Consider the following 72,089-nt stretch of genomic DNA (forward strand, 5'->3'; position numbering starts at 1 on the left):
ACCCTAGTTTTGATGGTTAATTATTTATAAACTTGTTTTGGGTTGTAAATATTTTATAAACTGAGTTATGGGATACCGAATATTAAACTCTTGAACTTTTAATGAAATAGGGTACTTTTTAAAGATTACAGCCAAGACTTCTATTTAATCACACTTATGTTCTAAAAACCTCGTTTAACAAGTTGATTGCAAATTTAAACCTCACTTAGTAACGGCTCAAAGGTAGTAGGGCGTTACAGCCGTGGTGGTCAAGTGGTCGCATATGTACACATCTCCACCTAAGCTCTCCACTCAAGGTTGGGTGAGCTTTTCTTTCCCTTTACTTGCACCACATAGCACCTTTGAGCCAAGGCTCAGCAAGAAAACTCATTACTGCATGTATATAACTTCAGATGATGATTATGATAACCATCCAGAGCTTATATCCCTAAACAAATGAGTGACGGATGTGTAAGTCACTAATGTGGGTTCTGCACCCTTAGCAAATGAGTGACCATGGAGTCACTAGCTTAAACCAGATGAGTGACTAATGAGTGAGTCACTAATGTAAACCAAATGAGTGTCCATGGAGTCACTAATGTGGGTTCCGCACCTTTAGCCATGTGATGATGCAGTCACATGGCCTTTCTGGTAATGGCTCTGAGTGACTAGACAAGCGCTTTTAGTTTTCTTCGAACTTGAGGTTTGTCAAGCATTAATGCTCATGATTAGTCATTCAATGCTTATCTCGATTAGAGATAATCTTTTTGTCTTGCGATAAACACATTAATACCGTTCTTGACTCTTAAGCCAATAACATACGACCAGTGCTCAGTACTACTGCCGAACTTGACTAGTACGTCACGGCTTCATAGTTAATACTGACCCCATTGCCGATTCAGACTAATAAGTCAGTGCCATTCACATGTAAGCAAGATTTTCTAAGCATTTGATATGCGATCAATTTCCACATTTAAACTTGCTAAGCAAGATTTGTTTACAGTGAGATTTTGGGGAAGCTTGCAGCAAGCTATGGGTACCAAGTCAATTCTTAGTACGGCATTTCATCCTTAGGTCGATGGTCAGTCCTAGCGTACCATACAGATTTTAGAAGATATGTTGTGCGCATGTGTACTTGATTTCGGAGGATCATGGAGTAAGTATTTTCCGCTGATAGAATTCTCCTACAACAATAGCTATCAGTCAATGATCAGGATGGCACCATATGAGTTACTATATGCAAGCAGGTGTCAATCGCCATTACATTGGGATGAGGTAGGAGAAAGGCAACTTCTTGGACCCAAAGCTATTAGAGAAGCTCAGGATGTAGTTGTATTGAATAGAAAGCGTATGCTCGCTGCTCAGAGCCATCAGAAAAGTTATGTGGATGCCAAGCAGCGTGATGTGGAATTCAAAGTCGGAGATCAAGTCTTCCTAAAGATATCTCAAATGAAAGCTGTGAAGCAGTTTGGGAAGAAATGCAAGCTTAGTCCCCAGTTTATAGGTCCTTTTGAGGTATTGAACAAGGTGGGAACAGTTGCATATAGATTAGCCCTACCGCCAGCTCTAGCAGATAGCCACAATGTACTTCACATACCGATGTTGCGTAGATATGTGTCAGACCCATCTCACGTCCTCAAGTATGATACGATAGCACTCTAGAAAGACTTGAGTTACGAGGAACGACCGGTTAGCATCCTAGATAGGGGGATGAAGGAATTACGGTCTAAGAGTATTCCGATAGTCAAGGTCCTATGGAGTAATAGTTCTGAACTGGAGGCAACATGGGAGTTGGAGGAAGATATGTTAGCACGGTATCCGGAATTGTTTGGTAAGTAAATTTCGGGGTCGAAATTCTTTTAAGTAGGGGAGAATTGTAGAATCCCAGAATATTTACTTAGCTAGCTAGATAGTAGTAGTAGTTAGTATTAGTTTGTAGTACGTTAGTTACCATGGATTTTAGTTCAAGTCGAGACTTAGTTGGAAATTCATAGCAACAATTATGGATTTTATAAGTTTAATCTATAGTATAGAAATATTAATTATAACATAAGGTTTGATTAATATTCCTAGTCCTAGAAATATATTTATTATAACCTAAGATTTAGATAGAACCACTAAGAGCATGACACTTGTCATTGTTAGAGAATATATGTTATTACCTCAATGGAAAAGGTAAGATAATATTACAATTCTATGCAAAAAATACAATGGACAAGATGATTGATTAAAAAGAGTGTTACAACTCTATAACTGAAAATACAAACAAAGAAAGAAAAGGAAGAAGAAGAAGGAGAAGAAGAGAATGGTGAAAGATACAAGTCTAAACAAAAGATTACAAGTAAAGGAAAGGTGTTTGAAACAAAAGAAAAGAATATTACAACTCTAAACAAAAGTTACAAGTAAATAGAAAATGAAAATAAGAAGAAAAGCAATAGAGAAATAATGCAAGAACAAAACAATAGTAAACTCTCACTTACACAACCTAACAGAAGAGGGTTGGGAATCACCAACTTGAACAAGGTTTAAAACCTTTGTCCAAAAGCTTATTTCCCCCTAACTCAAGCACTAAGGGATCTCTCACAGATTTTGGAAATGCTTTCTGTAATAATCAAGCGTCAAGGTGTATTTTCCAGCCAAGTGCTTTGTGGATGGAAAATGGTGTATCTTACAAGTGAGCATTAGGCTCCTATTTATAGAGTTTGAGATACCCCTTTGAATTTCAAATTCCACCAACCCCCATAGCTGTTAATAATGTTTAATTGGATGTTTATGGAATTAAAATGGAGATTTGGGAGTTATTTGGCATGTTAGAATCGTTCAATTTGGAAAAAATTGAAAATTCACATAGGTTGTCAGCCTCACTGGCCGCGGCCACTGGCCTCTGTCCCCTAGGCCGCGGCCAGGGAAAGACAGTGGCCGCGGCCATAGCCTAGTTTCAACACAAAAATTGTCATTTTCCAAATCATTCCAAAACGTCCCAAATCCTTTCCCACATGATTTTGTAACCTCCAAACACCTATTGGGAGTTAAAAACATGTCTCCAACAGCCATATTTCATTATGGCTTTATGAAATCCAATCTCAAATGTGTAACATATAATATACACATTATTGAGTAATATTTAGGAGTTACTAATTTGTAACTGATTTTGTAACTCCAAAATATGTCACATTTGGGCACACACATGTGTCCAATATTGTGACTCTCAATAATATGTTACAAGGTGTGACAAATCACATTTTGTCACATTATTTAATCTAATATTATATTATATGAAATAATATAACAGTCATAATCATGTTTAACAACGATTTAAGTATTTTGATGAATAGTTTAATTAAAAAGAAAGATCTAGAACCTCTAGAACCTTCCAGAAACTATTAGGATCGTATTATGACTCAGTCAAAGCTATTTACTCAATTCAAAATATGCTGAAAAAGTGCAATTACGTGTTTGATATATCAACATATGCTAATTACGTGTTTGATATATCAAAGTGCAATTATGGAAGATACGAAAAACACGAAAATTCAAATCTTTTCATTTTATATTCATTTATTTATTCAAATTAAAAGGGGTTAGTTTCACTCCTTGAATTCTATAAATAGGACCTAGTACTCAGCCATTTTCTTCATTCTTCAAGCATTTGATCAGAGCCTCCAAGGTGCTAATGTTACTATAGAGAGATACACTTGGGTTTGGGATAAAAGTTTTATTATTCTAAGCATTTCTAAACACTTGAAAAGTAAGATAAAGTTTGATTTCGGTATTAAGGTTTAGATCAATCCATAAGATCATTCAAGGTATTCTTATTCCTAAGTTCAATTCTTTATGGTTCTACAGTTTTCTTTAGTTTTCTGTTATTTTGATCCTAACTCTTGTTTATGATTCTTGATTAGGTATTTAATTTCTTGAAACTTAAGGTTCTTCTTGGTAAGTTTCTTCTTGGATGGTTTAGTGTTCTTTTTATCTCTTTTTCTTTAGATTCTCATCATTTTTTACTGTTGGTTTCTAAGAGTGTTCTAATCCCGTTCTTGTTCCCAAATATCCCGGGTTTTGGTAAGGAAAATAGGCTAGATATATGTTTTTATATGTTATGATATGATATATGTTATGTTATATGTTTTATAGTCCTTGGGCATATGACTTGCTTAGCTAGCTAGCCCCAAGAATTTATGGGCATATGACTTGCTTAGCTATCAAGCCCCACAAATTTATGGGCATATGACTTGCTTAGCTAACAAGCCCCAAGAGGTATGATGGCCATTGTAGTCCTATATGATATATTTTTTTTTAATCATATGTTTTCTAGCATATGTTTATAATATAGTTTTATGCTTATGATTTATGTGTTATTTTTTAGTGTGCTGCAAGAAAATGATTATGGAAGGCAGAAGGATTCTTGGCAGCTTGGCTTGTGTGTTGAGGATGAATCGAATGAATGGACTGCGTGTCAATCGAGGATTATGTCATTTAGTCTTTTGAATTATATTTCTTTTGTAATTCCACAAATAGTATTTAAACAATTGAATTAAAGTTTATGTTTTATAAACAATGGGATCCCATACCATATCACATTTTATTTTATACTTTTATGTTATTGATACAATATTTATTTTTGGTTTTTCAATAAAGTTATGTTATTTCCTATATTTGTATCAAAATAATAGTAGCTATGTCTAGTAGTTTTAATAGTCCAAGGTCTTAGAAATAGTTGGGTCATTACAAGCAACCAGAGTGACGTGGGATGTTACAGATCGATCCTTTGATTCCTTAGCAATCACCTAGTCATACCCAAATATAACCTCCATCAATGAAAATCAATAATAAAAGGTTCTTGACCTAAACCTCACTCCCGGGACCCCGAATTGTACCCAGACGGGGAGTGGATTCGATCCCGAGCCTTAGGAATTGAAACCTCGAACCAAAAACCCTCAAAAGTGCCCAAAACAAGAATCTGGAAAAGCAGGGTAGCGCTACCCACCTAGCGCCCCAGCGCTACAAGCAAGGCAGAATGCCCCTGGCTAGCGCTGTAGCGCCCATGGCTGGGCGTTGTAGCGCTACAACCAAGGTTTTCAACCCTGGTTTTTCCCTCCTTCGACTCCTACATTTCCAACCTTCAAAACATGCTTCCAAACCCCCTTTACACTCTTAAATGAACCCCAAAAAAATATACACAAGTCCTAGGCATCATAACCCAAGCAATCATTGCCAAAAACTCCCATCAATCCTCAACTATCACACTCAAAATCCAAACTGAAATCCAAATGAAAATAGAGTATAAAACCAAAGTTTTAATGGCTAGAATCTTACCTCAAGCTCAATATAGAACCCTCTTCAATGGAGGAACACAACCCAAATCCCTCAAGACTCGTTTCCTTAGCTTGGATCCTCAAAAGAAGCTCAAAAATCCCAAGAGAAAAGGAAAAGAAATGGTGTACGGGAGAGAAGAAATATACTCTATTTTGGAAGGTTTCTGCATCCTTCAATGGTTATATTTATCCTTAGGGTGAAAAGACCATATTTCCCCTAAGCTTAATTAAAACCCTAAACAGCTTCCAAGGGCAAAATCGTCTTTTCCAACCTATTTAGTTAATCATAATTAACACTCTCCAATTCCTATTATTCCCAATATTCTCAAATACCAATAAATCATATCCCGTTACCCTTTAATTCCCAGTAATTTTCTAATCATAAAATTACCCCGAGACTCACCCTAAGCCCCGAATTCAACCCCGTTATGGCCAAACCGCTAACTTGCACTCAAAGATCGTCTCATGCCGAATGGCTCGAAAAAATCCACATTATAATGTGGTCTCATCAATAGTTCACCAACATACATGAAAATATACATTTACGCCCTCAACCGGCCAAATTACCAAAATGTCCCTATAATGAAATGTGGACCCACATGCATGCATTTAACATCATATTATAATATAATTCAAATAAACATGCACATAGTTATTTAATGGCATAATAAATCAATTATGGCCCTCCCGACCTACCAATCCAACCATTAAACCACATTAGTGATTTTGGGGCATTACACAGGCCACCCTCTCATTACCTACCACCCTCATAAAGTCAAGGATGGAGGTGGTCATACTCATCCACTGCTCGTTACGTAGTGGGTCTATCCCTCCCTCAAAAGTAGGAGGGTGTTGCTTTCTAAACCGCTCATATAATTATTCCCATCTGTTTGATTCTCCTGGTTGTTGTTGAACAACTTGTACTAGAGCGGCAGGTTGTACTACTAGCGCAGCGTTCCCTGCTAGAACTTATTACTGTCTCAACTGATGAATTTCTTCTTCTTGTCTTTGCAGTCTGACTTGTATTTCAGCAAGCATCTGTTGCCAATTCTCAGGAGCTGGAGGAGGGTCCTGAACCTGGTTATCATCTCTAGCCCGGATTTCAGTGCCAACTAGTCTGTTTGATTACCTTGGAGGCATAACTCTCCATGTATAACTGCAACCAACGACTCGACTCATCAGACAATGATAACAAATTCCACAACGGCCCCACGGTTCACAACCTAGCAAACAAGCAACACTCACAAGCATCATGTTATTTGACATCTCTCATGCATCAACAACACTAACATACATACATTCTCATATCCACCTAGCAGTCAAAGGCCAGGCCCAATCAGTATAGCTCATGCTCCTTAATCAGGCATGGAGATAACACATATATATTTCATTTAAATAATTAAGTACATAATCATATCATTAGTTACCAAACCCTAAGTCAAACTTATCTTTAGCAGCGAGTATACATGCCCAGCCAATCTTCAGGAACTAATAAACCTTGGAAGCTCTGATACCAAGTTGTAATGACCTAATAACCAGGATTGTTACACTCTGTGTTTAAAATTGTGATTAACTCATTAAGCAAGTCATTTGGACTTAAAAGTACAATTAGGTTAAACGACAGTTTGGTATTAAAAGTTTTTTTATCAAAAAGTTGAACTTTTCATTAAAAGGTTTGAATAATTACAAGGGATCCCAAAAGTTTCTAAATAAAATACAAGTTTATCACAAATTACAGACTTAGCCGACCTAAGCGGAAAACTTTCAACTAAAGACTCTTGTTACCCAAAATATCTTGATCGTGGCGGCCGAGCAGGCTGAGTATGTACACATCGCCTCTACAGCTCTCCAACTCATGGCTGGTCCAACTTTCTTTTGCCTTTACCTACACAACAAAGCACCCATGAGCCAAGGCTCAGCATGAAATCCCAAACAATCATACAAATAATCAGATAACATAGATATTCCAAACAATATACACTCATGCTGAGTAGATGGATGCCACATTTTTACAATGGCCTCACCACTATGGCGGATATCGCATCTACATTATGGCCCCGCCACTATGACATACATTACACATGTAATGTCGTTAACGGCCTCCCAACCGAGCAATCAGTACAAACAAATATATCTACGTAGATACAAACACAGTAGACATTCAACTACAAACGGATTCATGACACTGTCATTCACGTGATCTATAACTGGGGCACGCCTTACACTCGGTGCAAGAGACGGTTTCCATACCTCATGCCCTCTATGACTGGGTAAGGCGACAATGAGCATGATCCTTTTCTTCCCGAATCTTGCAGTACCCCTAGTAGCAACATAATAATGGATATCCTTCAAGAAATAAACCACTCAAAAGCTTCAAGATTGAGTCCTAGCCTCTGGGTCCACGAATTCTACTAAACTGGGTAGTAGAATCCTTCCTGAGCCTTTAGGTTTGAGTTCCCATACTCAAAACCCCTATTTGGAAAATTTTCACCATTTGAGTAGCGGCTCCCCTCACTAAGGGCCGCGACACTCTACAAGTCAGAGTGCCCCTAAGCCATTTCCCTGGACACGTGCCGTGGTGTAGCCCACCAAGGGTTGGGGCACCAAGGCAATTCAGAGAATCACCCCAGCCTCTTAGTTCATGCAGGCCACGATGCACCAAGAACAGCATCACAGTGCAATGCCGCGAACCCAGAATTTACAACATTTTCTTCAAGCCTAATCTCCCAGTATTCACCCCAATTCAAAACTAAACCCATAATTGAACCCCGAAACAACACTAATACACTCTCAACATCAAAATAAACCAATAAACTTCATCAAAATTCCAACAAACAGTTCCATCCCACTCTTGAGTTTAAACTCAACCAAAACATAAACCATAACATAATTTCACCCAAAACAGAGTACGATTCCTTACCTCAACTGTGAATTCACGACCCTGAGTTACTCCTAATCTCGTTCCTAGCTCCAACCTTCAATTTATCAAGCCAATTATTTTCAAAATAATCAAAACCCCAACCAAGCTTCAAGAGAGAGGGAAACGAGGGAGAGAGAGAGAAAGAGAGAGAGAGAGAGAGAGAGAGAAAGAGAGAAATAGTAGCTGAGTGAATGTTGTGTGTTTCCCTTAGTTTCTGAGGGGTTCCAAGGCTAAGTCTACCCCCCTTGACACAAAAAGACTAAAATGCCCCTTGATCAAACCTTACTCTTTAATGCCTCCAAGGGAAATATCGTCTTTTGCCACCATTTTCCTGCTAAACCTCAAAGTTCACTTAAGATTCCTAATTAATCATGCTTGTCTTGCAAACACTAGTATTTTCTCCCAATTATAAAGCATACTTTAGTATCCCCAGTGATTCGCCAAATTACTAAAATACCCCTAGGCTCACCCCGAGCCGAGTATAACTCCCCGTTTTGAATTTTACATCAAATTGCTCACAAGGATCGCCTTGTGTCACACATCTCAAATATATCCACGTAATAATATGGTCTCACTCAAAAAGCACATATAGTTTACAATTGAGTAATGACATGTGCACCCAAACATTACACACGATGATTTGGCAGTTTAGCCTAGCCAATCACATTTATTAAAACTAGGACCCACTGTTTTAAAAAGCAGTGACACATCACTGTGTGTAATGTTTGGGTGCATATTTTGGGTGCACATATCATTACTCTTTACAATTATACCCTCAGTTGATCAAGATTATGAAAATGCCTTTTTTCACCAAATTAGGCCCATAATCACAATTCATGTACATAAGCATGCATAAATAGTCATATAATCATACAATGCATATTTTTCACATAATCACACATATATTCAATTAAATTCACATATTAATCCGTTTACGCCCTCCCGACACACTAATCGAGGCACTTAGCCTTATTAGCGAATTTGGGACGTTACAGAATATGAGTAAGATCTTCGTTTGGTATTGCAGAGGTTGAGGAAACACATATTATATGCTAAGTCAAAGAGTGTGACATTTCTGGTTACCTCAGGTGACATTTCTTGGCAACATCGTTAGTAAGAACGGAATTATGGTGGATACGGCAAAGATAGAAGTGGTGAGATATTGGCCAAAGACAAAGAGTGTCTCAAAGATCATGAGTTTTCTAGGTTTGGCTGGATATTTTTAGCGTTTTGTAGAATGGTTCTCAAGGATTGCAACACCATTGACTGAACTAACATGTAAGAATTTAAAGTTTGTTTGGTCTCATATATGTGAGAACGGTTTTCAGGAGTTAAAGCGACGATTGATTATTGCTCTAGTGCTTTGTCTTCCATTAGATCATGAAAAGGTTATGGTTTATTGAGATGCTTCGAGGCATGGAATAGGTTTTGTTCTCATGCAAGCCAATAAAGTTATTGCTTATGCGTCAAGACATTTAAGTAGTGGTACCATACTCATGACTTAGAGTTGGTGGCAGTACTATTCGCCTTGAAGGTATGGCGACATTATTTATATGGGGAGAAGTGTGACATCTACACCGACCATAAAAGTTTGAAGTACTTTTTTCACACAGCAAGATCTGAATATGAGACAGAGGCGTTAGCTACAATTTGTGAAGGATTATGAATTCTTAATCATCCAGGGAAAGCCAACATAGTAGCAGATGCTTTGAGTCGGAGAGGCCCATGAAAGTTGTATAGCCTAAAGTAGATATCAAGAGAGTTAGCTGAAGATATGACCAGAGCAGGAATAGAGTTGGTGGTGGGTCAGTTAGCCAACATTACCTTACAGTCTACACTCCTGGAGAGGATAAAGGAGGGTCAACTGGATGATTCACAGTTAGTGAGGAACAAAGAGGATGCCATAGCTGGGGTTGCTAAGGACTGTACAGTTTCATTAACAGTTATACTGAGGTATAAGCATCGGATTTGTGTTCCAATGGAGGTGGGCATTGGATGAGTCTTATACTTCTCTGTACTCTCTGCATCAAGATACCTCAAAGATGTATCAGGATCTGAAATCTTTGTATTTGTGTCCTGGAATGAAGAAGGATATTATTGAATACATGGCTAAGTGTCTGACTTATTAGCAAGTAAATGTTTAACAACAGAGGTCGGCAGGGCTATTACAAGCTTTGGGTGAGTGGAAATGGTAGGACATCACCATGGATTTCGTTGTTGGGTTTCTGAGGATGGTGGCTCATCATGACTCGGTTTGGGTGATAGTGGATCGCTATACAAAGTCAGCGCACTTCTTACATGTCAGAACGAATTTCACTGAGGATTAGTATGCTGAGTTGTATGTCAGGGAAATTGTAAATTTCCATGGGACTTTGAAATCTATATTGACAGATCGAGACTCCATTTTGACTTCCAAGTTATGGAGAGCCTGCAGAAGGCGATGGGTACTCAGTTCAAATATAACACAACTTATCATCCTCAGACAGATGAACAGTCTGAGAGGATAATTCAGATACTAGAGGATATGCTTCGGGCATGTGTATTGGACTTTGAAGGGTCCTGGAATAAATATATGCCTTTGATTAAATTTTCATACAAAAACAGCTATCAGTCAACGATTGGAGTGGCTCTATATGAAATATTGCGTGGTAGGAAGTGTTGTTTACCCATTCATTGGGAAAAAATAGGTGAGAGGAAGTATCTAGGTCCTAAAGCGGTTTAGAGGACCAATGACGCAATTAAAAAGATTAGAGATTGAATGCTTGCCTCCCAGAGTAGAAAGAAGAGCTACCCTGACCCTAAGCGTAGAAATATAGAGTTCCCAGTCAGGGACTACGTTTTTCTCTGAGTTTCACCATTGAAAGGAGTAAAACGGTTTGGGAAAAAGGGCAAGTTGAGCCCTAGATTTGTGGGGCGTTTTGAGAGCTTGGAGAGGATTGGACTTGTTGCCTATAGGTTGGCCTTGCCCCCGTCACTGCCAAGATTTCACAACGTATTTCACATCTCGATGCTCTGAAAGTGTGTATCCGATACAACCCATGTGTTGAGTTATGAGGATCTGGAGTTACTGACAAACTTATCCTATGAAGAGCAGCCAGTTCATAAATTTGATAGGAAGCACAAGGTCTTAAGGAACAAGACTATAACTTTTGTTAAAGTATTATGGAGGAGCAACAAGGTCAAGGATGCGACCTGGGAGTTAGAGTCAGATATGTGGGATCATTATCCTGAGTTGTTTAGGAAAATTTCAAGGACGAAATTTCTATTAGGAGGATAGTTGTAACGCCCCGAAATATCTAATAGACTTAGGTCTATGTATTAGCATGCAGGGGGAACACGTGAAATGATTATGTGCTAATTAAATGAATTATGTGATTTATATGCTTACATGATTGAGTGTGCATGATTATGTGTATTAAATGTGTTTAAAGGCTCGCTCTTGATAAATCTGGCCATTTACGTAATTTTGGCCCGTTGAGGGTATATTTGCAATTTTATATGCTATGTGATTGAGACCACTTTATTATGTGGATATATGTATAATATTCGGCTTGAGTCGACCTCGTTGAGCAATTTGGCATAAAAGTAAAAACAAGGTTTTATACCTGGCTCTAGGTGAGCCAAGGGGTATTTTTGTAGTTTTGCATATGTTGGGAAATATTGGAGCATTATTGAGGGAAATATTAGTGTTTGGAAGATTAGAGGATTTAATTGGGAATTTTAAGTGTAATTTGAGGTTTAGTGGGAATTTGTGCCAAAATACTAAAATGCCCTTGAGGTTCGTAGTGTATTGATGGGAGGGGGAAATCAGTCTTTTGACCTCAAAAGTAGTGAAAAATTTGCTAAGCGTTAGTAGCCTTCCCTCACGTTCTAGCTTGTTCTCCTCCTTTCCTTCTAATTTCTTCTTCAACACAACTAAGCTTAGAAGCTTCGAAGCTAAGGTCAAGTCTCTTACATTTTGAGGATTCTAGGAAGGATTTCGAGCTCATGGAGAAGAGGTAGCAACAGCTATGGTCATCTTTAATCAAGAGGAATTCGAATTCCATCTCAGAGGTAAACCTCTCTTATTTGTTCTTGAGTTATTTTGGGGTTTACTTTTCTAATCTTTGTAACTGATGGTCCTAGTTGTTTTGAGTAAGCATTTAGGGATTAAGGCATGCTAAATGATAGTTTTCAACACTTGAATTTGGTTTGAAACCGGAGATTCGGGCTTTAAATTTCAGATTGTCGGAGCTTAACTTGAGTTTAAACCTCAATAATGGTAAATCAAGCTCAGTTTGGTTTTAAATGTGTTTGTGTGGTTAAATGATGTTGGGTTTAGATGATCTAAGTGGTATGAGGTGTTTTGAGATCACAAATATGTTGAAAAGGCTGCCTTGGGTCGATTTCTGGTTCTCGTTATGCAGGAAAATTGTTGGTTTGATGTTTTGAGAAGAACACTTTTATTTTGGGCTCGTCTTGGGTTTCTAGAGACCTAGCGCGACTGCGCTAGGTCATTGCGTGACTATTCTAGGGTCCCTAATCCTTAGGAATTTGGTTCCAATTTGGGGTTTCGAGACTAGGGGAGCGACCATGCTAGTCAGGGCCCGACCACACCAGTGCCCCAGAAACCCCAAAATCTCTATGGGGGCGACCGTACCAAGTGCCTTGGAATGCTACTTTTCTGAATTTTTTGAATAAGCCTCGGGGTCTCAAGAATCCACTTTGGGGTCCCCCTTGGGGGCTCAGGGGATGTTTTTAGTGCTCCGTCAACTATAATAGTTGTTCCAAGAGTTTGGGTTTAAATTAGAACTAGGAATCTAGTTTTGGTTCATGATAAATGTATACTTGCGTTGTGACTAGGGTTTCCGCGAGGCTCAAAACTAGGATCGCACTCAGGATCATTTCATCTTTTGCACAAGACCTGAGGTACGAAATTCGGCACTTGCACAAAGATTAGGGCATTGGCCCGAGTTAATGAACATGGTTATGACCATGCTTTGTATATTTGTTTAAATGTGAACGTGTTTGGAATATGTCTGATTGTGTTGTATTTGTGGTTCATATCTGTTTGTATTTGTATGGATTGTTCGGCTAAAGATTCATAATCATCAATAACCATGTGTAATGTAGGTCATATGGCGGGGCCATTCTAGGATTACGATATGCGCTCGCTCGACATAGAGGCCGCACAAATGCATTATATGCTTGCTTGAGTTTGATTATAACTGTGAAGCATGCTATTTCTTATTTATATTTCGTTGATTATTTGGTTTTGTTGATTGGGTGTTCCTGCTAGGCTTTGGCCCACGGATGCTACATGGTGAAGGTAAATGCAAGGAGAAGTTGGACTAGCCATGAGGTGGAGAGATCTAGGGGCGGTGTGTACATATGCAGCCTACTCGACCACCACGGTCGGGATTACTTTTGAAGGACTAGGGTTATACCCTGTTTTTCCGCTTAGGTCAGCCACTTTTGTATTCTATTTTTACCTATAATTAACTTATACACTCTTTTTGGGATCCCATGTATAAACTCAATCTTTAAATGAAAAGAATTACTTCTTTGACCAAATTTTTTTATACCTTAACCATTAGTTAACTTTAATCACACGTTTATGTCCATATTACTCGCTAAGCACTATTTTAAACACAGTGTAACAGTCCTGGATTAGTAGGATGTTACATGTGTAGTTTATTAAGATTTTGGTACCTTGGAGCATGGGATTGGGTTTGCTCATGCATATGAAGTGTTTTCTGGTTAAAAATCCGTTTTGGGTTGATTTCCAGGTCTAGAATTTGATTTAAAGTGGAGGGAAAAACATAGTTTCTAGGTACGAGTTTCTTTGATGGTGGGCTTGCCCTCGGGCTGTCGTGGCTCCACGACCTTTTAAAGGGGGCATTGCAGCCCTAAATGGAGAAAAATTATAGGGAAAGCTCTCCATTTGTTGGAGTCTCATGGCTCAAAATGCATGAATTTTAGAAATGGGCTTCTCAATTCGTTTTAGAGTTGTGGCTCTGCAGGGGGTGCAACACGCGCTATTGTAGTTTTTGGGTGCAGTTGTTCAAGGTTTTGGGGAGCTAGCTTAGGAAGCTCGGGGGACGATTCTGCTATCCTATTTAGTTGAATCTGAGTTCTCAAGAGCTAGGGCTTAGTCTTGAAGCCCATTTTCGGAATTAGTTCCTGAAAAATATATTGTTATGTTGTGACTAGGGTTTCCACAAGGCTCAGGAAAAAAAAGATCGTACTCGGGTTCATTTCGCTATTCACTAAGGACATGACGTAAGAAAACTTGCACATGCACCAAGTGTAGGGCTTGAGCCCTGATTATAAGACATGAATATGATCATGTCATGAACCCGTTTAAATTTAAATGTTGCTCTATATAAGCCTACGTTGCTATAACTGCCTGTATTGATTGGTCATTCTGTTAGGAAAATATGTATTTGTCTCAATGGAAATGGTTAGAAATTTACAACTCTATGCAAAAATATTACAATATACAAGGATTGATTAAATAAAGTGTTAGAACTCTATAACTGAAAATACAAATGAACAAAAGAAGAAAAAGAATAAGAGAATAGTGAAATACAACTCTTAGCAAAAGATTACAAATAAAGTAAAGTGTTTGAAACAAAAGAGAAGAAAAGATTACAACTATTAAACAAGAAACACAAGTAAATAGAGAAGAAGACTATAAAGATGTAAAACAATAGAATGAAAGAAAGGAATAAGAAACAAAAGATAAACTACTCTCACTCACACTACCAAAGTGAAGAGTGTTGGGGATCACCAACTTGAACAAGGTTTGAAACCTTTGTCCAAAAGCTTATTTCCCCCTAACTCAAGCACTAAGGGATCTCTCACAGATTATAGGAAATGTTATCTGGAATAATCAAGCCCCAAGGTGTTTCTAGACAAGTGCTCTAGTGGATAGAAAAGTTGTATCTTTCAAGTGAGCAATATGCTCCTATTTATAGAGTTTAGAGATACCCTTTGAATTTCAAAATCCACCAACCCCCATGGCTATTACCAATGATTAATTGGATTATTATGGAATTAAAAATGAGCTTTGGGAGTTATTTGAGTTTTTTGAGCCGTTCAACAAAGATTGAAAAAACTGAAGAAGAAAAAAAAGGTCAGTTTTTGGCCTATGGTCATGGCCAGGAATATTAGTGGCCGCGGCCACTGCTCTCTTTCCCACAGGCCGCAGCCACCAACATTCAATGGTCGTGGCCACTAACCATTTCAGTACAAAATTTTGTGCTGTTTTTCCAAACGGTTCCAAACCCTCCCAAATGATTTTGTAACCCCCAAAACAAATTATTGGGGTTAAAATCATATCTCTAACAGTCATTTCACATATGGCTTTATGAAATTCATCTCAATATGGTGTAACACCAAATTTACACAATAAAAGGTAATATTTGGAAGTTACATATTTGGATATATCTCATATATCTAAATATTGTAACTCTCTATTATATGTTACAATATGTGACACTCTTTGTCACATTTATTTAATCTAAAACATTATATTATAATATAATATAATATTACATTATATTATAAAATAATATAATATAACACATTATGTGATTGATCAGCTAAGAGGCTGTTATCCGTACTACATGCGTAATGTAGGCTGTAGGCGTGGGGCCATTACAAAGGTGCGGTATGCATATACTCAGTGTGAGTCATTATACTGTTGAGCAACAAATGTGAATTTGTTTGTGATTATAAACTATGCATTAGATTATAATGTTTATTTGGATATTTGTTTTCCTTCTTTGTATTTTCTTGTTGAGCGTTGGCTCACAGGTGCTTTGTGGTGCACGTAAGGGTAAAGGAAAGATGGACCAGCCATGAGTTGGAGAGCTGTATGACCAACATGTACATTCTCAGCCTGCTCGGCTGCCACAGTTGAGACACTTTTGAGGGCCATGGTTTATTAACTCGATTTTGTCGCTTAGGTCGACTAGTTCTGTAATTTTGTTGTACATGTATTTTGATTCAAAAACCTTTGGGATCCCTTATAGATATTTAAACCTTTTTGATGAAAATTTTAACTTTATTCACCAAAATTTTAATACCTAAACGGTTGCTTAACTTTATTTACACTTTTAAGTCCAAATGACTCGTTTAACGAGTTAAGCACTATTTTTAACACATAGTGTAATGATCCTCGATTACTAGGACGTTACAAGTTTCCAAGTCTTTCGATGTGGTTTACTACTATTGTTTTAAGTTCATTACTCTTTACAGTTTTGGACTAATTTATTTTTTTCATTTTCAAATATTTATGATCCCAAGACAATGCATAATTTTTAAATCATATTTTTAAACTATTCAATTGTAACTACCTGAAATTGCTAATAGGGCTTAGTGCCTTGATTAGCGTGTCGGGAGGGCATAATTGAATATATGTATGTTTAATTGGTTAAATGGGTGACTATGTGGCGTGCACGATTAATATGATCATGTGAGTATGTTATATGCATGTGTTATGAGTGTTAAATATGCATGTGGGCCCTTTATTGTTCATAAGGGCATATTTGTAATTTTGGCCCGTTGAGGGCATAGATGTGATTTTATGTGATAAATGTTTGAAACCACATTATTATGTGGATATATTTGCAGTATATGAGTCGAGACAGTTCTAGTTAGCAGATTAGCAAATTAGTCACAGCGGGGTTTAAATACCCGGCTTGGGGGAGCCTGGCAGTATTTTGGGAATTTAGAGAATATTTTGGGATTTATTAAATAATGAATAAGTATTTTGTAATTAATTGGACACGATGAGATTAATTGGTAAACGTTAGGAACACTTAAGGAATTTGCAGGAATCGGGAAAAGACTATTTTACCCTTAGAACAAATTCTTGGACTAAGTAATTCAAAGGGTTGTTTGGTCTTTTTGAGTTAAGAGATTAACTCAGGGGTAAATCCAGACTCAGCCAGAAACCACCCAAGAATTCCGAACTCCGAGCCCTCTCTCTCCCTCTTACACGTACTCTCTCTTCATCTTTCTCTCATTGTACCTTGAAGCTAGAAGAAGGGAAAACCTCAAGAAATGGGTTGGGAATTTAGTTGTGGAAACTCAAGGGATCAAGTTAGGATCATCCAAAGATATTGGTGTGGAATTAGGTAGCAATTTCAGGTAAGAATTCAAGTTAGTTTCTCTAATTCTATTGAAAATATGTTAAAGGTTTGAGTTTGCATGAGTTTTAGTCTGTTAGCTGGTTTTGGGTATGAAATGGTTAAAGAAAAAGGTTATAGGTTAGTTGAGATGGCTGGGATATAAGGATGGTAATTCTAGGCTTGAATTTTAGTTTGGCTACTATTTTGGGCGAGAAATTTGAGGTAAGGCTCATGGAGAAACGCTGAGAAAAGTTGGTTTTTCTGGGTTTAGGGGTTCAGGTCGCGGCCCTATTCTTTAGGCGTCGTGGTCTGCGTGAGTTTTGGAGGCGTGAAGTCTCTATTCGCCAGGCGTGCCACGACTCGGAAGGGTGCAAGTCGCGGCCCGTCTGCCCCATCAGGGAGGATTAAGACTCTGTCTAAGGGGCGGGTAGTGGCCCTCAAGGGCAAGTCACGGTCCTAAATGGAGAATTAAGGGAAAATAAGGCTTAAGACTCGGGGAGGCTCGGGGATTAAAACCTAGGCGCTTGAGATGAATTCTACTACCCAATTTAGTAGAATTTGAGGTACCGGTGTAGAGTCCCACAATGTTTACATAGTTAGCTAGTTAGTAGTGGTTGTAGTATTTTAGATTTCATGGATTTTGGTTCAAACCGGGGCTTAATTGGAAACTCCTAACAATAGTTATGGATTTTATAAGTTTAGCCTATAGTTTAAGAATATTAATTATAACATAAGGTTTGATTAATATTGTTGGTCATAAATATGATATTTATTATAACCTAAGGTTTAGATAGAGCCAATAGGATTATGACACTTGTCATAAGCATGATTATTAAGGAATTAAGTATTTTAATGATAAAATAAGGAAACATATGCTTTAGTATTCACCAGAAACTTTTAGGGCCGTAGTTTGACTCAGTCAAAGTAGTTATCCCATTCAAATTATGCTAAAAAAAATGAAATTACGTGTTTAAAATATTCACGTATGCCGATATATCATTGCTGGGAGTCGATATATCGCCAGACGAAGGATACGAAAAACACATTGACGTTGCATGAACGGACGAACGAAGACTCGGGACTAGGGCAGAGCCGATATATCGCCCTTAGCAACATTTTTTTTTTTAATTTTAAACAACAAGCCTTAACTACTTAGACCTACCTCTGAATGTTTTGACTGAGTCTTCATCCTCTGATTGACGAAAATTCAATTCTTTTTCATTTTAAAATCAATATTTTATTCAAATCAAAATGGGGTTAGTTTCACTCCTTACCTCTATAAATAGGACTTAGTACCTAGCCTTTCCACTCACTCTTCAAGCTATGATCAGAGACTCCAAGGTGCTAGTAATTCCATAGAGTGATAAACACTTGGGTTGGGATAAAGCTTTGCCATTCTTAAGCTTTATAAAATACTTGGGAAATGAGGATTAGTGTATTTCGGTATTGAAGTTAGACCAATCCATAAGGTTAACTAAGGTATTTCTATTCTCTAAGTCCAGTTCTTTAAACTACTTTAGTTTTTCTTTAGCTCCTTTTATTCAGATCCTAACTTTTGATATTGGTTTTTGACTAGGTTTTTGAAACTTAAGGATCTTTCTTGGTAAGTTTCTTTTTGAAGGTTTAGTTCCCACATTTATTGTTTACTCTTTAGAAATTCTCATCATGCTTACTGTTGGTTTTAGGAGTGTTCCAAGTCCTACATTTGTTCTCAAACATCCCGATTTGGTAAGGAAAACAGGATAGATCTTGTATATTTGTATGATATGTTATGTTATCTTATGTTGTATGTTAACATTATGTATAGTCTGTTTATAGACCTTGGGCATATAACTTGTCTAGCTAGCAAGCCCCAATAATTTATGGGCATATGACTTGCTTGGTTAGCAAGCCCCACAAATCTGTTGGGCATATGACTTGCCTAGTTAACAAGCCCCAAGTAGTATAATGGCCATTGTAGTATTATATGACATATGTTTATGGTATATGTGGTTATGATATAATTTATGTATATGTTTTATGTAGTTAGTAGTTTTCCTTGTTGGGCATTAGGCTCTCTCCTTTACTTTTATTTTGATGTATGAAAATAGATGCAAAGGCGGAAGGATTGTTTGAAGCTTGGTGTGTGTGTGTTGAGGTGAATGGAGTGGATGGGCTGTGTGTCGATTCGAGGACGACGTTATTTTCTTTAGTCTCTTTAAATTACGTTTTTATATATTTTCCGCATTTAGCTTTGTAAACAATTTAACAATTTTATTTAAAGTTATGTTTTATTTTAAAACAATGAGATCATTTATGTATTACAAATATTATTTTAAAGTTTTCAATAAAGTTATGAATTTTTCTCATGTATGTTCTCTTCAAAGAAGTAGTTATGTCTAGTAGGTTTCATGATGTAAGTCTTAGAAATAGTTGGGTCATTACAACTAGAGACTAATATTTGTTCCCTAAGTAGTTATTTGGATTAGAAACTGATGGTTACCCATTGACACTGTGACTAGGTTTATCGCCAACGCTCAAAACTGAGGATCATGCTCAGGATTGTTCTGTATTCTTCTCTCGGGATTCGATGTAAGAAATCTGCACACTTGTGGTTATGAATGGGATTGAGTTTCCCAATATTTGAATACGTGTACTATGTGATTGTACGATTGTTATGATATTTGAGAATGAATGGCCTAAGGATGTCGGGGCTGATGATATGCGTACTGAATGCAACTCGGCCTAAGCAAGTCGGGGTTAGCTAGATAAACAGAGGGCTCAGTCGAAGCATACCAACCCTGAACATTTGCGTAACTGACTAAGTTATGAACTTGAAATTATATGTTTACCCTTGGTTAGTTTAATGCTCATACTCTATTATATAATTGAAGTGGTTGAGTTAAGGCTGATTGAATTCCATTGTCACTATATGTGTTTGTTGTTTATGGTTTTCTTGCTGGGCCTTGGCTCACAGGTGCTACGTGGTGTAGGTAAAGGCAAAGGGAAGTTGGACCAACCATGAGTTGGAGAGCTCTAGGGGCGAAGTGTACATAGTTACCTGCTCGTCCGCCGCGGCTGAGGGAAAGTACAGAGACAGAGCCCTAAAACTTGTGTTTCACCATTAGAGTGGCTTTTCATTGTATTATCTTTTGGAGATTGTAAATTATCACTTATACCCTATTTTTGGGATCTCATGTACTAAACATCCATTTTAATGAAAATTAATCGTTTATGATCAAAATCTTTTAACCCTAACTTGATGATTGACCTTAGGATCATATTTTTGTTCAAATGACTTTATTAGAAGGTCTTGCACTATTTCAAATACACAGTGTAATGGTCTTGGTTAAATAGGGCGTTACAACTTAGTATCAGAGCAGTCTATGTTTAAGGGTTCCTGAAGACTAGCTGGGCATGTACACTCTCCACTAAAGACAAGCTCGACTCAGGACTCCTTTTAGTTCTACCAGGTCTCCTTCTAGTTCTATGTCCTCAATTTTGATCGGTACGCCTCGTACTATTCGTGATGATATAACTACTTCTCCCGAAGGCAACTATGTCACAAACCTAGTTCTACAAGGTTTGTTTAATTTCTCTATCATTCCTAACGAGATATATGAGTATGTTGTTCCTGAATCAAACAACACTTGAACATATACTATCGAGGATAGGAATCTGACATGTGACTACTTTATTACTAGCAGGGGCTTCTCCCTGGGTCAAGGCAAAGACTCTAGTCTGGAACCATCTTAGTATCCCTCTTCTTTTCTTGCTTGACTTGTGGACATTCCTTCTTCTGATGACCTTCCTGGCCACAACTATAACATCCTTTGGTGTTTGCACGACATTCCCCAAGATGTTTTTTTTGGCATTTGGAGCACTGCGAGTATTTTACATAACGCGGCCTATCACTTGCTCGTACTATTTTGTCATTATTGGCCTGCTTATTATCAGAATGCCTTCTCTTCTACCTATTATTATTGCTATGCTGAGGATGTGGTTGTGGTTGAGGCTGTTGTCATTGTTGCTGCAACTGCTCTTTCACTTGTTGTCGTAGCTTGACAATTTCTGCGGTAATGTCAACTGGCGGCAACAGTGCAATTTGGTTAGCAGCAGCAGTGGTAGCGCGCGCTTCTCTTCTGTGAAGTGGAGGGGCTTCATTAGTCTCAGGAGCGACACTGGAGGCATTGGCATTTATGCGTGCAGACCTTCTGAGTGACATCTTCAGTAGAGTTCTAACAGTTGAGAGAACATGTTAGAACTTACCCTAATAGGCTCTAAGACAAAACTTAACCTAAGCAAACATAACTCAGACTTATTAATTATGACTGCTTATGAACTATATAAGCCTTCTTTATCTTTAGGGTGGGTTTCTATATTTAGAAAAATAAGCCATCTTTATTATTTTCTAAGTTTGTTTCTAATCATCCTATATGACTTAATTCTCAAGTCGAAACTCGTTGTTGTTCCAAAGTTAACCATATTGAGAGAGGGTTCGGATCAGTAAAATTGTTCCCACTACTATGGCCCCCTAACTCTCAATATAGAACTCGGTCTATTGATTTGTATCCACCATCACCGAACTTGGTCATTATTTATTTATTTAAATTTATTATGATTGTAAAAAAAATCAAACTCATGCATGTCATTCAAAAATAACAATAGTATTCATTTGGAAAAAGGTTTTCACTAAGTACAATCATAAATGCAAAATAAATAAACTAATCTAAAAATCAGGATCTTCTACATCTGACCCTTCATCTAACATATCATCATCTATCTCCTCATAATCATCATTATCTTGAGCCTCAAAATTCCCTCGAGGAAGATTCGTAAAGATTCTATGTTTTTGCTCATTAGTGAATTGGAATTCCATCTTAAAGGTGAACCTAAGTATGAGAAACTAATATCTCATAGGTACTGGTAATTCATCTTCATCATCTATAGTATCCCATATTTCTTTTAAAGTTTCAATTATAGAAGGATAATCTTTAAAAAGCCTAATCACTAAAACATATTGCTCTGTGGCTCTCATCATGATTTGCTTAGTTGTTTGGAGGTGAACTATCTCCCTGTGGAATAAGAGTAATCTCCAAGTGATTCTTTCTATCACTCCTACTATATTCCTTGGCTCTCTAATCCTTTTTAATGCCTTAATGGCTCAGATATCCTCATAGTTCAAGGCTCCATCCATTCTTAACTGAAAACATAAGGACTAAAACGTTAGCTAAACACATAAACATAATAACTATAACATAAACACTTACATTGGCAGTTAGATTCAGAGCTTGAGCGTGTGTATCAAGGAGAACTTCATGCATATGAACCATTTCTCTGATACCAACTGTAATGACCCAACTATTTCTAAGACCTTGGACAATTAAAACTACTAGACATAGCAACCATTTTTTAGAAAACATACAAAAGAAATAATCATAACTTTATTGAAAACCCAAAATTTATATTGTATCAATAACATAAAAGTGTAAAATAAAATGTGATGGGATATGGGATCTCATTGTTTACAAAACATAAAACATAACTTTAAATACTAATTGCAGAATTACATTAAGAAAACATAATTTTAAAAAATAAATAACATCATCCTCGATCGACATGCAGTTCATTCATTCCATTCTTCCTTAACACACAAGCTAAGCTCCCAAGAATCCTTCCGCCTTCCATATTTATTTTCCTGCATCACACTAAAAATAAAGGAGTAAGCCTAATGCCCAGTAAGGAAAATCTACTAACAACATACGTCATATTTCATAAGCATAAGACTATATCATAATCATATACTATAAAACGTATGACTAAAAAAAACATATATCATATAGGACTAGAATAATAATAATGGCCATCATAAATTCTTGGGGCTTGTTAGCTAAGCAAGCCATATGCCCATAAATTTATGGGGCTTGCTAGCTAAGCAAGTCATATGCCCAATATAACTTCTTGGGGCTTCCTTATCTAAGCAAGTCATATGCCCAGTCATAAATTCTTGGGGCTTGTTATCTTAACAAGTCATATGCCCAATCATAAATTCTCAGGGCTTTCTTATCTAAGCAATTCATATGCCCAAGTGACTGAAAATATATTCTTGGGGCTTGTTGTTTAAACAAGTCATATGCCCAAGGACTATAAGACATACTATACATATACATATCATAACATAAACATATACATATCATAATATATAAGCACATAAAATCTATCCTATTTTCCTTACCAAAACCTGGGATATTTGGGAACAAGAACGGTATTAGAACACTCCTATAAACCAACAATAAAATGGTGTGTATCTCTAAAGAATAAAGAGATGAAAAGAACACTAAACCATCACAGAAGACATTTACCAAGAAGAACCTTATGTTTTAAGAATTTAAATACCTAATCAAGAATCATAAACAAAAGTTAGGATCTGAATAAAGAAAACTAAAGAACCTCAAAGAATGAACTTAGGAATAGGAATACCTTGAATGATCTTATGGATTGGTCTATACCTCAATACCGAAATCACACTAAATCTCATTTCCCAAGTGTTTATAAAAGCTTAGAATGATAATGTTTTTAACCCAAAACCCAAGTGTATCTCTCTATAGTAACACTAGCACCTTGGAGGCTCTAATCAAATGCTTGAAGAATGAAGAAAATGGCTTAGCACTAGGTCTTATTTATAGAGTTCAAGGAGTGAAATTAAGCCCTTTTAATTTGAATAAATAAATGATAATAAAATGAAAAATATTTGAATTTTCGTTCACCAAACGTCCAGAACTCAGTCAAAATCGTTCAAAGGCGGGTCTAAGTTGTAACGACCCAAATTCGCTAATAAGGGTTAAGGGCCTTGATTAGTGTGCCTGGAGGGCATATTGGGATTTATGTGTGACTTTATTGAGTAAAATGCATGGTTATGATTTAAAGCATGTTATATGACTATTTGACTATTTGAGATGCATGACTATGTGCATTAGTATGCATGTAGGCCCTGGTTGTGTTAGAAGGGCATACTTGTAATTTTGGCCATTTTGGGCATAACTGTATTGATATGTGATGATTGTTGAGACCACATTGTGATGTGGATGTATCTGTGATTTGTGACTCGAGACGATCCCAGAGAGCATATTAGCGAAAAAGTCCAGGCGGGAATTTATAAACGGCTCGGGGCAGGCCTGGGGGTATAACCAGGAATTTAGTGAATATATTGAGATTAATTTTGATGATGAGGAATGCATATTTGGTGATTTATCAGGTATTGGGAAGCACCGGAAAAATATTAGAGACACTTGAGGAATTAGCGGGAATTGGGTAAAATGACTAAAATGGCCCTACATGGACAAAAGGGTTTAGAATTAATAGGGAGGGCATTTTGGTCAATTGGCTTCTTAGAGATAAGTTTATTGAGGCTTTATATAATTAGTGGGATTGATAGAGAGAGTGAGATGGTTGTGGAAAAGAAAGAAAAAGGAAGAAAAAGAAAAAGAGAGAAAACAGAGGGGTTTTTCCAAATGGGGCGGTTTGTGGATTCTAGCACCATTTCTCTACAAATTTCTTTGAGCAAAGCTCAGTGGAGAGCTAGGATAGGCTTAGCATCAAGGATCCTAAGTTAGACTTGAAGATTTGGCAAGGGATTAGCAAGAACACATCAACTTTTGAGGTAAGTTTTTAGAGTTTTCAATTTTTGGGTTTGGCTGGTTTAAGTTGAGTAATTAAGCTGAATGATGGGAACTTTAGGGGAATTTTTGGGCAAGCTTTGAGGAAGAGCAAGCTAAGGAGGTCTAGGAATTGAATCAAGGTCGAAATTGCATCAACGGTATGAATTCTAAGCCTTTAACTATGATGTTTGACTGAATTTCTGGGTTTAGGGTTAATCATGGTAAATTTTGAGATTTGGGATGAATGTGCTTGGGTTTTGAGGATTTAGGATGCTTAGGATGAGTGGAGAGTGTTTATAAGCTTGATTTTGAGTTTGGTAAAGATTTGGGGAAGTTTGGGTTGAGATTGGCTCAAAGAAATCACAGAAAAAGAATTTGGGAGTTGCCTGCCTGCAACTAGCGCTACAACGCTAGTCTTTGGGCACTGTAGCGCTAGGCCCTGTTTTTGGGGGTGTCGGTTCTGCTTGCAGCGCTATAGCGCCCTCTTTAGAGTGCTGTAGCGTTACCCTGTTCCCAGAAAGGGGTTTTTGGGTTATTTTTAAGGGATTTTGACCTAGGGTTCAGGGTTCGATTCCACCATCTTGTTTTGTGGATCTAGGACTTCCCGGGGGGCTCGGGATTGGTCTCGAGGCTAGGTTTTCGGACTTGAGGTTCGGCGATCATTTTGACCTATGGCTGTGTTTAGGTGTGCGCTAGGGCTCGAGTGGGATCGTGCTCAAGGAGTCAAGTGTTGAAAGCAATCAAATTGACAGGTAAGAAAACTATAGCACCCGTAGGACAGGGCATGGGCCCATAGTGTGATTGCAGGGCACGGCCCTATATTGCATTACATGTTAGGGTGCAGACTTAATTGAATTGATATCAGGGCACGGCCCTATATTGCATTACATGTTAAGGTGCAGACTTAATTGAATTGATATATGTTTGAATGTTATTTGAGTTATATTATTTGTGATTATAGTAAGAATTAATGGCAAAAGAGCCGAGAACGGAAACGGAGCCGGGGACGGCAAAAGAGCCGAAACGGCAAGGAGCCGAGAACGGCAAGGGAGCCGAGAACGGTGAAAGGCCGAGAACGGCAGCTGGGCGGGAAGTAACACTTAGCACGTGAAGTGCTTGTAGACAGGGTGGGACCCCAATGGATACAGGGGATATCCTTACGGTGAGGACCGAGACCCTAGGCTTTGGTAATGCCTCTGGGACGGCATGGCCGTGTTTGTTTAGTCTGATGGAATACTTGTTTATCTATGGATTATCTTATATGTTAACTATATAAATTGCATATGTTATGTACTGTATGAGTTTTCTTGCTGGGCTTCAGCTCACGGGTGCTCTGTGTTGCAGGTAAGGGCAAAGATTGAGTCAACCTGCCATGAGTACGGAGAGCGTGAAGCGACGCGTACATGTTTGGCCTGCCCGACTGCTTTGGTTGGGGGTTTATCCGAGAAATGTCTGTAATAATCTGTGATTTTAATAATTAATCGACTGTAAACTTATTTTAAGTTGTAAATAGTTTTCAAACCTTATTTTGGGATCCCAAATGTTAAATACTAGAAGTTTTCAATGAAACAACGCATTTTTTTTAAAGATTACAGCCTTAACTTTTGCTTAGTCACACTTTTGTTTTAAAAACCTCTGTTAGCGAGTTCATTGCACATTTTTCGTTTTAAAACTCACTTAGTAACGGCTCTAAGGAAGTAGGGCGTTACATAAGTGGTTAAGGCTATTTTTAAAATGGAAAAACCAAAATTTCAAAAATACACACGTGGAGCCAATATATCGCCCCCCTTAAGCGATATATCACCACCCCCACTATTCCCGAGTTCCGTTCGATCGTTCGTGCAAAGTCGACGTGTTTTTCGTATCTTCCGTAGGCGATATATCGACCCCTATAGCTGCGATATATCGACATACGTTGATATATCAAACACGTATTTGCACTTTTTCAGCATATTTGAATTGAGTAAACAGCTTTGACTAAGTCATAATACGATCCTAACAGCTGCTGGAATGTTCTAGAGCTTCTAGATCTTTCTTTTATTAAAACTATTCATCAAAATACTTAATTCCTTAATAATCATTATTATGACAAGTGCCATGCTCTTAATGGTTCTATCTAAACCTTATGTTATAATAGATATATATCTATGACCAGCAATATTAATCAAACCTTATGTTATAATTAATATTCTTAAACTATAGGTTAAACTTATAAAATCCACAACTGTTGCTATGTGTTTCCAACTAAGTCCCGGTTTGAACAAAAATTCACGATAACTAACATACTACTAACTAATACTAACTACTACTACTATCTAGCTAGCTAAGTAAATATTCTGGGACTCTACAGTTGCAGGAAGTTAAAGGGAATGCCTTAGCTGGAGTGGCTAAGGACTATTCCATTTCATAAACTGGGTTACTACAGTATAAAGGTCGGATTTGTGTCCTAATAGATGCGGATATTAAACGAGAGATACTTGATGAATCTCATACCACACCATACTCACTCCATCCAGGCACCACGAAGATATATCAAGATCTACGGACTTTATAACGGTGCCCCGGGATGAAGAAGGACGTAGTTGAGTACGTGGCCAAGTGTTTAATCGATCAGCAGGTGAAGGCCCAACGACTAGCGGGGTTGCTACAGCCTTTAGGTATTCTCGAGTGGAAGTGGGAAGATATTTGTAGAGTCCAAGAACTTTACTTAGCTAGTTAGATAGTAGTATAATAGTAATAGTTGTAGTATTTTTATGACTGTGGATTTTGGTTCAGACCAGGATTTAATTGGACACTCATAGTAATACTTGTAGATTTTCTAAGTTTAGCCTATAGTTTAAGAATATTAATTTTAACCTATGGTTTGATTAATATGACTGATATTGATGGAAATATTTATTATATTATAAGGTTTAGATAGACCCAATAAGAAAGTAACACTTGTCATGTGTATGTTTAATGATAATTAAGTATTTTTGAGGAATAAGTTTATTAAGAGTAATATTTGAATATCCTAAGGTCTGTCAGCAGCTTTGAAAACGTTAGAGGACTTAGTCAAGGTTGTTTACTCAATTCAAATTAAGCTTAAAATGCGCAATTTCGTGTTTAAATATTCAGCGTATGCCGATATATCGCAGCTATAGGGGCGATATATCGCAGTACGGGGATACGAAAAACACGTAACTTCGCACGAGCACCTCGACGAGCCTCGGGCATGCTGGCCATATATCGGCTACAAGGGGCGATATATCGGCTCCTTTGATATACTTTTGAATATTTTTGAAAACGTTCCCATTTTAATCTTTAACCTCTTGATAAGTCCAGCATCTTTCTGACCGAGTCTTCAACCTCTGCTGAACGATAATTCAAATATTTTTCACTTAAAAAGCCATTATTTTATTCAAGTTAAATGAAGATCTTTTCATTCTTGAACTCTATAAATAGGACCTAGTACCCAGCCCTATATTCATTCATCAAGCTAAGTTCAGAGGCTGCAAGCTGCTAGGTTATTTTTTAGAGTGTAAACACTTGGGTTGGGGATTATAAGCTTACCAAACACTTGGGAAGTAAGATTTATAGTTCATTTCGGTTCAAGGTTTAGATTGGTCATAAAAGCATTCAATGTATTCCAAACTCTAGTTCACTTTGGTATTGTTTTCTTTAAGTTCTTATAGTTTTCTACTCAGCACCCTAACTTTATTCTTTATTCTTGGATAGGAAATCTAAGATCTTGAACATAAGGTTTTTGGTAAGTATATTCTTAATGGTATAGTTCGTCCATTCTTTTCATCTCATTCTCTTTAGTATACTCACCCTTCTATTTATGGTTTTTAGGAGTGTTCCAAAGTCCCAAATCTGTTCTCATACCCCAGTATTTTTGGTAAGGAAAATAGGATAGGATTTTATATGTTATGTTATGTGTTATCTTATGATTTAAGTGTTATGTTAACTTATGATTTGTGTATGTTTGTAGACTTGGGCATATGACCTATACAACTAAAAAGCCCCAATAAATTTATGGGCATATGACTTGCTTAGCTAGCAAGCCCCACAAATCTAATGGGCATATGACTTGTTTAGTTTATAGGACCCCAAGTAATAATGGCCATTATAGTATGTGTGACATATGTTTATGATATGTTTTATGTTGCATTATGAATTTTATGTATATGATTTTTGTGTTAGATTTTCCTTGCTGGGCATTAGGCTCACTCCTTTATGTTTTTATGTGCAGGAAAATAGTTTTAATGGCGGGAAAGATTCTTGGAAGCTTGGGAATGTGTATTGAGGCGCAATGGAGTCAAAGGACCGAGTGTTCGATTCGAGGATGAAGTCTCTTTAATTATGGTTTTATATGTATTTTCCACACTTTATTATGTAATTCATTTATTTACAATTATGTTATGTTTTTCTTTTAAAACAATGGGATCCCATATCCTACTTTAATTTTTATGTAGTTTAACATTTTTTTTTTACAAGTTTTTAATGAAGTAATGATTATTTCACTTGTAAGTTTTATTAAAGATTAGTGTCTATGTATAGTTGTTATTAATGGTCCAAAATCTAGAGTAGTTGGGTCATTACAATATTACAATGGATTTTGTGGGGGGTTTCCTCAGGACAGTGGGTTACATGACTCGGTGTGGGTGATAATAGATAGATACACCAAGTCAGCTTACTTTCTACTAGTGAGAATGACCTAGACTATGGATCAGTACGACCTATACTCAGTTGAAGTTCAGTATAGCCTTTCATCCTCAGACAGATGGACAGTCTTAGAGGACGATTCAAGTATTGGAAGAACATTCTTAGAGCGTGTGTATTAGACTTTGAGGGGTTTTGGAGTAACATTCATTGATTGAATTTTCATACAACAACAACTATCAATAAATGATTGGAGTAGCTCCATACGAGATGTTGTATGGAAGGAGGTGTAGATTGCCCATTCATTGAGATAAGATGGGTGTCGGAAGTATTTGGGACCGAAGTTTGTTCAGAAGACTAATGAAACTATTGAGAAGATCCAAGCTCGAATGCTCGCTTCACGAAGCACACAGAAAAGCTACGCTTACCCTGAGCGTCGAGACGTGGAGTTCTAGGTAGGGGACCACATGTTTTTGCGAGTGTTGCCACTACGAAGGGTGAAGAGGTTTGGGAAGAAAGGGCAAGTTGAGCCCTAGATTCATAGGACCTTTTGAAATCTTGGAGAGGATCGGGCTAGTGACCTACAAATTGGCACTGCCACCGTCATTATCAGGAGTTCAAGACATATTCCACATTTCTATGCTTCGGAAGTACGTCTCGAATGCAACTCATGTGTTGAGGTATGAAGATTTGGGGTTACAGATAGATTTGTCATATGAGGAGCGACCGGTTCAGGTCCTAGACAGGAAAGACAAGGTTCTACAGAACAAGACGATTCCTCTAGTCAAAATATTGTGGAGGAATAAAATGGTCGAGGAAGCGACCTGGGAGCTTGAGTCAACTATGCAGGATCATTATCCCAAGTTATTCAAGTAAATTTCGAGGACAAAATTCTCAGTAGGAGGGGATAGTTGTAAGGACCCAAAATTACTAATAGGGTTTAGTGCCTTGTTTAGTTTGCCAGGAGGGCATAATTGGATATATGTATGTTTAATTGGTTAATTGTTTGACTATGTGGCATGGATGATTAATATGATTATGTGAGTATGTTATATGCATGTTTATGAGTATTAAATATGCATGTGGGCCCTTTATTGTTCATTAGGGCATATTTGTAATTTTGGCCCGTTGAGTGCATAAATATGATTTCATGTGATAAATGGTTGAGACCACAGTATTATGCGGAAATATTTGTAGTATATAGCTCGAGACAGTCCTAGTGAGCGGATTAGAAAATTGGTCACAACGGGGTTTAAATACCCGGCTCGGGGGGAGCTTCGGGGTATTTTGGGAATTTAGAGAATATTTTGGGATTTATTAGATAATGAATAAGTATTTGGTAATTAATTGGACACGTCGGGATTAATTGGTAAACATTAGGAACAGTTGAGGAATTAGCGGGAATCGGGAAAATACTATTTTACCCTTAGAACAAATTCAAGGACTAAGTAATTCAAGAGAGGTAGTTTGGTCTTTTTGAGTTAAGAGATTAACTCAGAGGTAAATCTAGACTCAGCCAGAAATCACCCAAGGATTCTGAACTCTCAACCCTCTCTCTCTCCCTCTTACACGTACTCTCTCTTCATCTCTCTCTCATTGTACCTTGAAGCTAGAAGAAGGGAAAAACTTAGGAAGTGGGGCTGGGAATTCACTTGTGGAAACCCAGGGGATCAAGTTAGGATCATCAAAAGATATTGCTGAGTAATTAGGCTACAATTTGAGGTGAGAATTCAAGTTAGTTGAGATGGTTGGGATATAAGGATGGGATTCTGGGCTTGAATTTGATTTTGGCTGCTAGTTTGGGATGGAAATTTGAGGTTAGGCTCATGGAGAAACGCTGAGAAAAGTTGGACTTTCTGGGTTTAGGGGCTCGGGTTGCCGCTCTGTTCTTCAGGCGCCGCGGCCCGTGTGTGTTTTGGAGGCTGGAAGCCTCTATTTGCCAGGCGCAACGCGACTCGGAGGGGTGCAAGTCGCAACCCGTGTCCCCCATCAGGAAGGATTGAGCCTCTGTCTACATGGCGAGTCGTGGCCCTCAAGGGAAAGTTGCTGCCCTAAATGGGGAATTAAGGGAAAATAAGGTTTAAGGCTCGGAGAGGCTCGGGGATTCAAACCTAGGTGCTCAGGATGAATTCTACTGCCTGGTTTAGTAGAATTCGAGGTCCCAAAGACTAATATTTGTTCCCTAAGTATTTATTTGGATTAGAAATTGATAGTTACCCATTGACACTGTGACTAGTTTTATCGCTAAGGCTCAGGACTGAGGATCGTTCTCAGGAACATTCTGTATTCCTTGATCGGGATTCGAGGTAAGAAAACTGCACCCTTGTGGTTGTGAATGGGACTAAGGTTCCCAATATTTGAATACGTGTACTATGTGATTGTATGATTGTTATGATATATGAGATTGAACGGCCTAAGGGTGTCGGGGCTGATGATATGCGTACTAAACGCAACTCAACCAAAGCGAGCCAGGGTCAGCTAGATAAACAGAGGGCTCGGTCTAAGTGTACCAACCCTGAACATTTGCGTAACTTGCTAAGATATGAACATGAAATTATATGTTTGCCCTTGGTTAGTTTAATGCTCGTACTCTGTTATATAATTGAACTGGTTGAGTTAAGGCTGATTGAATTCCATTATTGCTATATGTGTTTGTTAATTATGGTTTTCTTGTTGGGCCTTGGCTCATAGGTGCTACGTGGTGCAAGTAAATAAAAAATGGAAGCTGGACCAACCATGAGTTGGAGAGCTCTGGGGGCGAAGTGTACATAGTCAGCTACTCATCTGCCATGGTCGAGGGAAAGTGCAAGGACAATGCCCTAAAACTTGTGTTTTGCCATTAGAGTGGCTTTTGGTTGTATTATCTTTTGGAGATTGTAAATTATCACTTATACCTTGTTTTTGGGATCTCGTGTATTAAACATCTGTTTTGATGAAAATTAATTGTTTATGGTCAAAATCTTTTAACCATAACCTGATGATTGACCTTAGGATCACATTTTTGTTCAAATGACTTGATTAGCAAGTCTTGAACAATTTCAAATACACAGTGTAACGGTCTTGGTTATCGAGGGCATTACATCAATAATCATTTATGTTTTCAAAAGAGTAAATAGCATCCCTCGAACTATGACCTCGATCAAATCATTACCCCTAATTATATGCGATTTTAAAAATTCCCCTGAACTATACACATTATTGAAACATGGGACGCGGCCGCCAAGATTTTCTGGAAAATACATGTTCCAGTGGCTGCGGCTGCCAAGAAACACTGGTTGCGGCCGGCGATCGATTTTTTCTTTAATTTTTTAAATTTAAATGTATTTTTGAAAGGGTTATTAAAGGGGTTAGGGTTAACTTTTATAATAACTTCGGATTGCAAATTTTAGAGGCTAGAGTAGTAGAAGAGGTGAAAATACATCATCATCTACATTCTTCAATCTAGTTTTTATTTCTTCTCAAAACTCATTTATTTTCATTGAATATTTATGTGATTATGGAGTAGTTTTCTTTATAGTTGAGGGTTATTTCAAAACCCTAGACATGAAGATCTCAAATGCATTGATAAATTTTATTCCTTATATTAAATTGTTTCTATTTTTCTAATTTTATGCTATGAATATTGTGAGATCTTGTTAGGTGGCTAACTAATTAGGGTTTTTCATTATTCTACTATCATCTTAGGATTGCTAATAACCTAATAGTTTAGTATTCTAAGTAGAGTGATAAAATACAATTAGGGTATTGTGACGGGTATTTTAATTGTGATGAAGAATAGAACCTAGGTTAAATGAATTGCATGCTTAATAAATTTGTTGTTTAGATTAACTTGTTTCCATTGAATGTAATGCTTTTCCTGGGTTAAATAGATCGCATGCTTAATGGATTTATTGCTTGGTAAAAATGATTAAATAAGAGCGCTTAGCTTTAGTTAATTATATTAGGGAAACTAAGATAATTGACTGCTTAAGTGTTATCTGCGGGGTTAATAGTTTAATTGGGAATAGGGAATATTATTCGTCATTGTTGATAGATTGATTATCGAAGGTGAAGAATAATTCTTAATTGTTTCTTTAAAATTGTATCGTCCATTGTTCTTTGTTTATTACTTTATTTTATGTTATTAAATCTTGAAACAAAATCTCCTATTTAATTCTTGTTTTTACTTTGAATGATAAATTAAATAATACTCCTCGTGGGTTCAACCCTTACTACAACTTTAATAATAATTTAGTGAGAAATAAGAAATAAATATATTTAAATTTGATACGGCATACAACACACAATAATGTCACGTCATCATTCTGTTAGCCACCTAGGAGGAAATCTAAAAGAAGTCCTACATTTTAGTAACAAGTATAGTTTGGCGAGAATTTTTAACATCGAGAATCATTTGGGGGCACAATTTGAATCAGTCATAGTTTGGGAGGCAAAAATTTCATTTATTCTTTTAAAAAAGGTAATATTTTTTCAAAGAGCGTTGACCACTAGAAAACCCCGTTGTTTTCTATTGAGCCAACAAAGTATGAAAATCAGGTCATTACATTACCTGTGGCACAACTTAGAATATCATGGATTTTACAATCATGAAAAGGTCAAGGGCGAGATAGGTTGGTCAAGTGCTAAAATATTTTTGAGAGTTTCAAAGATACCATCAGGTTGGGTGTTCAAAAACGAACCTGAAATCCCAAAGTGAGGAGTGGGTGTTAGTTGGGAATGAGATGAATTCCATTGACTAAGTAGACTTTCTGTGGAAGAGAATTGATGGATGGATGATTGAGCAAAGGAAAATTGATCTTCAATAAAGACGACATGTCGTGAGAGGTCTATTTTACTGGTTTGAGGATCATAACATTTATATGCATTGTGAGATGTTGAGTATCCAAGAAATATACATGGAATTTATTTAGGCTGTAATTTATGTTTAGTATATGGTTTAAGCCAGGGATAACAAAAACATTCAAATACCTTAAGCTTGTTGTATTTAGGAGAAGTGGAAAAAAGCTTTTGAAAAGGGGAAATGAGATTGAGGAATGGTGTGGGAAGATGATTGATCAGATAAACCGATGCAAGAAAGGCAGCTGACCAGGATGATAATTGAAAGGAAGCTTAATGAAGAAGAGTGAGACTTGTTTCAACAATGTGACCGTGATGGCGTTCAACAGTGCCTATAATTTGTGGTGTGTAAGGTGGTGATGTGAGATGTTGGATGACATTGTAAAAGCTATTTTATGGACACCATGATACTAAATTCATCGATCAGTTTATAAGGCAATGATTTTAGTTTGAAAATATTTTTCAACTAGATTTTTTAAATGTAAAAATAATGTAGGAACTTCATATTGTTTAGGCGATGGTGTGTGGTTGTTTAGTGGAGTGGAAAAGTGTGGGTGTGATGGTGTGTGATTGTTTAGGCCTCTTGTAAAGATTGTCATTATTCCTCCCTTTGACAAGAGGTGCCCCCACGGTGAGATCCTTCACAAGGAAATCGTTAGGAAAAAAATTAATAAAGGTATTATTATGTTTTCAAAATTGAGATACTGAGATGAGGTTCCTTTTAATCAATGGAGCACGCAAAATATTATTTAATTGAAAATTGAATTAACTGGAAGATAGAGAGGTAGAGCCAAAGTGAGTAATAGGTACACATGAGCCATTACCAATGATTATACTATATGAACCATCATAGTCTAAATGAACTGTGAGATTTTGCAGGCTGGATGCGATATGATGGCAGGCATTCGAATCCATGACCCAATTAGAGTCATTGGGGAAGGTAGTGGTAGTGAAATTTTCTTGACGAATAGCCTTGCAATATTTAGCAATATGTCCTGGTTTGTCACAAAATTGGCACACATGCTTAAGTTGATTGAAACGTGGATTATTATCTGTCCACGACAGATTATTTTTGTTTCCTTGAGGATAGTAATTGTTGTAGTATGAGCCATTGTAATGAGAAGAATTTTTTTTATTGCGGTCGCAATATGAGTTTATTTGAGTGCCTTAATTATAATTGCTAGGTTGTTGATATCTATTGTCTTGTGTGTTTAATTTTTTTTCCACTATTATTGTCCTTCTGATTGTTGCATTATGCATATTGGGCAGTAAGAAGAGTGGGATCCTTGCGGGCTTCTTCAAGCTTGAGAAACATCTCATGATCGGCAAGTTTTTCATGAAATTATTCAAAGGATATTGGTTGAAATCGATCACGAACACCAGCACTTATTTCTTTGTAATCTTGGTTGAGATCGCGGAGCACATGATGTACAACCTCATCCTTGGTGAATAGTTTTCCAATCAAAGTCAAATCGTTATGAGCACTTTTAAATAATGGCATATATTTAGAAATGGTTTTTACCTTTTTTAGTGATGTTGGTATGAACTTCTCTAAGAGTGAGATAACGAGTCATTGATTTGTTGGCATAGGTTTCATTGAGCTTATGCCAAGCCAGAGTTGCAACCAATGAGGGGTGGCTAAACAACAATGGTGGAAGAGGAGAACATAGCATGACGTATGAGAGCATATTGGCAAAGCCATTTTCTGTATTCAGGATTGGATATTTTTCGATCATTTTTTTTTTATAGTTTTTTGTGGGCAAGGGAATGAGCAATCTAGATACCCATAGAGATGATAGCCTAGCAAGAGTGTTTCAAATTGGTATTTTCAGGAAGAAAATTGGTGGATGTTAATTATAAAGGTAGTTGGGTGGTTGAATTGATAACAATAACATCATGGATTTGAGACTTAGATGTTGAAGGGTGGACCAGAAGGTTGTAATGGTTGTTTCAAACATTATGGAGGTGAGAAAAAAATGCATGTTAGAGTGTTGGCTCTTGATACCATCTCTATAACAAAAATGTATTTTTGCATCGCTTTTGCACACTCACCGTCGCAATTGATCAAATTAGCTCAATAGCGTCAGTTTTAAACTGACGCTAATTTTTGCTAATTGTGTCAATATGCTAACTGACGTTGCTAATGAAGACCATTAGCATTGGTTCTAAACCGAAGCTTTTGATATCAATTGCGAAAGTTATAATATCAATAGCGTCGGTTATACAGTGACACTAAACTGACGTTGTTCAAATTTAAAAAAAAAAAAAACAAGGCCAAAAACTGAAAAAAGCCCAATACTAACCTTAACCTATCTCTATCTCTTCATCATTCTTTATACCCTCTAACCAAGTCACACACACTCACCCACTCACCTTCTCTCATTCTCTTGTTCATTCCATCTCACAATGACTCTCTCTCTCTCTCTCTCTCTCCCTCTCACCATCGCACTATCTCTATCCTTCTCACTATTGTACTCTTTCTATCTTTCCCTCACCGTCACACTCTCTCCCTCTTGGAAGCACGCTGACAACAATGATGAAGGCCAGGCAAGAGCACAATCCTCTATCTCCTCAGTGCATGATGGAGGCGAGGTCAACGACTTAGGGTTAGGCTCACACAGGGATCCGGTATGTTAATCTCTTATATCTATTATATATATATATGCTTTTGTAAGTTGTGGTTATTCGGGGTCTGAGTTTATCAGTGTTGGCAGTGGTGGTGGTGGTGGCACGAAGAAGGGCGAGACGATGGTGCAGCTTTTTGTTGTTGTTGTTGTTAATGATATTGTAATTTCTGGGTTTTGTATATTTGGTAAATTTGAGATATATATATTGTTATTTTTACTGTAATCTAGGTTTGTTAAAAGTATGGATGTGTTATTTTTACTCTAATTTGGATTTATTAAACTGAGTTATACTTTGTCATTGTTATTATTTGTATTATTTATGTTATTGATGGAAATTTTTGGGTTTATACTTTTGATATGTTTGTATCAATTTGGTGTGTTTTGGACTTGTAAATGGAAATGTTAATTAAATTTATTTATTTTTTGTTTACTGGCAGTGGAAAACTGACGCTATTGAGATCAATAGGTCACTTTTAAGGTAGCTCCTTTATCTATACCAAATGCGTAGCCAAAATAAGTATCGGATTGAAAACTGACGCTAAAAAAATTAGTTTTGGTTCTAAACAGACGTGGAATGATGTTTTTTCTAGTAGTGCATGTAAATGTAATTGATTGTATTGATTTGGCTTATCATTTCATTGATACATAAGATGAGTTTATACAAAGTATTAAAATGTACTAAAAAAAATTACAGATATACAATATCTAGAATTATACTATTAGATTTACAACTATGCAATCCTTACAATTAAGGATTCACAGTAAATAGAGTTGACCATGTTATTATGAAGGATTTGATCGCTCAATAGTTGATTGCTCTATACTAAACCATACATGTTTTTGCAATAGCCAAACCAAACCATATATATGGAGTACTTGATCATGAAAACAACTATTACAAGAAAACCAAATATAGTCAAACCATAAATAAATAGTAATTAATAGTCTCATACTTAAGATTATTGAAAAATGGTTTACATTTCAAAATCATAATGTGTGAAAATTTTACTTTATTCAGTTTAAAGGAGACTAGTATTATTTTTTAGATATTTCAATAAACACTTACATTTCAATATAGTTATAATGTCTCACATATAATTCACACAACAATAATAATATTTGAATTTTTTTTACACGTATATATTTATAAAGATTGGGGAGGGAGGAAGAGAGAAATTCAATATTAAAATGATGAATAACTCACCAAGCAAATGATATTTTAAGGGTGGCAATGGTTGGTGGCGCGTGTTGGGTTTTATGCCTTTATAAAACCACATTTTTTATGTAATTCATTCATTATCAATAAAGTAGTAGAAATCATTTTGTTTAATAAATTGTGTTGTTTACATAATTAATTATTATTAATACAAACGTTTATAAAATCTCTAACATATGTATAGTTACAATTATAGTGACTCGCTCACAGTTGATTATAATTATAATAGTATGTTCAAAAATATTTTGTCCTAAAGTTAAATCAGTACACTGGATTTTTACTGATTCGATGATCTACAGTATGATCTACTTACACATCTGGTGTGATATCCTATCCAGGACATTGAGTAAGTAGATAAGATTGGATGTATTTTGTTACATTGGACTAAACTGATACTGATTATTGATAAGATAAGTAAGTATCATTATTATATAATCTAATCATATCACAACTTTGACCATAGGTTAATTCAATCTTAATTCTGAGAGATTAATATTATGTTAATTGTATCATTCAAGTGTTTTTATTTCTTCGTTACCAGCATACCTTACGGACTAACTCATACTTACATATTGGAGATTTGGTAGTATAATTGAGTGGGAGTTTTTATCATAGACATGAAATCTATAGCTTTTGTTTAAGAAGTGAAAATATGATTTCCTTATAGCTTGGTTCAAATGTTAAATGATAGAGTCTGTAATTAAGTTTACAGAAATATCATTTACAAGGAACTTAGTGGGATTTAAGGATAAAATATCAATGAGGGGTAAAACGATAATTGGCACCCATCTCATTAGTAGATCATCTATAGAGTATTGAACGATAGTTATGGTTATAATAATGGATAATGCATTTATATTTGGTTTAAAGCGTTCTATGAATACACGAGTGCAATTTTCAGTCTATAGTAGAGTCACGATGAATTAAAAAGATTGTGAGATTATTTGTTATAAATAAAATCACGTTAACTTATTGGAGTTTGAGTTCATGGATCCATGGTCTCCATGTCTTCTCTTATCAAAATGAACCTAGTAGTCTTGAATAATTTATTTAATTATTAATTATAAAAATATCATATTGACTAGGTCAATGGAAATAAATGATGTTAAAAAATTATTGATATTTTGTGAGAAAAGATATAAAAGAAACATTGAGGATTTTATTGCAAAGTCTCAAAAAAAAAGTATTATAGTCAATTGGGACAATTTTGTTAAGGTTGATAAATTGGTATTAATATTAATAAAATAAATTAAACAAAGGTCAAAAATATAATTGGTTAATTTTGACAAGTATTTAATTCATTATAATTACTAAATAATTAAAATAAAATGGGAAAATAAAACCTATTTTATGTCCTAGTTAATTGCCTATATATACTAGTGTTATAGAATGCATTGGATAAGAAGAATTTGACAAGGTAAAAAAATCACTCCTAATTGTCTGCCGCCCACTCTCTCTTAGTTTTCTTTTTAGGAATTTCGTTCTCATGTGTTGAGACTTGCCCACACAAACACTAGGTTGCTTTAGAGAAAGACTTGGAAAATTGTGGTATTATTTCAAAGCAGTTTGGATGTCTTGCAATACCTAGTGTTGACTGTCTTTTTTGCTATCAACTTTAATAAACGAGAACTTCAAAAAAAAATTAAAATGGCACATAGATTTACGTGGTTCAGGTTATAAAACAACCCTAGTTCACGAGTCTATGGTATTAAAATGCTTGAAGCTTGAGAGATCAAGCTCCAATGGAGGTTTTAGGCAGTGTATATACTCAAATTACACAATAGTCGAAGCATTTACAATGGGGTATCTCCGCCATATTTATAGTGGATGGGGATAATTAAATGGAGTTTTAATAATTAACATCCCTCATAATTATCGGTCCTTGGTCCCAATTATTACAATTCTCGTGATACTCAACTGGAAGGCCCATACAAATCGCATGGGGCCCATTTATGAGGTATCAGCCCACCACCTTTTGGGGGGACATGCGGTTGATAGTGTAAGAGAGTGGTTGAACATCTTCCCGTGTCAAGCGACGCATTGGAACATGCTATTTGTCTCGTGTACGAAAGTGACACCACTACATGCGGAGCATGGCATATGTCAGGAGGCTGCTGGTGGTCCCAAGATGTTGTGCATGATAGCTAGCATCCTTCTCTGGTGGCGAAGCATCATCACGCTATAACTCTTCGACTAAGAGACTAAAGAATACTTCACGGGATCTAAGGTTCCCTTCTCCGGGGCTAGAGCACGCATATCTCCTGAGAATCAATAGTTAACTAACTTCCCGAGAACCCTGAACACTCAACGAGTGCCACGTGTTGTCTTGACAAAATCACAAACAACATTTTCCCCCCAAGTTTCCACTCATCCTTGAACGGTGGAGACTTATCAAAATGAGTGTTTTCATGGAAGTTCTCAGGGGGAAACGCTTGGGCTGGACATTTCCCTTTTACCAAAAAGGCAACGCCACGCGTCAATTCCCTATTGCTAGGCCCATATATCAGGGCGAACTAATGAGGGGTCTTTTCCACGCTCAAAACGTCTACTCTGCACCTGCCATGTCCTTTCCCACTGTACCCGAAGTGTCCTTTCTTGGAATTAAATATCATTGTTGTGCAAGCTGCGACGTTTTGACAGAGGCTCGAGGACGTTGTAACGATGAGGCCCTTTGAGCTCAAGGAGATCAGGGGGAATTTGGTTCCTCTGGAGGAGCACTCACGGATCCAGAAGGCCGTGGAGGATGATTATAATTGTGCCTCCTAACTAGAGACTCAACTAGCAACGCAACAGTCCAAGCTGCAAACTCTTGAAGACAATTCTTCAAAGTTGCTGGAGGATGCAACGGGCTACACCCAAGCCTTGCAGGAAGCTAACGCAAGGTGTCAGATGATTGTGCGACTGCTAGGGAGGAGCTTTGCATCGCCCGCAAGGAGTCCTCTAAGCATTATGTGGAGGCCACCAAGGCTCAAGAGGAGGCTGCACAGGAATCTTCGCGAGTCGGGGCAGCTGCCAAGGAGAACGAGGATCTGAAGCTTCAAACTAAGGAGATAAAGAAGGAACTCGATGTGATGGTTGAGGACACCGTCTATGTTGCGTGGCAAACAATAGGGAGATAGACCTGGCCTTCAAGGAGGTTTCTTGAGGAGCGTCTTCAGGCAGACAAGGCTAGGGAAGCCAAGGCACGAGAGGTCCCGGTAGCAGGTTGGACTCCTAAGACTGATCTTGTGATCAATCTCGTGACAGAGGTTCCTCTGGACCAGTAGGCCCTTGTAATTTTGTATTTACTTTTGATAGGCCTGCATGCCATTTTCACTTTTGGGGTACAAACATGTTTACCGCTGGGGCCTTGAGCGTAATTGTAAATACCTTTCCCTTTGTGAATGCTTTTTAATTTCACTATTTAATTGCCTTTGTTGTTTTATTACTAACATATTTAATATTCGGTCATCATACAATTTGTTCTTACAAATTTTACAAGGTTTTAACATCTAATTCAACGTAACTTACCGCCACGAGAATTTTAAACCTTATTTTGTCCACTACTCATGGGCCATAGTCTTCAAGACTTAGGTTTTTATTGCCCTAGTTTGTTCAACTAGGGACTTGTGCTTGAATTCTGGCACTCAGGTCTCATCAAATCACCTAGTATTTTGACGCTTTTAAGCACTTAGTGTTGCTTCCCAGGCTCACAGTCCTCGGGAGTAACTTTAATGCGTTGTCAAGTGGGATCACTCAGCGTATCCTTACACTCACAAGTTCCAACAAATTGGATCATAGGAGGTCAATTTTACATAGGGTTCGAAGACAGAGTGTTACTCCTTAGGCGCATAAACCTTGGGAGGGTACACTAGGTCAATTTTACGAATTCGCCCCTAAGTAAAGATTTCTCAATTTTTGGAAATCAAAAACTCGTTTCCAGTCCTCGGGCTCATAGTCCCCAAGACATGGAACGAGTTCTCTGACCTTTTAGGCCAGGCCTTATGATCAAGGTTTTGGCAACTTGATGCTTGCTCCCAAACACGGGAGACTCAAGGCTTGAGAACTGGTTACTACTCCTCAGGTGTGTAGTCCTCGGGAGGTAACTCAAGTTTTACCAACTCTAGGTTTTACTAATTTTCCTAGGTCTTTCCATTCTCACAAGTCCTTGGTGGTCAAGTTTTAGGTAACTTGAGGTTTTCGCCCGAGTACCGCTGACTCGAGCTTTCGTTCACTTTTTGAGATTTATGAACTTGGTTATCCCCAAGCGTATGGTCCTAGGGTTACTTGGATTTTTTCAATGCTAGGGTTTGCTCCCAAGGTTATTTATCTTTGGGATCCTGTGACACTTGGAATACTCTTCTCATAAAAAACTTAGTTTCCTAGGTTATGACACTAAGCCTACTCCTCTCATGACAAGCTTAGCCTCCTAGGTTACTTTCGGTGCTACTCTTGGGCACGTGGTCCTCGAGAGGTTACACTGAACAAAGTTTCCCCCCAAGTATAAATGACTCGGGGTTCTGTTTGCCTACTTGAAGTCAGGAACCTATAAGTGATCCTCAGAACACAACTCAAGTTCTTTGCCCAAAGGTTACTTGGTTTTTTATCCTGCTTACCCCAACTTAGACACTAGGCTTGTTCCACTCAGGATAAGTTTAGCTTCCTATGTCACTTCCAGTGGTCCTCAAGAGGTTACACTAAACAAAGTTGCCCCTCAAGTATAAATGACTCAGGGGTTCGTTCACCTACTAGAAGTCGAGAACCTATAATTGGTCATCAGGACACAACTCAAGTTCTCCATCCATAGGTTACTTGGTATTTTAGCCTACTTATGCCATCTTTGATGCTAGGCTTGCTCCGCTCATGATAAGCTTAGCTTCCTATTCACGCTCCATGAGCTTGCTTACGCTAGCTTAGACACTAGGCTTGCTCTGCTCATGACAAGCTTAGCAACCTAGGTCACACTCTGCGAGCGGATATCCTGCGAGGAGATCCAGCTATGTCCCCCAAGTGATAGGAGACTAGTTTGTGTTCACTTATCCAGACCAGCTAGTGGGTACACCTTGGGGAGTGAAACTAAATTAAAATTTAAAATACAAGAAATTTCTATGAATTTCATCTATCATGTTTTGCACACACGATTTCCATTAATTGTGCCCGGAGGCTACAAAATGACTACAAAACTTAGAAAATGCATTGCTTATATTACTGGTAATACCGGGGAAGGAGCTTTGCATTTCAAACGTGGGGAACTAACTCCCCACCTATTTGGGCCAGTTTGTATGTCCCTGGACACACGACGCTCTCGACTTGATAGGGCCTTTCCAGCTTGGGCCCAATACCCTAGCACTAGGATCTCAAGTAGGTAGGAAAACCCTTTGCAACACCAAGTCTCTGACACCAAATTTCCTATCCTATACTTTGGAATTAAAGTATCTAGCCACCTCTGTCTTTCTATCGTGGTTTGAGGTGTCAAGAATGACCTCTTTAACTTCTTCCATGGGTTCTATGGCTATATCCTCCTAAACATGTGGATCCAATTCCTCGAACCCTGATTGCTCTTGGACAGTCTGGACTTCCACGTCCTTGGGGGTTGCCTCTTCTATCACAATGACGGGGTGTTTGAGGGACACGTTGTAGCATTGGCGAGCTTCTTTATGGTCTCCACGCACTGTGCCTATCCCTACTTCAATGGGAAACTTTATGCACAAATGGCGTATTGATGTGACGGCTCTGAACTCCACCAAGGTTGGATGCCACAGGATGGCATTGTAGGCGGATGAGCAGTCAACCACTACAAAAGTGCAATACTTGAATGTTTGGCAAAGGACTTCTCTGAGTGTCACAGGCAACTTAATCTACCCCATAGGAATGAGTCCTCCTGAGAACTCATATAACGTGGAGGTACACGGGCCTAAATCTCTCCTTGTCAACCCAATCTTCTCAAAAGCTGACCTGAACAGGATATTCATCGAGCTTCCATTATCTACCAAGATTCGAGCAGCCATTTTGTTAGAGATTTGGCTCTCTATGACCAAGGGATCATGGTTGGGGAAGTGCACCCTCCGAGCGTCATCCTTCGAGAAAGAGATGACTTCGTCCGTCAGACGCAACATTTGCGCGGATAGTTGGGATAGTGCTAACACTTTGTCATCATGGTTCAGTGCCCATGCGTAGCGATTTTGTGATCCTTTAGATGTGCCCCCCAAGTGGGGTCCTCCAGAAATGGTCCCCACCCATCCGTTAATAGGGGTGGTCCATGGGCAGCTTACTGCTATTGGACACCTAGTACTGGGACTACAGCCTGAGGGGGTACCGCTTGTTGTAGAGGTATAGCTGCGGGATCTTGGGCTGGATGAGCTTCGGATCTTGCGTAGTGGTGGAGGTTTCCTAACTTAATGAGATTTTCTATCTCATCTTTAAGCTGCTAGCACTCGTTAGTGTGGTGCCCCACGTTATTGTGGTAACAACATAACTTTGTCGAGTCTATTCTTTCCCGATCTCTCTGAATCGGTTTGCGACTTCGAAAATGGACCTGCTGCTCTGTGGCCATAAATATATTCTCCCGAGTATCAACTACATCTGTGTACTCAGAATATTGATGTAATGACCCACTACTCTAGACTATTTGGACCATTAACGAAACTATACATAAAACGTACATTTTTACGAAAATACCATAATTTATTGAATAACTTGCAAAATAAGAGTTATTTACAAATAAACAGAATACTAAGAAGGATTATGGGATCCCATTGTTTTTAAAAACAAAAGATGATTTAAAATAAAAGACATTACATAATTGGTGCGGAAAATACACATAAAATCATAAAAACATAAAATGAGACTACATCCTCGAATCGAATAACGCTCGGCCCCTTGACTCCATTCACCATCGATACACATCCTCCAAGCGTCACGAATCTTACCGCCTCTAAAGCTTATTTTCCTGCACATAAAACAAAAAGGAATGAGCCTAATGCCCAGCAAGGAAAATCTAACACATAGTCATACACATAATTTCATAAGAAACATAAAAACTTAACATAATACATATAACATACACTTATTATAATGGCCATTATTACTTGGGGTCCCATAGACTAAACAAGCATATGCCCATGGGATTAGTGGGGTCCTACTAGCTAAGTAGGTCATATGCCCATAACCCATTTGGGGTCTTGTTAGTCATATGGGTCATATGCCCAAGCCTACAAACATATATACATATCATAACACATTTAATAACATAAAACATATAGATAACATAAGCACATTACATATTGATTCTAGCCTATTTTCCTTACCAAAGTTACCGGGATATAATGGACTGAGTTGGGACTTTTTGGAACACTCCTAAAACCATAAGAAAGAGTGAGTCTAAAGAAAGGAGATGAAATGAAAGAGAATAGGAAGACTAAACCATAAAAACATACTTACCGACTTATATGCTTAAGAACTTGGATTCCCTAACCAAAATAAGAATGAGGTTAGGGGACTGAGTAGAAGGTTTTGAGAAAGGAAATAACATGAAATAAATGAAGTAGAGTTTCGGGTTTACCTCAAAGATTTGCAAGATCAATCTAACCTCCACCGAAATACTATAGAACTCCCTTCCCAAAGTGTTTGATAAGCTTATGATGTTTAAGCTTATAGTTTTTCCCCAAACCAAGTGTTTACACTCTCACTCTCACTTAACACTAGCAGCTTCTGAACTTAGAGCAAATGGTGAATAATGGCTGGGAACTAGGTCCTATTTATAGAGTTTGGGAATGAAAATATCTTGATTTTACTTGAATAAAAATAATGGATTTTTAGGTGAAAATCATTTGAATAATCGTTCAGCAGAGGCTGAATACTCGTTCAAAAGATGCTGGACTATTGAAGGAGTTTGAATGGCTGAGAGGAAATGAATTCAAAAACATTTGAAAACATACTGGAGGAGGCGATATATCGCCCCCTGTAGGCGATATATCGCCTGGGCCAGTATGCCCGAGGCGACCGTGCATCGTTTCGTGTTTTCCGTATTTACGTGCTGCGATATATCGGCACATGCTGAATAATTAAACACGAAATTACACATTTTTAGCTAAGTTTGAATGGAGTAAATAGCCTTGACTAAGCCCTCAACGTATTCAAAGCTGCTGACTGACCCTATAACATTCAAACTTTACCCTTATTTAATTTAATCCTCCAAAATACTTAATCCTTAATTACCATTCATAACATGTGCTTAAAATCCTATTGGTTGATGTCTAAACCTTATAATATAATAAATATAATCCTTAATATCAGTCACATTAATCAAACCTTATGTTATACTTAATATTCTTAAACTATAGGTTAAACTTAGAAAATCTATAAGTACTACTATGAGTGTCCAAATAATTCCCGGTCTGAACCAAAAATCCATGGTAACGAAGATAACACTAAACATACTATGATACTACTAAACAATTAGCTAAGTAAAGTTCTTGGACTCTACAATTAAGGAGTATACGTCTCCTCGGAAAGTGTCCCTATTTGCTTGGGTTTCTTTCCTTTTGGCTTTCCCCCACACCTGCTACCACTCGGGAAATCATTGGGCATGGTGGACTGGGCTGGAGCAGCTATCCCAACACCGAATGCAGGCTGGAATGTACTGTACCTGGTGGGAGCTGCTCCATATCTCGTCGGTTCAGTGCCAAAACCAATGGTGGACATGGCACTAATGCCATCGAGTGGAGCAAATTGTTGAGGCCTTGTAAGGCCCGCTGGTGGAGGAATGTAAGACATGATGGCAGGCATTTTAAATCCTTATGGTGATGAGGCTTCCACGATGTGGTGGGTTCAAGGCTCCCCATCTTTGTCCTCTAAGTCTGAATCATGGGCTTGTCTTCTGGTCATTCTAAGCATAATTCTCTTCAGGATTTCCAACTCGAATCATAAAGGATCTGGGCTTTGGTGGGCACTTTATGGTGGCCGCTCCTTCCTTCGAGCATTAAAACATTCTCAGAGGTTTGGTTGACGCCTTTCTTCACAATAACCCATGTGAACGGCTCTACCCTTGTGAGTATTAAGGGTATCTCGCAAATTGGGTTGTGTCTAATGGCGGTTGACATCCTCAGGATATCCCACTTCAGTTTCTCCCTCCAAATCAATGTATTTTTTACTTACTGAGAAGCTTATCCCACGTCCTCGATTGGCAGAAACATTTCTATGAGCCCCCCGAGTAAGATTACACAGAGGGTATTGTGGTGCGGGTGAAATTGAACCTCTTTGTCGGCTGTGATTAGTGATGGCACGCCTAGGCAGCCCTCCTCACGCTTCTCTCATACTGGCGACAGGGCGAAGCCTTGGAACAAAGCACCCTAGATTATTCTCACATCTTCTTGGGACATGTATAGGCTCGAACGCATGATGCCCCCTATTTTTCCCTTGAGTCGCTCCTTCGTCAACTTTACCCTTGCCACGATCTTGTGGCCCAAGTTGGGCTCCAGCTCTAGCAGGCTGCACTAGTGGCACACCTACTGGCGAATCTTCTACCCTATCTGTGAGCTGCTCAGGAGGAACACCTTCGGGATTCACTGGTGGCAACTCAACCGGGTGCACAGGTCCACTTGCATCCCTTGGGCTGCCAAAGTGGCCCTCATGGAATTAACCATCTCATGTAGGACAGTTATGTTCCCCTCTTAGGTGTCAAGTTTCTACTATTGAAAGGCAATATGTCCTTTAAGAGCCACCACCTCTGGTGTCTCATCTGTGTACATGGGCTAATCCTTCAGTAAATTTTGGATGAGTCTTATACTACCCCTATGATTTTTGTACTGAGGAAGTTTGAATGGGTGTTAAGACCAAAAAAAAAATCTGTAAACTGGGAGGCGCACTACCTAATCCTTCAGTAAGTGAGAGATGATAACTAGAAGCCAAGAAGGGCTATTGTAACTCTAGGGTATCTTGGAGTTAGTGTGGAGAGATATAGTTATGGACCGTAGGGGTGGATTATCTCATATTGCAAGTAAGATGAGTGGGTGCGAGAAGCTACAACCTGACATATTAAGTTAGCACACTTTTGTTTGTGTGAGCGAATTATCATATGAATAAGTATAGGCGAAAGGAGATCGTACGTCTCCGAGGGACACCGAAGTCGATAGTGTTGGATTAAGATCGTTTAGTTCCCAAGTTCTAAAAAGGGTCATAAAGGACGATGAGTATAAGATAGGGATTTGAAATTATGGGTTACCCTTAGACAGACTAACAACCTGAAGGAACAACTCAAAATCTGAGTATTTTACTTCGAATATATAAGTTTTCAGGACAACGAGGCAAATACGATCCCTTAATTGGATTGTCACGGTGATGAATGTCGTCAACAGATAATTTGACAGTCAGAATCCCATGATCTGCAGGGGGAAAGACCGGGTAAAAGTTGTGCAATCCCACACCGTCTGGGAAAGGTCAAGTGTGATGATTCTAAGCCTATGTAGGTATGGGACTACACAGTAGAAGAGGGCTAAATGGATTGATGGGTACTACCTACGCCAACAAGATGCATCTTCTATTCGGTAGCCCATCATTTAAGAACTCCAAAGTTAAGCATGTTTGACCTGGAGTAGTCTCATGATGGGTGACCTCCTGGGAAGTTTTCCCATGAAGCGTGCGAGTGAGGACAAAGCACGCTGGAAAGACTCGTGCTGGTTTGTAGGGTTATTCATCAATCCAGGAAGCAGCCATAGTGACATGGGGCGTTACAAATGGTATCAGAACCTTGACCCAGCCGGAAGTGTGGTTGATGGGGACGACGGACCCCTAAGGGGGGTGTGATTGTGATAGTCAAAATCCCGTGATCCGCAAGGGGAAAGACTGGGTAAAAGTTGTGCAATCGCACATCGCCTGGGGAAGGTCAAGTGTGATTATTCTAAGACTTTGTAGGTATGGGACTACATAGTTGAAGATGGCTTAAATGGATTGATAGGTACTACCTATGCCAACAAGATGCATCTTATTTTCAGTAGACCAACATTTGAGAACTCCAAAGTTAAGCGTGCTTGACCTGGAGTAGTCTCATGATGGGTGACCTCCTGGGAAGTTTTCCCATGAAGCGTGCGAGTGAGGACAAAACACGCTGGAAAGACTCGTGTTGGTTTGCAGGGTCATTCGTCATTCCAGGAAGTAACCATAGTGATGTGGGATGTTGCAACTAGACTGACTCTAAATAAGATATTGTGAGATAGGAAATGAGGATTCCTCATTCCAGGAAACGAAATGAGGGACAAGAAATATTCTGATTCAAAATCGATTCGGAATACCAACGAAGTTATTAAAGATTGTTAGAGCAGGAACGTCTACTTTATTAAAAGGACATAAGAGCTCACAAATTTAAATATGGGAACGTGGAGTTCCATGATTGGAGACTATGTACTTCTCCAAGTATTGTGGATTAAAAAGGATAAGCCAGTTTGGGAAAGAAATAGGAGGTTTGACTCTAGATTGGTTAGACTTGTGAGATCTTAATAAGGATTAGGCCAGGGGCCTACAGATTAGCCTTACCCCAGTAGATGTAGAGGCTTATAAGGTGTTACTGTTGGGGTTTTATGCCCTAATTAAAACTCAAATTCTTTGTAATCTCATTTTATTATCAATAAAAGAATAGAAACCATTTTTTGACTTGGTCAATCACTTTGCTCACATGTTTTATTTTCATGATTATTTGTTTAATATAAACTGAATTTTTTCACCGGTGAACAGTACCTCGGGTACTATTCATCCAAAAAAAATTATATTAAAAAAAATTAATAAAATTTGTAGAAATAAATTATTTATAATCAAAATCAAAAAATATCTTTTTTGTTTTATCATTTAATTTTTTTTTTAAAAATAAGATATTTTTGTTAGTTGAGATTTAAATAATTAGATATTTTCTACAAACATTCAAATTCAAATTTAAAAATAGACTAACTTAATTTTAAATCTTTCAATATATTAAAATATTATAATTATGATATCAGATGTACGCCATGGTTTTCCCACGGGCTGTTAGCAAGCTGAGGTACGGCCTAATCGTGAGAAACGGCCTAATCATGTCTACCACGTGGACATCCCCAAGACGAGAGCTGCCACTCGAAAGATCCTACCTCCTCAGCTCGTTGTAGCCTAAGGGTTCGCCAAGATTAGACTGAGTTTGGACTCTGAAGGCCACAGGTCGAGGGAAGCATCCAGTTCATGGTACGAGCTAGAGTTGGAGGCTATGACGTTTTATAAAGTCAACCACACAAGGTAAACGTGCATATATCAGACATCACGTGTCTGATATATCTCTGACTTCTCGGACACGCAGCATGAACGTGCGCATTCAGACACCCACGACTGAGTTGGGCCGTGCGGCCCATTATCCCCTTACCTATTAATTAGACCACACTTCATGTGTCAGGTTTTAGGAATTAATCATGAATGTCACAGAGTGGACATGATAGGTAAGAAGGTCACGGGATGACCTTCTTACCAACTCCTAGGTGCCTTCTCCTATAAATATGGAGACCCTGGGAGTTACAAAGGGTTGGACTCTATGTGTAAGAAATACCCTGTAAAAGAATACCAAGCATATAGCAATAATACTGACTGGTGGAGTAGAAGGATTTTAACCTTTTAACCACCTAAAAAAGTAATTGTGTCACCAGCCCATTCCAAAAAAGATCATTCATCTATTTCGGTTCAACATAAGCACTAATCCCTTCCTCTTATCTTCTTAATAACCTGTTGGCGAAGAACCGCGTCAACATCAGATATTTAAGATATTTTCATTTAAATTCTTGATATTTTTATTACATCTTTATTTGAAAATATAAATATCTTTTTATTCTATAGTTTTTAATATTTAAATTATTTGAAATTTGATCATTGTTAGTTAGATATTTTTATAGATATTTGAATTTGTTTAACTATTTGAGATACTTTAGGGTTGTTATAACTATTTGTATTTTATTATTTTTAAATGGTTAAAATATTAGATAATAGTGGTAACAACACAAGATACTTTTGGAAAATAGTTTAGATATTGATTTTAAAATTGGTTAAATTTTGAAAAATATCATGTTTTTCAGCCAATTAATAAAATATTTTTTTAATAAATGCGATTTAAATTAACTTTGGTTAATTGTTGATAAATCCTATTTAAATTAAATTAATTTTTTTTTTCAAATTAACCTAAAACCAAGTTAATTGTTGATAAATGAAAATTAAATTAACTATTGTTAATTCTTGATAAATTTCATTTAAATTGACTTATTTTTTGTAAAAATTTAATTAATTTGAATTTTTTGATAAATTCTATATAATTAATTGTGGTTGTACGCCCTGATTTTCCCACGGGCTGATTAGCGAGCTGAGCTGCGGTCTAATCATGGTTATCTCGTGGACATCCCCAAAACTGGAGCTGCCATCATAAGATCGTACCTCCTTAGCTCGAGATCACCCCAGGGTTCACCAAGATCGCCTGAGGACTGAGTCCGGACTCTGACGGCCGAAGGTCGAGTTAAGTGTCCAGCTCGTGGTACGAGCTAGAGTTGGAGGCTATGACCCTTTGTAAAGTCAACACACGCAAGGTAAACGTGCATATATCAGACATCACATGTCTGATATGCCCCTGACTTCTCGGACACGCAACAGGAACGTGCGTATTCAGACACCCATGACTGGGTTGGGCCGTGCGACCCATTATCTCCTTACCTATTGATTTGACCACACTTATGTGTCTAGTTTAGAAATTAATCATGAATGTCACAGAGTTGATACGATAGGTAAGAAGGTCACGAGATGACCTTCTTACCAACTCCCAGGTGCCTTCTCCTATAAATATGGAGACCCTGGGAGTAAATAAAGGTTGGATTCTCTCTTGTAAGAAATACCCTGTAATCGTATACCCAGAACACAGCAATAATATTGACTAGTGGAGTAGAAGGATTTTAACCTTTGAACCACTTAAAAAACGTGTCTTGAGTCACCATTTCATTTCCTAAGATCATATATCTGTTTTGGTTCAACCTAAGCACTAATCCCTTTCTCTTCTTTTCTTAATTTCCTGTTGGCGAAGAACCGCGTCAACAGTGGTATTTTTGCAAATGAAATAAATTGTGGTATTTTTGCATAAATTCATAGAATTGCTCATATAGTAACATGATTAGGCCCATCCAATTATAACATGTTTGTTTGCACTATATGTGGTATTTTTACAATTGGGCTTAGATGCATATAGTGGCCCATATGTTTGTTAGATATATGGTATTTTGCCAAATAAAATATTCATAAAATGATAGGTTTTATTTGGGCCCATTAGAAAATTTAAAGTTTAAATACCTCTCTTGTGGGTGATTCCACTTGTGAATGCCCATTTGCTTTGCATGACTATAGTGGGCCTAATCAATTAATAACAATTAATAAAACGAAGATTTAAATTCCTGTCTTTTGGGCCTTGTATGGAAGATAGGGGACCTTTGTAGTGGGAATGACATACTGGACCCAGCCCTCCTCCATATAAGCCCAATTGTTAAGGACCATTTACCTAAGTTGGACTTAATTGTATAGGTTCATTATATTCGATCTCCACCGTTGGTTTAACATAGTCAATAGCTTAATGGGACCTCGAGGCGCTTTGATTCGTCCCCCTACGGAAGGTGTTCATTAGCTATTTTTACAAGGTTAGATTTCGAAAGATAGATAATTATAGGTCAAATTCTACTAGACTCACCCCTACGGTGACTACTAGGACTAAATCTATGATTATTGAAACCATGGGTCTAGCTCATAAAATAAGAGATTTTGTTTTCTTATTTTGATCGAATAGTAGGTTGTTAATAGTGGTGTCCATTATTAAATGAGTTTACAACTCTATTTAATTAGTGGTATTTTTGACTCTCGCCAACCGGGACAAGGATATCATAGATTAGTTAAAAACCTAAAGAAATAGAGATATGATTGTTTTTGGTATTTTTTCTTATATCTTACATATTTTTGGTATATGTTGTGCTATTTCTTGAAATTTGTGTGAATAGAAGTTTTATTGACCAAAGGTGATTGATTTCTATTTTATTGATAATTTGTAGTTTTAAGTTAAGTAGTGTATACTCCCATCCTTTCTCAACTTTCGATGGAGAAATTCACCGGAGAAAACTTCCATAATTGGAAGCAGAATATCAACAAAAAGTTGATTGGTGACAACTCCCAGTTCATCATGATTGAGGAATCCCCAGAACGAGCATTGTCTCCGCACATTCTTGATAGCGTCGTAAATGCTTGGATAACACCATCTCCACACATACGTGATGGAACCATGAATTCTCGGATGGCACCGTGACTGCACGTTCGTGATCAACTCAACTATGGTCTGACGCAGCTCATGAATGAGCTTTAGATTTTTGAACCTGTCATGGGTGGACCTAGTAAAGGAGGTGAAAATAAGACTATTGATGTTGTTGCTCATCTAGCTAAGGCTGAAGCTAACCAAGCTTCGTCTTCGAAAGCTGGAAAAAAGAGGAAAGGTGGACAAATAAATAACCCCAAGCCTACAAAGGCTACAAAAACGAGTGCACAACCACGTGCACAGATGCCTAAGGGGAAGAACATGAAAAACAAGAAAGGTAAAGATAAATGCTTTCACTGCAAAGAGAAGGGGCATTGGAAACGAGATTGCCCTAAGTTTCTAGCAGTGAAAAACAAAGGTAATGATTATAGTTCATTTATCTTGGAAACATGTGTTTTAGAGAATGATAAATCCATTTGGATTATTTATTCTGGATCTACTAACCATGTTTGTAACTCTTTACAGCTTCTTGAATCGTGGGAGGAAGTGAACGAAGGTGGCTTAAAGCTTAGAGTTGGGAACGGAGCGTTCGTTGCGGTCCAAGCTAGAGGAAGAGCTCATCTGAAGTTCGGAAATAAATTTTTAATTTTAAAAGATGTGTTTTTTATTCCGGATTTTAGTAGAAATTTAATTTCAGTTTCCATGTTGCAATTAGAACGATTTGTTATGACTTTCACAAGTTTTGATATATCTATTTCTTTCAATGGATCACAATTGTGTATTGCATGTTTGGAAAATGGGGTTTATATTCTGCGACCTAACGAACCCCTCGCTCTTAACAATGATTTATTCAAAGTAGCTATGTAACGCCCTAGATAGCCAAGACCGTTACACTGTGTACTTATAAAAGTGCAGGACTTGCTAATCAAGTCTTTAAATTGAAAACATGTTTCTAAACATGTGAGATCTATGGTTAAAAAGGTTTTGGTCTCAAAAGACTCATTTCATATATTTAAACTGTGGTAAACATGGGATCCCATACAAAACAAAGTTAAGATAAGTTTGCAGACTCCCAAAAGTACATAAATAACTGCTAGCCATACTAAGGCAAAACAGACGGTCTTTAGGTTCTGCGTCCTTGCCTAGACCTCAACCGTGGCGGCCGAGCACCTGGCTATGTACATTCTACTCGCTGAGCTCTCCAGTCAGGGCTGATCTAACTTTCCCTTTCCTTTACCTGCACCACGTAGCACCCGTGAGCCAAGGCCCAGCAAGAAAACATCACAGGTAACTCAAACAATAACAACAAACAAATAGCTCAGTAAGCATGTATACTTATTAGATAATCTGCATATACAATCCAATCCATGATACATTCTATCACACATAACATTCATATCACATAATATTCAGGGCCGACGACTTAGGTCACACCCTCTGTTTAACCCACTGACTCTGGCTCGCTTAAACCAAGCTCAGTGCATAATAAGCTATCCTCGGATACCAGTGTCCGAGCCGCGCCCTGTGCGCTAGTGAAACCCTTGGCACCCTTAGGTCGTTGGTTCACTAAATGGCTTGCATGGCATAATACCATCTTTTCAAGCTTCTACAATAGGGAGCCCTTAGTCCCGTCACATATATTCAACCGGGTGCAGTTTTCTTACCTTTAGTCTGTACGATTATCGAATTATGAGCAACGCCCCTCAAGCACAATCCGTTCCTGAGCCTAAGCTTTTATCACCTAGCCACAACCAAAGCATAGGGTTTCATAAATAATTAAATATAGGTTTCCAGTTACAAAACTAACTCCCGGGACTCCTAATTCCACCAAGCACGGTGATGAAACCAAACCCGAGCACACTAGACCACTTCCCCATGCTTAAAACCGTCAAAATCTCAAGTGTGCAACCAAGGGCTGCGGCCCCCTAAGCCTAGCCGCAGCCCTTCCTCAAAATAGAGCCCACTCCCTCACTGAACCACACACGCGCCGCGGCCCTTGCCTTGGGTGTCGCGGCGCGCCCCCTTGGCCGAGCCCCCTTGGCTTCTTTGCATGATAGGGCCGCAGCACTCTAGAACAGAGCCGCGACCCTCCCCTTCGAACCTAGATTTTACACCATTTTAAAGCTCAAAACCTTACCTTAAACCATCCCAAAACTCCCCAACACTTAACCAATTAATTCCCAACCTCTTTAGCATGATTTAAACAACATAACTCCCAAAAAAAACACAGCCTAACGCACTCCAATCTCTTCCTTTCAATTTCTGAAACCCAAGTGTTAAAACACACACAAACCAGCCATCAAACTCAACGAAAAACCTCTAAACCAGGAGTAGAGACTCACCTTTGCTGTAGTATCACTTTGCCAAGCTGTGACCAAGCTAAGCTCCCAAGTTTTCCCTCTTACTTATGCCTTAGAACATCACAACTAAACTTGTTTCAGCACTTAACTAAAACCCAGCTAAAACTCATAATTCCACCACAGAAAACAGAGTTAAATGCTTACCTTAAACCTTGCTTCAGTTCCTTAGTAAATCCCTGAGCTAGACCTCCAAATTCTCACCACCAAACTCAGAAATCCCCACTAGTTTCCCTTGGTTTCCTTTGTGTTTTTTTCTTTGTGTTTCCTTGAGCGTGAGAGAGAGAGAGCCTAAGTTTTTAGTCGGTTTATTTTTCTTCTAAAGGCTTCCTTAAGTCTAACTTATCTATTAAGTTAATCCTGAGGCTCGGGGTGCCGGAACCGTCCCCAAGGCCAAAATGGTAAAATCCCCCATTACTCCCACCTAGACATCCTAACCTCAAATATATATCCATATATTTATTTTCATGTCCCGGTAACCCAAATCACTATCCACCATCTAAAAGTACCACCGACTTGTCCAAAGTCAAATCTTAAACCCCATTGTGTCTTTTCCCGCTATCTGACCCTAGAATCGTCTTGAGTCGTGCTCAACGAACCTGTCCACTTAATAATGTGGTTCTCACATATATCACATATCATATTACCACATAATACAATCAATTATCATATAAACAATATTAAACACATAATTACTCATTAAATCATAATTATTCCATCAGTGCCCTCCTGGCATACTAATCAAGGCCCTTAAGCCTTATTAGCGAATTTGGATCGTTACAAGCTAAACCTAGGACCAATAAACGTCAAAAGACCGATAACAATAATATGACGTATTTATGGCACTTGAGACTAGGACACATTGGCTATGATAGGATTCAAAGACTTACAAAGGATGGACCTTTGAGGGAACTTACCTTAGGTGAATTACCTATCTGTGAATCTTGTCTAGAAGGCAAACTGACGAAGCGTCCATTCTCTACAAAGGGTGATAGGGCCAAAGAACCACTTGGTCTTGTGCATTCAGATGTTTGTGGACCTTTGCATGTACAAGCCAGGGGTGGTTTTAAGTATTTCGTCACTTTCATTGATGATTACTCTAGATACTCATGTCTTTACCTAATGCATAGGAAATCATAAACATTTTCAAAGTTTCAAGAATTCCTAGCAATGGCTCAGAACCAATTAGGTAAAACGTTAAAGATCTTGCGATCTGATAGGGGTGGAGAATATTTGGATATGCAGTTCCAAGATCATTTAACTGAACTTGGGATTTTATCACAACTTACTGCCCCAGGTACTCCGCAACAAAATGGTGTAGCGGAACGCCGAAACATAACTTTATTGGAAATGGTTAGATGCATGCTTAGTTACTCAACTCTACCAACTTCATTCTGGGGACATGCAAATGAAACCACGAATGACATTCTCAATGTCGTGCCATCAAAATCAATCCCCAAAACACCTTTAGAATGCTGGAATGGTCGTGAACCTAGTTTATGCCATTATAGAATCTGGGGGTGTCCCACTCACGTCCTGAGGAAAAAGGAGGGAAAGCTAGAACTGCGAACTGAAGTTTGCATGTTTTTTGGCTATCCTAAAGGTACTCGGGGTGGAATTTTCTATAGTCATTCAAAAAAGAAAGTGTTTACTTCTACAAATGCTACTTTTCTGGAAAATGACTATGTCCAGAACTTTAAACCTCGCAGCAAAGTAGTTTTAGAGGAGATGGTTAAAGAATTGACTCCAACCAACGTTCCATCGTCATCAACGCGAGTTGATGATGAAATTCCCACTCTTCACGGCCAACCGACGCAAGTCGATTTTAATGAAGAAAGTACCACTGTTCCTGAGCAAATAGTCACGAAGCCTCGTCGTAGTAGGAGGGTTTATAGGAACCCAGTTTGCTATGGTTTGGATGGTGAAACCAATATGGTTGTTGGTGACACTAGTGATGATGATCCATTGTCTTTCAAACAGGAAATGGCTAGCCCTGAAAAGGAACTATGGCTCAAAGCCATGAAACAGGAAATGGAGTCCATGTACTCAAATTTTGTCTGGGATCTTGTGGAAGCACCTAGTGACTTTAGGGCCATTGGGTGCAAGTGGATCTACAAGAAGAAACGAGGCGTTGATGGAAATATTGAGACTTATAAAGCTCGATTAGTGGAAAAGGGTTATACCCAAAGAGAAGGCATGGACTATGAGGAAACTTTTCGTCTGGTAGCCATGCTCAAATCCATTCGCATCCTCCTATCCATAGCAGCCGCTCTCGACTATGAGATCTGGCAAATGGACGTCAAGACATCTTTTCTTAATGGAAAGCATGACGAAGTCATTTATATGGATCAGCCAGAAGGATTTAAAGTATCTGGACAAGAAGGAAAAGTTTGTAAGTTAAATAGGTCCATCTATGGACTTAAGCAAGCTTCTCCTTCCTGGAATCTTAGGTTTGATGAAATAATCAAAACCTATGGCTTTGAAAAAAATATTGATGAGCCCTGTGTTTACCAACCGAAGGCAAATCAAATAGTGGTATTCCTGGTTCTTTATGTAGATGATATCTTACTCATTGGAAACAATTTTAAGAAATTATCAGATGTGAAGAATTTGTTGAGCACTCAATTCCAGATGAAGGATTTGGGTGAAGCAAGTTATGTTCTAGGTATCCAGATCATCAGGGATAGAAAGAACAAACTTTTAGCTCTATCTCAAGTAGCTTACATTGATAAAGTGCTTGAACATTTCTCAATGACAAATTCCAAGAAAGGGCGTCTACCTTCCCGCCATGGAATTCATCTTTCAAAGAAGTAGTCTCCCCAGACTCCTGAAGAGGAAGATGCAATGAGAAAAGTTCCTTACGCGCCTGCAGTTGGAAGTCTGATGTATGCCATGTTGTGTACTAGACCAAACATATGCTATGCAGTGGGAGTAGTGAGCAGGTATCAGTCAAACCCAGGACCGAAACATTGGATAGCAGTTAAGCATATCATGAAGTATTTAAGACAGACTAGGGACTATATGTTAGTCTACAAGGGTGGTGTTCTGAACCTTGTAGGCTACACCGATTCAGATTTTAAGACTGATGTCGATGACAGAAAATCTACTTCTGGAATGGTGTTTACTCTTGGGGGTGGAGCTGTGATTTGGAGAAGCGTAAAGCAGTCTGCAATCTCAGATTCCACCATGGAGGCTGAGTACATAGATGTGTCAGAAGCAGCTAAGGAAATAGTCTGGCTAAAGAAGTTCTATTCGGATCTTGGAGTTATTCCATAAATGGATAAACCGCTTGGTTGTTTTGTGACAATACAGGAGCGATAGCCAACTCGAAAGAACCTCGAAGTCACAAGAGAAGTAAGCATATAGAAAGGAAGTATCACATTATTCGAGAATATGTGGCCAGGGGAGATGTGAAGGTTATGAAGACTGCAACTGAAGACAATCTTGCGGATCCGTTTACAAAGACACTACCAGAAGCTACATTTGATAAGCATATCAAGGAGATGGGATTAGTAGAATTAAGGCATTAGTTTCAATTAGTGCAAGTGGGAGTTTGTTGGGGTTTTATGCCCTAATTAAAACTCAAATTCTTTGTAATCTCATTTTATTATCAATAAAAGAATAGAAATCATTTTTTGACTTGGTCAATCACTTTGCTCACATGTTTTATTTTCATGATTATATTTTTAATATAAACTTCTATTAAATCCCAAGCATATAGCTAATCTTATTTATAGTGACGTAATCACAGTGGAATAAAAATATGATTATATGTTCAAAATAAGTTAGTCCTAAGATTAGTCAGTGCACCGGATTTACACTGACTTGCCAATCTACAATATGATCTACTTACACATTACAGTGTTATGTTCTTTCCAGAACATTAGTAAAGTAGATAAGATCGGATGTATTTGTTACATCGGACTGGACCGATATTGACAGTTGATAAGATAAGTAAACATACCGTTATTATCTATTCTAGTCATATCATATAGTTGACCATAGGTCAATTCAATCTCAATTCTGAGTGGTTATTATTCTAACTGATTGTATTATTTGAGTTCTTTGACTTGTTCGTTACCAGCTTACCCTACGAACTAGCCCATACTTACATCTTGGGAACTCGATAGTATAATTGAGTGGGAGTATTAATCATAGATATGAACATCTATAGCTTCTGATGAAGAAGTGAAACGATGGTTTCCTTTTAGTTTGGTTCAAGGTGTTAAATGATAGAGATCTCATTTCAGTAATTAAATTAGTTTACTGAAATATCATTTACAAGGAACTAAGTGTTTTAAGGATAAAATACAATGAGGGGTAAAACGGTATTTTAAACCTATCTCATTATAGACCGTCTATAGAGGATTGAGTGACAATTATGGTTGTAACAATGGATAATTAATAGCGTATATATATTTGTTATAGAGCGTTCTATGAATTCAAGAGTGTAATTCCAAGTCTATAGTGGAGTCACGAGGAATTAATAAGTTAGTAAATTTATTTGTTAGATTTATGATAACTTATTGGAGTTTGATTTCATATGCCCATGGTCCCCATTGTACCTTGGATAAAATCATCTAGATAGTCTCAATTAATTGATTTAACCATCAATTAGAATTATCAAAGTTGACCAGGTCAATTTTGGATAGTTTCACAGAGTTGTGTAATTTTGAGAAGAAAAGAGAAATTATGGCAGATTTATTAATTAAGATAAATTGGTATCTAAATTAATAAATAAGTTTAAATCAAGGTTCAAATTATAAATAATTAATTTGATAAAGGATTTAAATAATTATTTAATTAATTAAATCAATGGAAAATAATACAGGCCTTGATTTTAAGTCCAATGGGCTTATAATCAAATGGGAAATTTCACGAGCCTATAGCCCACGATAATTTCGACCTAGGGCTTCAAAATGGCTGTTATTTTATTGATTTTTTAATTAAATTAAATGTCCTAATTGAGTCTATAAAAGGAGTACTTAGAGAGAAGTCAAAAAATAAGTTTGATAAGTCACAAGTCAGATTTTCTGATAGTTTTAGGTTCTCTCTAAACACAAGTCTTTTTCTAAGCCTCTTTGTTATTTTCTCTTCTTCTCTCTATATCTATCTCATGTGTTGAGAATTTCCCACACTAGTCTAGGTGGTTCTAAGGATACATTGGAAGATTGTGAAGAAAATAAAAGATCGGTTCAGTTTCTTGATAATACTCTGCGACAGAGAGGATACAAGAGTTAGAGAAACTGAAGGAAGGACTCTTAATTCCACTGCGTATACTGTAAGTATTCTATTCTTTGTTTCTCTTTGAATTCAATTTTAGAAACATGTTTTAGGCTATCTAGTATTAATTTATTTAATATTTGATATACATGAAAATAAATAAAGATCATGTATAAGCTAATCCAACAGTTACCGGTGCCAATGTTAAGGAAAGAGGTGTTGAGTACCACCCCTGATTGGGTGAAGAGACCCAGGAATTTCAGTGGCACTTATTATGTAAGGAAAAGCTAGTAAAAATCTTGGATAGAAGAGATAAATTCTTACAGAATAAGACTGTCACTCTAGTGAGGGTGTTACAAAGAGATAGCAAGGTAAAGGACTTGGCTCTGAAGTTATAGTCAAATTTGCGGGATTAGAATCCTTAGACATTTGAAAGAATTTCGAGGATTAAATTTTGATAAGGAGGGGATAGTGTAACGTCCCGAATTTTCTATAAGGTTGACGGCCTTGATTACTGTGCCTGGAGGGCATAATCAGATTTGCATGTGGAATTAATTGAATATACGTGTGATTATGTGATATAAATGATTTAGATGGTAATGTGAATATTTATGCATGTTTATGTGTATTAAATACGCATGTGGGCCCGCTTTTGTAAATTAGGGCATAATTGTAACTTTTGACCCGTTGAGGGTATATTTGTATTACATATGCTTTTTGAGTGAGCCCACACTGTTATGGAGATATATTTGAGATGTGTGGTCTGAGGCGATCCTAGTGAGCGGGTTAGCGGGGAAAGTCACAATGAGGTCAAATACCTGGCTCGGGGAGAGCCTAGGGGTATTTTGGGAAACTTAGTGCATAGTCGGGATTTATCGGGTAACAGGTAATTATTTGGGTATGTCGGGATTAATTGGGAATCTATAGTGCTATTTGAGAATTAGCGGGAAATGTGGCTAAAGACCGCTTTTCCCTTGGGGGCATTAAAGGATAAAGGTTTGAGCAAAGGACATTTTGGTCTTTTATGCCAAAGGATAGACTTGGACTTGGCTGGACTAAGTTGATTAGAGGACCCTAGAAACTAAGAGAAAACAAAACCAAAACACTCTCAGCTCACACTCACTCTCTCTCATGTTCATCTCTCACTCTCTCTCTCTCTCTCTCTCTTGTTTGGGACTTTGGGGAAAATTGAAGGAAAATGGTTAGTGATTTTCTAAGGTTTGAAGCTGTGATTGAAGGCTGGAATCTGGGGTAATTAAGGTTCAGTTCAAGGAGTCAAAATCATTGTTTAGATAAGCTCTAATCCTTTTTTGATTTAAGTATTTGGCTGGGTTTTAATTATTAGCATAGGTTTGAGTTTTTAAGACATTAAGTTATAATTGTTGTGTTTTAGAGGCTATGGGTTGTTACTTGTTGTTTATGTGAGTTGCCGGTATTGTGTTGGTGGTTAAAATAGATTGAAATATCGTTTTTAGAGGTTTTGGTTCAAGGAAAACGCAGGAGAAGTGCTGAAAAATATGGATTCATAGGGTCGAGCCGCAACCCTGTTCTTGGGGCGCCGCGACCCTCATGAACACAGGGCTTGGGTTTTCGATTTTTGCCTAGGCGCGTCGCGACCCTTCAAAGCTGAGTTGTAGCACGTGTCCCTGGGAACGAAGGGGGTTGGGAGCCTCTGAATTGAGGTGCGCCGCGACTCATTAGGGGCCGTCGTGACGTGCTTAGGAAAAAATGGCCAAATAAGGCTTTTTAGCTCGAGAACTCAAACTTTAGGGCTCGGGAAGGATTCTATTACCCAATTTAGTAGAATTCGAGGTGTCGGAGACTAGTACGTTATTCCGGAGCTTTGAATTGGTTTTGGTTTTGATGGTTATCCACTATTGCGTTGTGACTAGGTTATACCGCTAAGGCTCGGGATTTAGGATTGTGCTCGGGATTGCCTTATACTGTCAGCTCGGGCCTCAAGGTAAGAAAACTGTATGTGTACGTAGAGCAGGGCATGGCCGATTATTTGTGCTTAGTGTTATGTGTAAATGTTTTTAACTATTATGCCATATATGTGTTTGTGACTGAGTGGCAAGGGTCATGATCGACAATAAGCATGTTGAATGCAGGTCATTATGGCAAGACCATCTAAGGGTTTTGTACTCACCTGCTCGGCTAGGACCGTAAACTTGGTTCCTGGTAACGCACCTTGACCGGCTTTGGCCACTGTTGTGAGTTTTAATGAAAACATGTGGATTGTTTGTTGTGTTTGATTTGTTATGCACTTATTGAAATGAACTATTATATGCTATGCTAGTGAAGTTTTCTTGTTGGGTCTTGGCTCATGGGTGCTCTATGGAGTAGGTAAGGACCAGGAAAATGTCAACCATCAGTTGGTGGTCTTGGGTGCGTACATTTTTTGCCTACCTGGCTGCCAACATTTGAGAAGCACAGTGTAATGTCTGATTTTGTCGCCTAGGTCAACTGTACAGTAATTTTTTAGTTGTAAATATGTCTTAAAAAACATTTTGGGATCCCAATGTAACTCTTTTATGATTTTAATGAAAATTTAAGTCTTTCACATGGAAGTTTTATAAAATGAGACTTTGCTTTAATTTAATCACATTTTTGGGTCTGATACCTTGATTAGCAAGTCAAATATATTTTAAAACCACATGGTAACGACTCTAGAGTAGTAAAGCGTTACAGCTGTCATCACTCTCCGCGGGTGGAGAACCATCACGATATAACTCTTCGACTAAGAGACTAAAGAATACTTCAAAGGATCTAAGGAACCCTTCTCCGAGGCTGGAGCACGTATATCTCCTGAGAATCGTCAGTTAACTAACTTCCCGAGAACCTTGAACACTCAACGAATGCCACGTGTTGTCTTGATGAAAGCACGGACAAAACCTAGCATTCAACAAGGACTAAAGGTTAGAGAATCAAAATGGTGTAGTCTTATTCTGCTGCGTATTCGTAAGTACTATAATCTCTATTGTGTTATTTATGAATCTTTTTATAAAAATCACATCTATGCATATATTTATGTTTTCTATTATATGTTATTTTATGCAATAGGGAGCATGCATATAAACTTATATAAATGAGATTTTACAACACAGTGATAGAGGCATGGTGGAGGAGCAATTTTAGGGGCCATGGCGAAGGCGTGGTGGTGCAGTGGAGCTGCAATGGAAAGGAATGTATCGTGACTGAGTTTGAAGAGAGTGAAATATGAGTATTAGAATAAGGGTAGGATGGTAAATGTCATCATAAAATTGGGTATAACTGAATTATATATTTTTGTGGCTATTTTCGGTTGATTAGTAGTAAAAATGGGACGGTTTCCCATAATTTTACAGAACATTATGTTATTTAATATCAAAATATACATATATATTTATGGGGAGCGATTACAACACATCCATTTTTTTTACAACACCAGTGTAGCCAGTTTGTGTTTTCTACACCTTGATAATTTTTTTCTATTTTTTTGTATGACAGTGTATATTGTATTCTTTTAAGACACCCTGTAAAATTTCAAGAAATTTCGAATAATTTATAGTGCCGAAAATAAGGTTCAAACAGTTCACTTTTAAACTCGTATACAAAAAAATAAGCCCGCGTGCAACAAGCTGTTTAAATCCTTTTTTTATACCATAATTTATTCGAATTTTCTTGAAAATTTGTAGGATGTTCTTGATAGATACAATGTACATCATCATATAAAAAAAATTAGGATTATAATTATTCAGATGCCGAAATTAGAAAAATGATGCACCGGTATTGTCAAAAAAGTTGATGCGTAATAGTCACAACCTATATTTATAATAGTTTTTGTAGGAATAATATTTTCTTATAATTATTTATTTAACGATAATCGTACATGGCCAACTCCGTCCATATATAATACAAAAGTCCATGTGTGGGATGGGATGGGTTAAGCACTTATTTCAAGTGCTTCACCTTAGCCATTTTTCAATTTGAGTCCATCAAAAATATGTGAGACTAAACGATCCATTGTTGCATTTGTAGCACTCTACAAGTCTATAGAGCATTATTGTGAACATAAACTCCAACTTCTTCACCTAACTAGCAAAACAATGGTATGCACATATTTATTGTTATATTATTTTATAATATAATGTTTTAGATTAAATAAATATGACAAAGAGTCTCACATATTGTAACATATAATAGAAAGTTACAATATTTAGATATATGGGAAATATCCAAATATGTAACATATTTGGTGTTACAAATTCAGTCACAAATTTGTAACTTCCAAATATTGCCCATTATTGTGTAGATTTGTTGTTACACAATATTGAGAAGAATTTCTTAAAGTCACATGTGAAATGGCTGTTAGAGATATGATTTTTGTCCCCAATGATGTGTTTTGGGGGTTACAAAATCAATTGGGAGGGTATAGGAACCGTTTGGAAAAACAACACATTTTTGTGTGCTGAAATTGTCAGTTGCCGCGACCACAGGATGTTGGTGTCCGCGACCTGGGGAACAGAGGCCAGTGGCCACGACCACTAATGTTCCTGGCCGCGGCCACGGGTGAAAAACTAACCAAGTTTTTTCAGTTTTTTCCAACCTTTTTGAACGACTCCAAAATCCCAAATAACTCTAAAATCTCATTTTTAATTCCATAAGCATCCAATTAATCATTGGTAACAACCATAGGGGTTGGTAGAATTTGAAATTCAAATGGTGTCTCTAAACTCTATAAATAGGAGCCTATTGCTCACTTGTAAGACACAACTTTTCTATCCATTAAAGCACTTGGCTAGAAAACATCTAGAGGCTTGATTATTCCAGAAAGCATTTCCAAAATCTGTGAGAGATCCCTTAGTGCTTGAGTTACGGGGGAATAAGCTTTTGGACAAAGGTTTCAAACCTTGTTCAAGTTGGTGATCCCCAACACTCTTCACTTTGGTTGTGTGCGTGAGAGTTCTTTGTTCATTGTTCCTGTTCTTGTTCTTTTATTCTATTCCTTTTCATCTTCTTCTATTATTCTCTATTTACTCTTTTATTTGTATCTTTTGTTTTTGAGTTGTAATCTCGTCTATAATTTTCATTTTACTACTTCTAATTTTTTCTATCTTTTTGTCATAGAGTTGTATTTTCTATTTCTATTCTCTTCTACCTCTTTATTTATTCACATGTATCTTTTGTTATAGAGTTGTAACACTATTTAATCAATAATTATTTTTTTGTAATATTTAGTCTAGAGTTGTATTTTCTTACCAATTTCCATTGAGGAAAATTACATTTTCCTAACATTCAAAAGCTTATTTTTTGTTTGTTTCAATGGAAGGTGAGACTATCAAGATCATGAATCAAGACCTAGTGAGGTTGGATAGGATTGACAGGTCCAATTTCACTAGATGGCAAGACATGGTGAGATTCCTTTTGACCACTCTCAAAATTGCCTACATTCTAGAGTCCACTCTAGAACCTCTCCCAACGCCATCCGACAAGGACACCCCTGAGGAGGTGGAGAAAATAAGGAAGAGGGAGGAGGACAATCTCCTTTGTAGGGGTCATATCCTCAACACCCTTTCCGATAGGCTCTATGACCTCTACACCGAGACCAAATCGACAAAGGAGATATGGGATGCACTTGAGACAAAATTCAAGGCGGAAGAGGAAGGTACCAAAAAGTTTTTGATATCTCAATATTTTGATTTCAAGTATTTTGGTGATAAACCTATTCTTCCTCAATACATGAATTGAAAATAATTGTTAACAAACTGAAAGTTTTGAAGATGGAGCTTCCCGAGGCCTTTCAAGTTGGTGCTATAGTGTCTAAATTACCACCAACTTGGAAGAGCTATAGGAAAAGAATCCTTCATAAAAATGAGGATTATTCTTTGGAGGAAATCCAAAAGCATATTTGAATCAATGAGGAATCGATGTGTAGAGATAAACTTGTGGAGGGGTCTAATGAAGAGACTTTCAAAGCAAATGCGGTGTCATAAATAAAAACATCCCAAAAACAAAGGGGAAGGCAAGAAGGGTAACGAGACATCCTTGGGTACAAGAACCAACCCCAACAAGTTTAAGGGCGAGAAAGGTCCTTGCTTTGTGTGTGGAAAAAATGGTCACTATGCTAGAGAGTTTAGGCATAGAAAAGACCAACACGGACCTAAGGTAAACGCAACTCAAGAGGAAAACATATTTGTTACCCTTAGTGAGGTCAATGCGGTCCAAGGCAAGGTGAAAGTGTGGTGGTATGATACATGTGCCACCGTCCATGTCACCTATGACAAATCATTGTTCAAGACCTTTGAAGAGTCAAAGGGCAACCATGAGATTCAAATGGGCAATGAGGGAAAATCCAAGGTACTTGGCAGAGGTACCATTGAAGTCTTTTTCACCTCCGACAAGAAAGTTACATTAGTGAATGTACTTTATGTTCCCAAAATGAGTAGAAACTTGGTAAGTGGTGATTTTCTTGGCAAGCCCGGCATTAAAGCTGTTTTTGAGTCTGGTAAACTTATACTTACCAAATCAAATGTATTTTTGGGAAAAGGGTACTCTTGTGAGGGTATGGTTAAATTGTGCACCAATGATGTAACTTTCGATGTTATCAATAAAAATGTTAATTCCGCCTATATTGTTGAGTATGATTTTTTATTTTTGTGGCATCTTAGACTATCGCATATAGGTTTTTCAACCATGAAAAGAGTAGTTAAATGTGGTATGATTGCATGCAATATTAAAAACTATGGTAAATGTGAAACATGTGTTAAGGCAAAAATGATTAAGAAACCATTTCCTAGTGTTGAAAGATCATCTACTTTACTAGATTTAATCCATAGTGATCTTTGTGAATTAAATGGCCTTTTAACTAGAGGTGGTAATAGGTATTTTCTTACTTTTATAGATGATTTTAGTAGATATACCTATGTGTTTCTTTTAAAGCATAAAGATGAAACTTTTGATGCTTTTAAAGTATATAATTTAGAAGTTGAAAATCAACTTAATAAAAATATTAAGGTGCTAAGAAGTGATAGAGGGTGAGAGTACTTCTCTAATGAATTCAATACATTTTGTGAAGAAAATGGTATAATTCATGAATGCACCTCACCTTATACACCACAACACAATGGTGTTGCCGAAACAAAAAATAGGACTTATCTAGAGATGATAAATTCTATGTTGGTGTTTTCTAAGTTAAATCTCAATTTATGGGGTGAAGCATTGCTAACCACTTGTCACATTCTTAATCGAATACTGATGAAGAAAAATGCGATATCTCCATATGAGTTATGGAAAGGAAGAAAACCCAACATAGGGTACTTTAAAGTGTGGAGGTGTCTTGCATATTGCAAGAAAAACGAACATAATAGAACAAAGTTAAGTTCAAGAGCCATAAAGTGTGCTTTTGTTGGTTATCCCAACAATTGTAAAGCTTATAGGCTATTAGACTTAGCATCTAATTGTAACGACCCAAATTCACTAATATGGCTTAAGGGCCTTGATTAGTGTGCCGGGAGGGCATAACTGGATTATATGTGAATTAAATGATTAAAAGCATGTTATATGATTATTTGAATATCTGTGATGCATGACTATGTGTATTAGTATGCATGTAGGCCCTGATTAGGTTAGAAGGGCATATTCGTAATTTTAGCCCGTTGAGGGCATAAATGTAAAAAATTGTTATAAATTGTTGAGACCACATTATTATGTGGATATATTTGTAATCTGTGACCGAGGCGATCTTAATGAGCAGTTTAGCGAAAAAGTCACGGCAGGGATTTATACTCGGCTCGGGTCGAGCCTGGGGGTATTTTTGGGAATTTAGAGAATATATTGGAGTCTATTTTGATATTGAGGAATATAATTGGTGATTAGTTGGGTGTCGGGAAGTAAGCAGTAAATATTAGAGGCTTTCAAGGAATTAGGGGGAATTGGGTGTAATGACTAAAATGCCCTTAGGTGGTTTAAAAACTTAGTTTTAAGTGGGAGGGCAATATGGTCTTTTGCTGTTTAAAATCAGATAAGTGTGGTTCTAGCTTTATTGCCTTAGTGGAAAGCTTAGAGGATAGTAGAAACTAAAAGAAGTAAAAAGAAAAGTAGAAGGAAAAAGGAAAGAAGGAAAAGTGGGAGACTCTTTTCTCTCTCTCAGTTTGGGCACTTCTTCATCAATTCTCTGGAAATCTGAAGCTAAAATTCAGAGAAAGCTTAGGTTAGGACTCAACACTAGGATCCCTGATTTGGCTTGGGTAATTGGCAGAGGTTACTTATCATTTTAGGTAAGGTCTTGAGGTTGATATTCAGTTCTTGGTTTGGTATTGAATTGGTTTTCTAAGCAGAGTTTCTGTGGGAATTCTAGGGAATTAAACCTAAGGGTTTGAGGAGGTGAAGACTAAGCAAGTGTGGAATACAACCTAGGTTGAGCTCATCCATCAAAGGTAAGAAACCCTAGCTTTATGCTTTGTGATTTCTGTTGTTTGCTGAGTTTTTGAGCTCTAGGTTCAACCATGGTGGATTTTGTGTTTTGGGGTGCATGTGATTAAATTACTTGTGGTTAGGTTGTTTGGGATGAGTTGATGATGTTGGGAAGCTTGTTTTGAAGTTTGGTTGAGGTTTGTTTGAGTTTTAGAAAGGTTTGGCTCGAGGAAATTCGAAGAGGAGAAAATTGGGTAGTGTCTGGCTGTGACTAGCGCTGTAGCGCTAGCCTTAGGGCGCTACAGCGCTAGGCTTGGGCATCTGGGAGCCTGATGGCTCTATTTGTAGCGGTGTAGCGCCCACTTTAGGGCGCTATAGCTCTACCCTGTTCCCAGAAAGGGGTTTTTGGGTTATTTCTTAGGGTTTTTTCCCGGGGGCTCGGGGTTTGATTCCACCACCCCGTTTCGTGGAATTAGGGCTTCCCGAGGGCTCGGGATTGGTCCCAAGGCTAGGTTTTGTAATTGAGGTTTGGATTTGGTTCTAACTTGTGACCGTGACTAGGTGTACGCTAGGGCTCAGACAGGATCGTGCTTGAGGATCGAAATCTAAAGGTAAGAAAACTACACCCGGTTATGTGTTTGTGATGGGACTAAGAGCTCCCTATATTTGTATGATGTCATAGTTGTTATTATGCCATGGGACATGTGGTAAACGGCCTAAGGGTGCCATAAATAATACTTGCGCACAGGGCGCGGCTCGGCCACTGGTAGCTGAGGATAGCTTAATATTCACTAAGCTCGGTTTAAGTGGGCCGGAGTCAGTGGGATAAGTAGAGGGTGCGGCCTAAGGGCGTTAACCGTTGTTATCATATGTGAATTGATTATTGATATGAAATGATGTACATGGTATGTTGAATACTTGAATAACATGAATGTTTGGACTGTTGAGTACATGTTTATACTGTATGAGTTATTTGGTTGTTTGCTTGAAGATTATGCCCTGTTATTGTGTTTACTTGTTGGGTCTTGACTCACGGGTGCTCCGTGGTGCAGGTAAAGGCAAGGGCAAGTTGGATCAATCTTGAGATGGAAAGCTTCGAGGCTGAATGTACATGATCAGCTGATTGGCTGCCATGGCCGAGGAGTGGAACAGGACGAGGAAAGCCTAATTGTCTGTTTTGCCTTAGAGTGGCTAGTAACTGTATCTTAATCCTGAGATTTGGTAAACTGTCTTATAACTTTACTACTTCCGGGATCCCATGTAAAGGAAAATGTTTGATTATAAGACAAGTAGCTTTTGAGACCAAAATCTTTTAACCCTAGTTCAACTGTAGTTTCAGTAACACGTTTCTAATTAAATGACTTGATTAGCATGTCTTGCACCTTTATAAACACACAGTGTAACAGTCTTGGCTATCCAGGGCGTTACACTAATATCGTGATTGAATCTATATAAGTTGCATTTTTTTAGAACATGTTATGTGACAACAATTCTCAAGCTTCATCATATCTAAAGGAGAATTTTTTATATGAGAACAATTCTCAAGCTTCTACATCCAAAAATGATTCTCAATAGGAGAATTCTCAAAGGAATGTAAAGCAACCCTTTGAACTTAGAAGAAGTCAAAGGCTTAGAAAGGAGAAAAGTCTAGTAGTGGATGAGATAGATTCTCAACGAATTTCTTTCTACATGGTAGAAGGAAATAAAGAGGAAGTCATTAGGAAAATTCCTATTGTACTTCTCATTGAGGATGATCCTAAGACTTATACAGAAGCCATGCAATCAAGAGATAGTGCATTTTGGAAAGAAGCCATCAATGATGAGATGGATTCCATTCTTTCCAAAAACACTTGGGAATTGGTAGACCTCCCACTAGGGTCTACACCAATTGGGTGTAAGTGGGTATTTAGGAGAAAATACCACACTGACAGCTCTATCCAAACCTTTAAAGCTAGATTAGTAGCAAAAGGGTTTAGGCAAAAAGAGGATAGCGATTATTTCGATACCTATGCGCCTGTTGCAAGAACAACTTAGAATTTTGTTCGCTTTGGTTTCTATACACAACTTGTATGCTCATCAAATGGATGTCAAAACGTCATTCATTAATGGTGACCTCAATGAGGAGGTCTATATGGAACAACCCAAAGGGTTTGTCCTCCAAAATATGAACATAAAGTATGTAGACTTGTAAAATCCTTATATGGACTGAAACAAGCTCCTAAGCAATGGCATGAGAAATTTGATCAAGTCATCATGTCTAATTGGTTTAGGCATAACAATGGAGACAAGTGTTTGCATTCCAAAACTTGTAAGGGATATGTGATCATTATTTTCTTATATGTGGATGACATGCTTATTCTAAGTGATATCATGAAAGGGATAGAAGAAAAGAAGAGGTTTCTATCATCAACCTTCAAGATGAAAGATCTTGGAGAAGTTGACACCATACTTGGTATCAAAGTAAACAAACATAGTGGGGGTTTTGCATTAGGGCAAGCCCACTATATTGAGAAAGTATTGAACAAATTTAACCATCTCAAGGTTAAAGAGGCCAATACTCCATTCGATC

This window comes from Humulus lupulus, chromosome 6 (genome assembly GCF_963169125.1).
Source record: "Humulus lupulus chromosome 6, drHumLupu1.1, whole genome shotgun sequence".
Classification (NCBI taxonomy): Eukaryota; Viridiplantae; Streptophyta; class Magnoliopsida; order Rosales; family Cannabaceae; genus Humulus; species Humulus lupulus.